This window comes from Rhinolophus hipposideros (genome assembly GCF_964194185.1).
Source record: "Rhinolophus hipposideros genome assembly, chromosome: 17".
Classification (NCBI taxonomy): domain Eukaryota; kingdom Metazoa; phylum Chordata; class Mammalia; order Chiroptera; family Rhinolophidae; genus Rhinolophus; species Rhinolophus hipposideros.
In genome coordinates this window covers 9,745,987-9,806,960 of record NC_138063.1, presented here as the reverse complement: position 1 = coordinate 9,806,960, position 60,974 = coordinate 9,745,987, and the positions used below count along the sequence as shown (strand labels likewise).

The 60,974-nt window shown below is 39.9% G+C and overlaps 2 protein-coding genes across 3 annotated transcripts; one reads left to right on the top strand and one right to left on the bottom strand.

The window, feature by feature from the left end:
- Window positions 1–4,459: 4,459 nt before the first annotated feature.
- Window positions 4,460–10,868, bottom strand: SERPINB3 (serpin family B member 3; the record flags this gene model as incomplete). Its single annotated transcript, XM_081078555.1, has 7 exons — window positions 4,460–4,870; window positions 6,540–6,695; window positions 6,981–7,123; window positions 8,237–8,354; window positions 8,664–8,792; window positions 10,066–10,122; window positions 10,704–10,868. 7 exons carry the CDS (start codon window positions 10,866–10,868, stop codon window positions 4,460–4,462), a joined length of 1,179 nt encoding a protein of 392 aa, XP_080934681.1.
- Window positions 10,869–33,603: 22,735 nt separating this feature from the next.
- SERPINB11 (serpin family B member 11) lies at window positions 33,604–51,051 on the top strand (the record flags this gene model as incomplete). 2 transcript variants are annotated; one of them, XM_081078544.1, is made up of 8 exons in its annotated part: window positions 33,604–33,719; window positions 39,891–40,074; window positions 41,141–41,200; window positions 42,231–42,359; window positions 44,449–44,566; window positions 47,402–47,544; window positions 48,840–48,995; window positions 50,647–51,051. In XM_081078544.1, 8 exons carry the CDS (start codon window positions 33,604–33,606, stop codon window positions 51,049–51,051), a joined length of 1,311 nt encoding a protein of 436 aa, XP_080934670.1. The 2 variants fall into 2 exon arrangements, with proteins under 2 accessions (XP_080934670.1, XP_080934671.1); XM_081078545.1 differs by lacking the exons at window positions 33,604–33,719; window positions 44,449–44,566; window positions 47,402–47,544 and having other exon boundaries at window positions 39,907–40,074.
- Between the last annotated feature and the right edge of the window lie 9,923 nt (window positions 51,052–60,974).

Below are 60,974 nucleotides of genomic sequence, written 5' to 3'. Positions count from 1 at the left end.
TAAATCAATGTCTTGTGGTTTTGTGCCCTAATAGAGAGAAATAGTCTCATTAGTAATGACTATGGACTAGTGATTTTGGGAGTCCCTCCAGTTGTGATATTTTGACAGATTATAATGCACAAGTAAAATTAGACAATAATTTACTCAATTCGTGTGTCACTTTTTTCTTTCTCAGCAGTGTGGCAAACTACACATAAGAAAGAGAATTTAGAAACACATTAGAAAAACATCAATTAAAACTCAAAAGCCAGAATAAAATGAAACAATATACCAGGCAGAGATGATGCCATATTTTCACCCTCTCTTCTAACAGTGTATATTATCCATCGTCAGTTGCATAACCATTTGGATGTTGTGAAACAAATGTGATTATAAAATAGGATGAACTCATTTTAAGACTAGAACTTGATGAGTTTTGACAAATGTATACACCTGTGAAAACACTACCACAGTCAAGACCCAGAATATTTTTATCATCCCCCCTAAGTTCCCTTATTCTGTTTCCCAGTCAACCACCCCACACAACCCCAGCCCAGGCAACTGTTGATCTGCCTTCAATCACTACAGGGTAGATTGGTCATTTCTAGAGTTTTGTTCAAGTGGATTCATATAGTATGTTTTCCTTTTCGTCTGGCTTCTTTTGCTGAGCGCTGAGATCATTAGTGTTGTAGGAATGTCAGTATTTCCTTATTTCCTATTGATAAGCAGTATTCCATTATATGGATAAACTCCGTTTTGTTTATCCAGTTACCCATTGATGGGCATTCGTGTTGCTTCCAGTCTTTGGCTACTATGCATAATGCTGCTGTCTGCAAGTCTTTGTGTGGACATATGTTTTCATTTCTCTTGGGTGGACAACCAGGAGCAAAATTGCTGGGTCATATGGTAAGTTCAGGATGTGTTTAAATTTATAAAAAAACTGACAAAATGTTCCCCAAAGTGATTGTACCACTTCCCATTCCTGTGAACAACTGTATGAGAATCCCAGTGGTTGGTGTGGCCAGTTTCATGGTGGTTTTAATTCATGCATTTCTCTTATAACTGAGGATAATAAGGATCTTGTCATATGTATATTGGTCATATGTATACCTTCTTTTGTGAAGTGTCTGTCCAAACTTTTTGCCCATTTTAATTAAATTGTTTTTTTTACCACTGACTTATACTTGTTTTTAATATATTCTGAATAAACGTTGTATGTCATATATATGGATTGCATTTTCTTAATGGTGTCATTGAAGAGCAGTTTTAAATTTTAATGGAATCCAACTCATTAACTTTTTTCTTTTATGATTTCTGTTTTTTCTGTCTTATTCAAGAAGTCTTTGCATATCTCAAGTTTGCTAAGACGTCCTTCTTTGTTTTCTTCTAGAAGTTTTACGGTATCAGTTTTTACATTTAGGTCTATGATTGATTTTCAATTAATTTTTGTGAAGTAAAGGTTGGGGCTCATTGCTTTTCATGTGGACATTCAATTGTCCCAGCTTCATGTGTTGAAAGGACTATCCTTACCCCAGTGAATTAATTACCCCGGAAACTTTGTGACCTGTGCATGTGTGGGTCTGTGTCTGGGTCCTCTGTTCCTCCACTGATCTATATGTCTATCGTACGTCAATATCTCGCCATCCCACATAATAATCTTTCCTGAGGTTTGACTTGTTTAATAATATAACCACTCAGGCTTTCATATGACAAGTATTGGTGATGGTATATCTTTTTCCATCCATTCATTTTAACCTAGATATGTCCTTAGACTTAAAAAGAGTTTTTAAAAATACACATCATATGGTAGGATGTCGTGGTCATCCCAGGGAGGTAGAATGGATCCCCCACTCCTCTGTCCCACAAAACTGGCTGGCCATGAAGACTGATGATACCATACATACACCAAGCAGGTAGGAAGTGATTTACTACTTATGGAATGAGGCCTTCTGGGAAGAACCTGGCAGGGTCCTTGGCTTCAGAGAGCCAGGAGGGCTTTTATTGTGGTGAGGAGTTGGGCTTGGGTAGGAGTTCCTGTGCCTGATCAAGGCTTGCTTGCTTGGTTTACATTTCCTGCAGGTGCCACGGGAGAGGGCTCAAGGGGTTTCTTACCAGCCAGCCTAGCCTTGGCTCTCTTGAACACCCAAGGGACCCCTGTGGAGATGACTGGGTGTAAACTCCCCCTGTGTCTGCACCTCCCAGGGTTCTTTACCTTTGTGCTGTCTGTACTTGACCTTCAGCACTTGTCCCTAGCCCTGTCTTCCTCCCACGTTCTGCCCCAGGCACGGTCAGTGCATGCCTGCTGTCTCTTCTCAGAGGCACTTGTTTTTCCTTAGATTTTAGGCTGGGTGGTTGCCTTGCAACTGTGGCTTTCCGAGGGGCCAAGAGTTTGTGTATTATTCAGAGTTTTCTGTTAGCGTGGAGCAGCACTCTTTCCAGCTTTCTCCACTACAGCAGAAGCTGGAAGGTTGTGTCATTCCTGGGGGACCCACCTCCTCTGGGCTCCCAAGCCAAATAGGGCCCAGGAAGCTTCCTGCTGCTGACTTGGGGTGCCCAAGACCCATGCCCATTCTTTCCAGAGGTGTGCTCTGACAGACTCTTTCCTGTGAGAAATGTATTTTTGCTGAGACTCTCGGAAATCTGCTGCTGCCGAGCCTCTTGTCACTCCCTTGCTTCTCTCTCCACTTCCCTGGGGGCCTCCTGCTTAACCTCAGCTGCTCTTACCTCTGGCAGCCTAAAGCACTGGCTCACTAAGCTTACACCGACTAATCCCCTGGGTTTTGAAAATATTTCCTTCTGATCCTGTATTTGTTATGCCTTGTGCATTTCCAAGCAGGTTTTCTCTCATTGCCGCACCCCAAATCTTTCACTGTAAAAGGTGTGGGCAGAATAACCAGTTCAGAAATGGACATATGTATATACAAGCTTCCTTTCCATGCCCCTCCCTGGGTGTCAGCAGAAGGTCCCATGACCTCTGAGCACTTGTCTAACTGCTGTATTTGTGCAGATGTGCATTTGGAGGGTGAGGTGGGATGGAAAGGATGACCTCCCCAGGACCACCATTGTGCAATGCAGGACACGCTCTGAAGAGCAAGAGACCTGGGATATCATGATAGGCTTTATCAGTCCTGGGAGCTCACCTTGACACCGGCTTTGAGGTCACTGATATGCACCTCTGGAATAAACCTGACTGCAAGGAGGTAAACGTGCAGACAACACTCCATTTGTCATGTGCAATTTATCTAAAGGTGAACTGCACTTTGGTCTGATCACTTTCTAACTTAGAGTGTACTCAAAAAATGCAAGTTTTTGTTTTCCTTAAAATTATTGTTGGAAAACAATATAGGTAAAGATGTCCTTCTTAGGAAGGTAGCAAGTGCATTATTAGTCTTAAATGAAATGTGAATCGTCTTAGGCAGTATTTTAGATGATGAGTATTTCTTTTTATTGAGCATCACAAATTTAGATCTTCATATGATATCTTACACCTGAGCTCTAGACTCACATATTCAAGTGCTTACTAGACAACTCCATTTGGACTTCTCATAAGGAATGAAAATTCAGAAGTGCAAGCCTAAATCCAGGATCTTCTCTTCTCTCCGAAATGAAATCTTCCTCCATCCAACCAGTCGGCTAGGCCAAAAATTTAGGCATCATTCTTGGCTTCTAGATCTCATTTCTGCCATATCTAATGGGTTGATGGAATTCTGTGAATTCCACTTCCTAAATAATTGTCACATGTATCTGTTTCTCTCAATCTCCTCTCCTGACATTCTAGTGGTTTACTAATTAATTTCACTGTACCCACACTGTGGTCTCCTCTCATTCACTTACGTCATAATACCCAGAGATATATACTAAGATGCAGATACGATGAGCTCATTCTCCTCTTTGGAAAACAAACACACAAAACCTGAAATGGCTTTCCGTTTATTTTAGGATAAAATAGAAATTTCTTAATGTGGGCTACAAAGCCTTTCCTATTCTTGTACCGACCTCTCTCTCCAGCTGTGTCATGCCTTACTCCTATTTTGAATTTTTCTTTTTCTATGATAATACATGTCTAAATTATCTTTCCTATGTGTGGTGGGCCACTTGCACTTTGTTTAAAAGAAAAGCAACAAATAATGTAAGTCACTGTTTTATTGATAATGCATTTCATAAAATCAAAACATTTAGACATGTAAGAGTCCAAGGTATCACCAAAATTCAAATAAATGTAGGTGTCTAGGTTAATACGTTTGAATAGTAGACATGCTTTTTGAAATAGCAGATATAGTATTTCAAATTTAGGAGAAGAGGGAGTACGTTCACATGTGTGTATAGAAAGAGAGAGACAGACATGCTATTTCAACCTTTGCATTCTCAGTGATGACTTTGAGACTGGAAAGGAAAACGAATGAAGAAGAACCTGTTATTTCTAGCAATCAATGTACTGAAATAACTCTATGACCGTCCTTCTAAAGTGGTGGCAGGCTAATCACATCTTAGGGGTAGAGATTCTGCCAAAAAAGAGGATGCTGTTGTTCTCATTGTGCTTGATGAAGAAAAGGAAAGGATGATCGCAATGGAAGTGTTCATACCTCGGTACTGATGTTCGACTAATTTCTAAGCCAGTAGCGGCTGCGGCCTCTGTGCCCTCCTCGGTCACCTCCACAAAAGACTTGTGTAGGATTTGAGACAGCACGAAACCCCGGCTCCCTGTCATGCCTGAGAAGTCAGCGTCCTGTGGAGTGAAGGCATTCCCCATCCCCAGGGCTCTCATTGTGTCCCCGAGGTCATAGCTCTCTTCCACTTTGAACCGAGGCAAGTGCAAATCCACATTTCTCTTGCTCATATTCTGTGAGCTTGTCCACTCTATTAATTTCTCAGCGGTGAGTTGATCTTCAAGCTAGAACAATGGAAAAAAGGAACAGCTGATATCATTCTCCATAAACATTGAACTCAATTTAACATTGGATTGAATCATCAACAGAACCATCAAATAAAATTATTTGTAAAAGATGAACGATATAGCCCCATTGCTTAACTGCCAGTTCACTGCTTGTTTCATTTTCAAGTACTCTTTTCTTGTGATTGTCGTTTTGCACACAAATTTTTAATAATTTATAGAACAATTATAGCATACAATTTATTTTTATTCTTTTTTGTTGCTTGACCTATTTGTGAATTTTTCCCATATAGCGATAGATTTCTCTAACCAAGTTTAAACTATTACATGAGGCTATCATTAAATTGACATTCAAACTATGTATCTTAATATTTTTTAAGCATTTATTGTGTGCCACTCCCTAAGCTAAACTCTTGGCAATGCAAAATCACACCATTGTTTCTTATTTTGCATTTTTCATTACTTTGAGCCACTTCTGTCCAAAAGCTTTTACTTCACTTAGACTTGTTCCCTTAGGATAAATCCCAGGACGGGGTTCCTGATGTTATTGATAAGGAGGATTGCTGAGTGGGTGGGTGAATATTGTAATGGCTGTTCACATATGCTGACATGTTTCTTTCCCTGAGGACTCCAATTTCCAGTGTTACCACAGGACATATTTGGAGTGTGGTAAGTTTACTGCAACTTCATCAACTATTATAGTAATTGCAGATGGCCAGTTTTGGAACGTTCTGAACATGCCAGATATTGTTATTAGTTTTTTTTACACATTATCGTTAATCGTTTTAACAATGCTAAGAGGGAAATTCCTCTTTTTTTCCCCCCCACAGGAATGAGACTCCAAATGACTTTGAGCTCCTAGGGACTTCTAAATGGGAAGTGAACATCAAGATAAACCAATTTATCTACTGTCCACAAAACCACTGTGGTTTAGTATGCAAAAGGCTATGCATTGTTGCTTTACTTTGCTTGCTTTTGTTTGTGAGTGAACTTGCATATATTTTCCATGTCTTACCTACATCGGAGTCTTAGTTTCCTTGTCTTTAAATGAATAAACTGGAATACATCAGAGGTTCTTATGGTTGCAAAATAGTTTATGTGTGTGCCAAGGTATATACTGGAGGTGCCAAAAAAAAATGTATACAAGTAGACACTTTGGTCTATGTTGCTCAAGCAGTAGTTTGTCGTAATCAGAAGTGTCTGGACGCTGATGGTAACCGCTTTGAGCACCTCTTGTAATTGCAGAGGTCAAACGTGACTTGTAGTCATCTTTTGTTATCAGTCTATATTACATATTACAATTTTAATACAGTTTTTCTTTCTTAAAATGCGTATACATTTTTTGACACTCTCTGTATGTATTTTTTCTGTACTGACATTCATGGTTTCCTCAGAATATTAACGGGAGTTACGATGTTAAAATTTTTTATATCTCCTTCCATACCCCACGGTGATACTTAAGATATTTATTCTTTGGAAGGTGACAGAATGCCACTCCTTATCACTTCTCTTTTAGGCTGTGTGCAGAGAAGAGATGATGTGCTCTGTTCTTGAGCCCTGCCAGGTATCACCAACAAACCATGAGCACGGCTTCTGTGAACAGCCCATACGAGCTGTGCTACTGGGAAACCGGGCAATAGAAGGAAGAATTGGAGGTACAAGATTTTACCTTCTGCAGACCATCGATTTCATTTGGCAGCAGCAACAACATACTTAAAACTTTGCCTTTGTATGGTATTTCCAGGACCTTGGCTTGCACGTCTTCCAGTGAAGTGAAATTAAAGTAGCTGGTTCGTTTCATCATCTGCACAGGGTTGCTTGTATTCTGCAATAAATAAGTGCAGCAAACACATGCCAACAGAGGGATAAGTTAAAAAATTATATTATTGAGATACCCTTCTTTCTTCTGAGAGATAACCTGGGACATCTGTGAATTGGAAAGAAGAGTTTCTTCAAGTATTCCCAACCAAATAAAGTCAAAAAAGTAAAACAAGGAAATAAAGTTGTGACAAATTCTATTTTATACCTGCAGTTGTATGTTAATCAAGTATGTGTGTAAATTTAACAGTCCACGTATAGCTATGTTGCACTATATAAATACAGACAATACCTTGTTTTGCCAAAATTCACCCTGTTCAGTGTTTTTTGGATCGAATTTTTCATTCCACTGCCCTTTGAAATAGATCGCGTTCACTAGAACCAGAATGGTGGAGCTGTCAAGAGAGCCTTCAGGAAAGAGATTCTTGATTTTTTCTGCAAAGGAAAGAAACATAAAGGTCTGTCATGAAAAGTACAAGTGGTTTGTTGGAAAGATGCTTTGAAAATTAAACTGATCAGTAGTTATTCACACAAGTCACCACTTTAGGGACTCCATGACCAATAGTTCACATGGTACAGCTTTCTTCATGGCACCAACCTGATGGAGTTGCCCCCACGGACACACCCCTCTTATGATTCACAAAGTGTTCATTCGAGTTCTCTGTGAGTGACTTCAGTCACCTCACATTGCAGACTGATGAATGGATGTCAGCTACTCTTTCAACAAATGCATTTCCTCCCTCCTTGTCACGTTCCCTCCTTACTTTACTTCCTCTTTCCTCCCTCTCTGGCTTTTCTTTCCTCCATCCTCTCTTCCTTCCTCCCCTCATGTCTTTGTAGTTTTTCAAATTTAGGCCCACTACTCAGAGGAAATAGGGCCTGAATGTTCTTTAGGACAAATGACATAAACTCTATAATCTGAAACACGTGTCCTTTGCTGTCAGCCACCATTTCCTGGGATGTTTTCTTCATTCTCCACTTTGAGTTGCTGTAGGTCTGGCCTACAATGGGGGTGGGTGGGACGATATGGCTCAGAGGATGGAGACTTTGTCAGTCTGTCTGCTGTGATCAGGGAAAAAGCTGTGGGGATGGTGAAGTGGGCCAGACAGCTGCAGGTGTAGGTAGCAAGTAGGGTAGTTTATAGGAGAGCTGCTGGTTTCCAAATTAATAAATAATAAGAGAATCCTTCTAATATTTTCCATTAGGAATCATAATCCAAAAGTTAAGCCTCTGATTTGAAGTAAAAGATGTGAAGCCAAGATGGGGTCTGAGCAGAGAATTGTGGTCCACAAAAATGCTGCCATCCCTGGAGATGTGCAAACACAGATCTCCAGCTGTGTTGCCACATAGCTGGTCCTGTGATCCCTTTTGGGTTTCCCTTGGTTCTCTCCACATTTGCTGGGGTCTTTCCACCACCTGCCGTGCCCTCTGCCACCTCCTTGCACACTCATCTCACTCTCCTCTCCCAGCACCCTATGCCATGTCAAGCACAGGGTTTATGCACAAGCTCACAAGTGGTTTTTCCTGGGCGACCCTATCATACGATACCATTCGTTTGGCTCTCCACCCAGGAATTAATCATCATTCGGCTTTCTTCTGCAGCATTTACAAAATCAACAGATTCCACACTGGCTAGGTAAAACTTCTTAACATTATTTTTGTATTCCTTTGACATGGGGAAGAAGCAGAAAGGAGGAATTAAGAGTAATGCATCAGTAGTCTGTATTCTCAAAAATAAATTATGTTCAGTCATGACCAAATATAGTACATAACATCGTCATCATTAAACCCACACTTTACTGGTGAGTTGTCCGGCTCTGGGACACGGCAGTGGGAAGAGGGGCCTGACACACCCAGAGCAAATGCTCCCCATGGGGGTCAGCCAGCTGCATCTGCCTCACTTTCCCCCCTTTGCTCATTGGCGACAGAGGGCCCAGGATGCTGACGAGACATGTGCTAGGTCCGTGAAACTTACCTGAAGAAACTGAAACTTCTTTTCTCCATAGAGTCTGTTGGCAATATTGAGCTCATAGTCATCAGTAGGTTTATTCAGTTCAGTCAGAAGCTTTTGAAATTGGTGATGCACATCTCCCGACTTTTCAACCTGCAAACATCAAAAAAATGAGCTCACTGAATTCTCCGTCAACGTAAATACTAAACCGTGTCCTTAAGTCTCTTTGATCCATACCTAACATTTGCCAGCCCCCGGGCGACTTTTGTTATTATTCTCTGAAATTTGGTGCATTTTACCTCAACTATCCTTCCATTTAATCTCCCAGGAATTTTTTTCTTGTTCCTCTCACATCCTCCAATCTTTTCTCATTTGAACTACAAATGCAACACCATTCTACTATTGGATTGTCTTTTAATTCGTTCAAATGGTTAGGTGTAGCTTCTCGGCTAAACGCAAGTTCCTGAAGGCCTATTTCATTTCTAACAACCATCAGTGGTATAAGAATGTGAAACGTGTATTTCAATGTGCTGTGACATGAAGCCCTGTTACACTGTTTGGCAGTATTACCTCCTAAGACCCATGGACTGTGATGTGTGGCTCTGCACTCATGATGGTCATACTCCAGGAGTTGTTACAGTTGTGCCTGGTCCACTGCTAAAGGCTTTACACTGGCCTCTCTAAGGCGTCAGTCCAATTCAAATGAAAGCAAGAAAGTTCAGAGAATTAAATAACTTCTTCAAGAAGATGTAATGTCACAGAGCCAATTTCTGAAACTAGGCCCGTCTGAATACAGAAATTTCCATTTGTTAGCTAGTTTCGGACTAGCTATCATAGATTCGGCTATCAACCATAGATTTCATACAATCATTTACCGAAGTATACTTGGATGTATGCTTATTTCTCTTAATCCCATTTATGAGATAATTAAAACTGTATGATTTTAGCAATGCTATTGGGATTACTATAATTATTATTATCCTATAATAATAACAATACATTATTTTTTTTATCAAGGCTTCTAGTAGTCCTGGCACTGTTGTATGTTTTGCATGTATTTTCATGAATAGAGGCATATCTTTTATTACCCCTAGTTTATTGGGATCAAGGTCGCTGTGGCTCAGAGCTTCTGTGTCTCACCCATGTTCACCATTTGTGAACAGCAGAGGAGATATTTGAAGCTAGCCTTTCGGCTCGAATACTCATGCTCTTTCGCACAATGCTGATCTCCTCTCAGGAAAACAAAAATATGAAATAAATAAGTATGTAGAATGAATTGAGAAAGAACTCTGCTTGGCCAATCTCTGTTGCCTAAGATTTCCCCTAAGAATTAGACTTTTCACAGTTTATGTGCAATTTCTAGTTTTAATTATGACCCTCTCAGACACCGGGTGCTCCTTCGAGACCCAAGAGCTGTGTGACTCACGGGAACTTTTGTAGCTTCTTCTTTTGTGTTCTCTGTGACTTTGTTAAAGTGAAGGACCTGGAAGAGACAGGAAGTAGAACAAGAAAACTTTACTAAAAAGATCTGTCTACATCACAGGAAATTAAGAGGAAAAAACACAAAAGAAAGAGTGAAAGAAAAAAAGAAAGAAAGAAAGAAAGAAAGAAAGAAAGAGAGAAAGAAAGAAAGAAAAGAAAGAAAAGATCCCCAAACAAACCAATCCCCCAACTCCCAAACCAAACCAAAATAAAGAAAAAAAGAATAAAGAAAACTTAGTGTAAGAGTATGCTTCTTGACATAACACAGCAAAGCTGGGTTATGACCAACTACTTTAAAAAATTCGACTCATATTCCTTTATTGCTGAGGATACATTTGATGATGTTTCCCAGGGATTTAAGTCACCTCTACCAGAACTCTTCTGTTTAAGCATCACCTCTGGTAGGTGGGCAATTGTAGGCGGTAATCCCAGACCCTCCTAGAAGGAAGTCTAGGCACAAAGAGGCACCCGACTGTCATGGGAAGGCTTGCTCAGCCTCCTGTGCTACCCATGGGGCCAGCCACATCTGTGATCATCAGCGCATAAGCCAACAGAGAAACCAGTCCAAACTGGTCTACATACCTTCTGCATTGCTGATGCAGTTTGTCCTCGGGACCCTAAGTAAGTCATGGCTAAGGCTGATGTGACACTGAGCGGGGAATAGAAGATATTTTCCTTCTCCGATTGTCTGAACTGTTGGAACAGATCATATGCAAAGCGGGTGTTTGCTTCACTGAGTGAACTCATGGCGACTTTTGTGCGATCAGGAACTCCTGGAAAAGCATCAGATTTCATTATATAATGACTTTTATTGAACAGAAGGATCCTCTGTGATGAAATTTTTTTGAAGAAATGACTTATATTTGGGTTGTGGAGTCTGGCAACTAAGGTTTTTCTTCTTTTTACTTTTCAAACCTCCTATAATGTGCACGCATTAATTTCATAATTAGAAAACTAGCTGACCAAGACATGGAAACAACCCAAATGTCCTTCGATAGATGAATGGATAAGGAAGTTGTGGTATATATACACAGTGGAATACTATTCGGCAGTAAGAAAAGATGAAATAGGACCGTTTGTGACAACATGGATGGATCTTGAGATTATGATGCTGAGCGAAATAAGTCAGACAGAAAAAGCAGAAAACCATATGATTTCACTGATATGTGGTATATAAACCAAAACAACAAAAGAACAAGACAAACAAATCAGAAACAAAAACTCATAGACACAGACAATAGTTTAGTGGTTACCAGAGGGTAAGGGTGGGGCAGGGGGTGGTAGATGAGGGTAAGGGGGATCAAATATATGGTGATGGAAAGAGAACTGACTCTGGGTGGTGAACACACAATGGGATTTATAGATGATGTAATACAGAATTGTACACCTGAAATCTATGTAATTTTAGTAACAATTGTCACCCCAATAAACTTTAATTAAAGCTAAAAAAAAGGATTTAGACAATAGGGGAATTATTGTAAGTAGAAATACTGCCTTAAAAAAAATGTCTAGAATAAAATTCTAGAATCATGAAGGAATCAAAACAAAAAAAGAAAAAGAAAACTAGCACAATTATTATTTTAAGACTTGTGGAAAAGTGAAAGAACATCTTTATCTTTCCATCGTAACTGGCTGCATTAAGTCTGTGTAGAAAAGGCTTTATAACAGAGGCCAAGACAGTGATTCATGTGGAGAAAACCCAGCCAGCTCTCCTGAGGTACCTCTCTGCATTTTTCTTCAAGGCTATGTGTCTGTGGCTCTCCACAAGTGCTCCCAAGAGTGTGTTTACTTACTGGGAAAGAAATAAATTTGATAAAGGACATACCAGATGAAGAAGGTGTTTTAATTTTGCCCTGGCAGAATAGGTAAATTCCATTCACACAGAATGAAACGCACAATAGAAAATACATCCTTGTTACTATTTTCCAAAATGATTCATGTTGTTAAGTGGTTGCAGCGGAAGCACTTACCTGTGTTCCTGGAGGAAGCAGGTGAACAGGGAGTCTGTGAGCCTGTGTGTGGTGAATGATGAGATCCTGATTATATATACATATATACCTCTCTGGCCCCGCCTTTCTATAGATGCTATTTCAAGAAATCAACATTTGATTTCTCAACCAGACCAACACTCACCAGCATGAGCATGAAATCATGTGTGTTCCATATAGGTAAAGACATGATTATTGTCCAATCAGTGTACTTTCTTTTCACATACAGACAAAATCTTGGGCCTACAACCATGACTATCACTGCATCATATGAAATGCATGTGGGTGCTTTGCAGAAACCAATGAGAGTAAAGTTAAAATTCCAACTTCCTCACAGCTACACCCAACCAGAACTAACCCTTAAAAAAACCATGCTCCTTTTGGTGGTGAATCATCTTTGAGGCCCACTTCCAACACCAAGTATCTCAAAAGCTTACATTTGCAATTATAAGTTGTGAAAGGATTTGTGCAGCCTAGCACTTCCCTTAGTAATTATTCTGTATGACTAAGAAAATATCTTGAGGGCCGGCCCTGTGGCTCAGGTGGTTAGAACTCTATGTTCCTAACTCCAAAGGCTGCTGGCTCGATTCCCACATGGGCCAGTGGGCTCTCAACCACAAGGTTGCCAGTTCGATTCCTCAAATTCTGCAAGGGATGGTGGGCATCCCTTGAACACGGCACCTTGAGCTGAGCTGCCCCCGAGCTCCCCGATGGTTCAGTTGGTTGGAGCGTATCCTCTCAACCACAAGGTTGCCGGTTCGACTCCCTGCAACTAGCAACGGCAACTGGACTTGGAGCTGAGCTACACCCTCCACAACTAAAACTGAAAGGACAACAACTTGAAGCTGAATGGCACCCTCCACAACTAAGATTGAAAGGACAATAACTTGACTTGGAAAAAAAAAAGTCCTGGAAGTACACACTGTTCCCCAATAAAGTCCTATTCCCCTTCCCCAATAAAATCTTAAAAAACAAAAGAAAAAAGAAAATAGCTCGAATTCTGAGAAGGTATTGAACAGTATGCAGAGAGCAGGAGTCACTTGCCTTCCTCTGACGGCTGGACCTTGACAGTGGTCCTCCCTGTTACCTCTTATGCCCAATGCAGCCAATCCCAGATTTCCCCTTTTTTCTAAGGTCAGTGGGAAGCTCACACACCTAGCAGTGTTAACATGCTCACAATGAGAAAAACAATCGCTAGAAACAGGGGCCATTTTGCTTGGCAGCATTCTATTTTTGCTATAACCACGAAACAAAAATAAAATGGTCAAGCTGCCAAAATCCTGACACTTCTCTGTCACCCTGACCTTTAGCATGTCAGCTTCAGATTCACGAGCTGGACAACAGAGTCAAATGCCTGTAAGAAAAACTGAGAAAAAGGTGTTCACTGAATGTCACGGGTAATTCCATTATCACCAGAGCTTTACTCTCTTCATGGGCCTGGTGTTCCCAGAGGCAGAATAATATTAAAAACTGCTGATGTTTATGTGCTGAGATATATATTTGCCCACTTACTCCTTTAATAATTCATTGAGGCAGGCCTCTTTGCTATCCTCATTTCACAGATGACAGACTGAGGCACACAGCGTGCGAACAGAAGCCCAGGTTTTTACCGCTAGTAAATTGCACAGAGGAGATACCCAGGGTAGATAAGCTGGCTCAGGAAACTGCACATGTATCCGCTATCCAAACTGTTAGGCAGACTTTGGTCTTAAGATGATGTTTTTCCTTGTGTTTAAATGAAGAGAGCCGTTGTTTTGCACTCTTCATAGAGAAAATGACTTCCCATAGAATCTGAAGGGGCGGGAACGGGCGAAATACTCACCCCCAAACTCTCTTCTGTGGCCCCCACAGTCACCAGGAGGGGAAGCTGGGCTTTCAGTCACCCTTTTAGGGCTCCACCCTGAGGCAACCAAGAACAGTGAATGGGGAATGGAGTTGGGGTGATCTATCTCCTCTGAGCTCAGAGAGAGAATCAAGTCATGCCTGTGCCTCTGTTCCTCCAAACAGCTCTATCCAGCTGGGGTTTAGTAGAAATCAATGACTGAAAGGGAAAGAAAGTTAACAAAACAACGTGTTTTTTCCCCCGGAGTACACTGTACCCTGAGGTCTAGCTATGGCCAGGCTGTTGTGCCAGGTCTCTAGCCCAGCGTCCACCCCACCACAGGGAACTGGCTTTTTAATTGAGGTATAATTCATATACTATAAGGTTCACCTATTTAAAATGAACACTGCATTTTAGTATATTCACAAGGTTGTGCAACCATTGCCATAATCTAATTCCAGAACGATTTTATCAATCCTTCAAGAAACCCCATACACAGTTAGTTCTCTCTTCCCTTTCCCCCAGTTTCTGGAAAACTTTTGATCTACTTCTTATCTCTATGGATTTGTGTATTCTGGAGATTTCATATGGATGGAATTGCACAGTATGTGGCCTTTTGTGTCAGGCTGCTTTCATTTAGCATAATTGTTTCAAGATTCATCCATGATGTTCCAATTAGTGCATCATCCTTTTACGAATACAAATAAATAGTATTCTTTTGCACAATACAACACAATTTTTTTTTACCCATTCATGAATATATGGACATTTTTGTTGTGTCCATTTTTGGGGATTGTGAATAATGCTGATATGAGGTTTTACGTACAAATTTCTTTTGTTTATTTTTAAATGAAATATAATTGACATATAACATTGTATTAGTTTTAGGTGTACAACATAATGATTTGATCGCGACAATAAGTCTAGTTAGTACCCATCACCACACATAGTTATAATTATTTTTTCTTGTAGTGAGAACTTTTAAGATCCACTCTCTTAGCAACTTTCAAATTTACCATACAGTATTGTTAACTATAGTCATCATGCCGTACATTACATCCCAGATCTTATTTATTTTATAACTTTGTATCTTCACCCATTTTAACCCCCCCACCTCTGGCAGCCCCCAATCTGTTCTCTGTATCTCTTAAGTTTGGTTTAAAATTTTTTAAAATTTTTCAATTATTATTACTAATTATTTATTAGATTCCATGTGTGTGATTATAGTGCCAGACTGTATTACATTCCCACCAGAATATGATGGGAATATGTATGAGAGTTCTGACTTTTCTGCACCCCTCTGACATTTCTTACTGTCATAGGTTCTTTTTAACATCAGCACAAGCAGGGTCTCAAGTCCTAGCACATCACGAATTCACAGGCAGATTCACCTACAACAAAGTCCCAGAAAGGATGGACGTAGAAGGTGGGGGAGAAGGAGATCTTTGTTTATAAAAGATTTTCCCTGCCTGATCTCCCCACCCCCAGGCCACTGTACTCTAAGGTCACCTCTGCCAATAGTGTGTACATTGTTGTGTAAAAGATTCCTGAGTTGAGACAGGGTGTAGGATGAGGGGTCATGTAGATGAATGAAGTTTTAATTATTAAGGAGTATGTCCAAAGGTAGAAGAAAACGACAAGAGATAAGATGCAGGATGAAAAATTGCAACCGTGAGGAATAGGAGTTTTTGTCAAGGTTGCATCACAGGCCATCATCACCAGGTAGGGTGGAAGTTTCTGAGGCAGGAGCAAGATGGTTTGATTTGGGATCAAAGAAAAAAAGACCTGACCTCCAGAGGACAGACATAGAAAGCTCAGCCTGGGCATGGAAGAAGAAATCTTGTGACACAGTAGGATAAATTGGCCTTCAAGAGAACTTCTGACTAAGGCTGAATTCTTCTGAGACTATACTACCAAGATTCCTCATGCAGAGGCTGGGTTTAAGGAAAAGGTATTAAATGATAAGGACCAGGAGTTTGCTTAAATTTAGAGAGTTTGGGTTGGGTCAAGTGAGAAACCACGTCATACTCTTTTTTTTTTCTCTTCCTGAAAATGCACCTGGTCTGTAATCGACAGGATCATGACATCCTGATCATCACAGAAGACTGAGCAATTCTCAGAAGTTTTTGCATGTGAATACTTACCAACTTCTGTCTTTGGGTATTTTCTAAGTATACACCAACATCATTGATTCCAGGAATTCAGGAACCCAATAAAACCAAAGAGGAAATTACACTTTCAGGAACCATCCTGCTATTTCTAAGGCCTTTATAAGTTGGTTAAGAAATATCTCCTAGGTTTTCCTAAACGTTATTTCCTGTGAAGGGCGTGAAGATTTGACAGTATTGTTAAATTGCAAATCTTAGGGGAGATTTTATTTCTTCCTTTTTACCAAGAATGTGGTTGTACCTGTCTATAGGGAAACTGGTTAATGAAGAAGATTCGTCAAGCATCAAATAATAGAATGTTTGCCAGTTACTGGATTCACTAGGATTTTTCTACAGATACAAATAGAGATATAGATATGTACACATTGAATAACATTAGAACAGGGATAATTAGCTTTGCTTTAATTTTCAGAGGAGAATCAACTCCGGTAAGATTTAAAAAGTTGATAGAGAATTGGTCTCATATGTAGGTATATCATGGAAAACTGAGACACATTGATATTACCTCTGCCTCTCCCCACGCCTCCAGCACCACCCAGGACTGTCATCCTATTGCACACTTTGAACAAAATCCAATCCTGCTCCTCACTAAGCTCTTATAACTTCCTCTCTGATTCATCTTGGTGTTCCTGTTCTGTTGCCAAAAACACCAGTGTAGGCTCTTCCTTTTCCTAGATCCTGTCCCTCTTCCTCTTTGCTTTATCTGAAATACAGATTTTCCCCATGGCAGCACGTCCCTTGATCTTTCCTCAGGGGCAGCTCCTCACTTCGTCGTCTTCATAGCGTGAACCCAGGACACATGATCTTCTCTTTCTTTTATTCCCACTTCCTTTTCTAGCCATTGTTCTTTTCTTATCTCGATGCCGTATTTTAAGTTTCCTGCCATGCAGGTGTACCACCATGTGCTCACCTACCATCTTCTGTGTTACTCTTTAATATTCACTACGTTTTCTGTTGCTTCCTTACCCTTTTATGGGTTTTCTCTTTATCCTAACTGCTTCCTGTATTCTGGGTGTCTTCAAAAGTTTCATTTTATTGGCAAAAATTGGAATTCATACTTATTTTATTTTACATCTCTATTCTAGTTGAATCTCCTGTTTTGTGAAAAAAGTTATTTTTTTTGCCCTTTTGTTTATTGTGCTTATGATGTTTCCTTATGTATTTGAATATCCTTTTTATATAAAGGCAATCAATATTAATTATGGTTGATGCCTGTCTCTGGAATACTAATGAAGATGCAAAGTTCTAGAGGATTAAGAAATTTGATTGCAAGAGATATAGGTATGCTGGCGATTTTGTTTTGCTTCTCCAGTTCCACCCTTCACTCTTCTCCACCTTCTATGGGCTCCAGGAGACACTTGTTCTGTTATGGAACTCTGTTAATGTTTCAGTAGGATAAATGTGTCTTTGGAACACAAAGAGAGATATTTTTCTCCATGCACCAACTCTAACAATAAGCATGAATAAGTGATTATTACCTGCTTACATTTCATGAATGCTTCTTGAACATTCATTTTTTAAAATTAAAGTTTATTGGGGTGACAATTATTAGTAAAGTTACATAGGTTTCAGGTGTACAATTTTGTAATACATCATTCATATAACACCTTGTGTGTTCATCACCTGGAGTCAGTTCTCCTTCCATCACCATATACTTGATCCCCTTTACCCTCATCTACCACCCTCCTCTGCCCTTACCTTCTGGTAACCACTAAACTATTGTCTGTGTCTGTGAGTTTTTGTTCCTTCATTTGTTTGTCTTGTTCCTTTGTTCTTTTCAGTTTTATATCCCACATGTCAGTGAATTCATCTGGTTAGAGAACCATATGAATTTTCTGTCTTTTTCTGTCTGACTTATGTCGCTTAGCATAATAATCTCAAGATCCATCCATGTTGTCACAAATGGTCCTATTTCATCTTTTCTTATGGCGGAATAGTATTCCATTGTGTATATATACCACATCTTCTTTATTCAATCATCTGTTGAAGGACACTTTGATTGTCTCCATGTCTTGGCCACTCATTTTGAATTTAGAGATGGTTATGTAATGTGTTTGATAAGACTTCTTCAGTGATCCATTCTCCATTAAATGGGTTCTTGGTTATTTTTTAGGACTTAATAATGGACTAAGTGAGTGGTCTCTATCCCGGTGTTAGAAGCAGGGACTTATTGATAAGGAAGACTTGCAAGTTTCCTTTACTTTTGGGGAGAAGTGATTTACTAAGCCTGATTCCCTGAGCCAAACTTCCTAGCCTATGCTATCACCATACATTTCCCATTTCATTACCTCTGAAACCAGCCTCTCTATTCCTGGAAATAATCTTGCTCTTAATTTGCATCTCCCAGTGTTGCCACGCAGCAGCCTACCCATCTGTCTCCTTGTACCTGCCCCTAAAGAAAGGAGAGTCTGTGAGACGGGTCCTTTCAGGGACATTGCTTCACCTTTGTGCTTGCTCCTTATATCTCCCTGTTTGGCTCCAGAAAGATGGCTGGTCAGCCAATGATGAGTAAGATTCCACACAGGGGTGGGAGAAAACTCAAGCCAGGCGCAGCTGAGTGGGGACCAACAGGAGAACCCACAGGGTTCATAGAGGTGGGCACAGCCCCTCACCTTCCCCCAGCTAAGGAGAGCCTCTGCCTCTGTGGCTGCATTCTTTCCTACAACCTGCAAGGGAAGTGATTCAATGGTGTGCTTTCCATCTATTCATATGCATAAAGGTTTTGTCCCTTGGGGAAGTACATACATCCTGAGACTTATGGTTCAGCTGCCTGCAGGCAAGTGTGATTGGTTTCCTATTATGACGTATAGGATTCACAGATCTTGAGATTGACAAGCTTTATCTCCTTTGCTTCCTCACCTAAGTAATAAAAGCTAATGTATAGGCCCAATTTGGGACGCAGTCCTTGAGGCTGCAGGTCCCTTGGCCCCGCTTAAACTCTATTCATGGCTTCCGTCTTTTCTTAACCCTGTGCCACCCTCCTTGCTCCCCACAACTCTCGTCTTGCGGGACGCGACATCCCAGGATTTGCAGGAGGAGTTATTGTCATTCCCTTGAATCTCCCAGTGGCCCAAGCCTAATAAAATCTACTCCCATACATACCAATAATTATCTGTTATTGCATGAGAAAGTCTGGACTTTGAAAATGCCCCAGTGATGTCTTCTCTACATTATGAGGATCACTTGAAAGAAAACATGTTAATTAATTGTACTTTATATAAAAGAATTATTCTTGAAATTCAGGGCATTAAATTAAATATTCGGTCAATATTCATCTTGATTTACAATATTATTTCTAGGATGCTTATCTTTACTTCTTTAAAAACACTTTAAAAAATTGCTGAAATACTAGATGTCTGCTATAGTGAATTAAAATAATCCAGAAATAGAGGCAGGAAAGTGTGAGACGGGACTCCTCCTGCATTCTCCAGCAGTGTATTAGATTTCCAAGACTGTTATAAGGTACCGAAAACTGGGGCTTACTATGACTGAAATTTTTCTCTCACACTTCTGGGACTTGGAAATCTAAAATCAAGCTATCAGCAAGCCCACACTCCCTCTGAACGCTCTAGTAGTGAATCCTTCCTTGCCTCTTCCAGATTTTGGTGGTTCCTAATATTCTTTGGCTTGTGTATTCAGTCTGTCTCCATCTTTACATGACATTTCTGTTTGTCTCTTCTCTTTTTATAAGGGCAGAAGTCACTAGATTAGCTTTGTAGAAGTTACCAGCCACCCCTACCTAAAGTGAGTTTAGAGGCATGATTCAGGATTGTGTAAGAAAGGTTACAGATTAGGGGCAGGGATGAATGCTGGAGACGAAAACTGTTTGGGCTGTGTAGTTACCAAAATCAGCACTATTCAGTGTGACTTTATCTTAACTAATGATGTCTATGATCTATTTCCACATAGAAAGGTCACACTCTGAGATTCTGAGTTTTTGAAGGGTACTGTTGAACCCGCTGTTAATTGGCAATCCCATTAGCCAAAACGAATCACTTTTAACAGTTTGAGGAGAAACCATCCAGCGATTTTTCCATAACTCTAAGACATATACTTGTATTCATGTGATCATGAGTAAGCTTGAACAGCCCAGATACCGGGAAATCCATGGACATCAGAGTATACACCTTCATGATTATCTATCTATTGAGGGTGATGGGGCCAAGATGGTAGGTATTAGGACTTCCAGTCATCCTGGGGCAGTAAATGCGCAGACCCTGCACCTGGCAGTAGGTAGGACATTCAGCAGGCTTGCAGGGCTGGCTACAATGGTACAGGGTGACTGAGGTCATGGCTCCTGTGCAGCTTATCCATCACAGACCACATGAAATGAACTGCACTTTGGCTTCTCCATTGTTTTTCTGGGTCACTTCTAGTGGCAGCAGTTTAGAGACCATAGAGGTAAAGTCCTGGTTTCAAGGGCAAAGATTAAGAGGGCAGTACAGGAAAGTGGCAAGTCATGTGAGTCGCCCTTCCCAAGGCCTTACAGGAGGACTAGTTTCAAAGGCTATTGTAAACAGTGCCACAGTGAACATATGGATGCACAGGCCCCAGAAGTGGGATAACTAGGTCCTTCTTTGTCTCTTGTTATATCCTTTGTTTTAAAGTCTATTTTGTCTGATATAAATATTGCTACCCCAGCTATTTTGTTTTTGTTTTTTTCCCACTTCCATTTTCATGAAATACGTTTTCCATCCCTTTACTTTCATTCTGTGTGTCTTTCAATCTGAAGTGCTTCTCTTGTAGGTAGCATATGTAATGGTTTTGTTTTCTTATCCATTCAGCCCTCCTATGTCTTTTGATTGGAGCATTTAATCCACTTACACCATTGATAGATAGGTAGCTATTGCCATTTTATTATTCATAATTTTGATTTTTTTTTTTCTGTCTTAAAGAAGTCCCTCAAACATTCCTTGTAATACTAGTTTGGTGATGATGAACTACCAGCTTTTTCTTGTCTGGGAAACTCTTTATCTGCTTTTCAATTTTAAATGATAGCCTTCTGTGTAGAGTACCCTTGGTTGTAGGTCCTTGCTTTTCATCACAATGAATATTTTGTGCCAATCCCTTCTGGCCTGCAAAGTTTCTGTTGAGAAATCAGCTGAGAGTCTTATGGGAGCTCCCTTAGAAGTTACTAGTTGCCTTTCTTTTGCTGCTTCTAGGATTCTCTCTTTGTCTTTAACCTTTGTCATTTGAATTACAATGAGTCTTGGTGTGGGCCTATTTGGGTTCATGTTGTTTGGGTTTCAAAAAAGTTGAGTTGCTATTGAGCCGAAGGTTTGGAGATCAGTGTTGTAGGGGACAGATTCAGACCACGGTGGTGCTGTGCCTTAGCAAGTGCAGCATGTGCCAGGCCACACTGCTAGTGACACCATGTGGTAATGACTGCAACAGCAACTCAATGGTACAAGATTTCCTGGGGACAACATTGATTTTTGGCTTTTCTTCTTTAAAACAAGTGCAAGGCTGACCATCCCTCTTCATACCCCAAATGAGTAAACACCCTGCGTTCTGAAAGTTATTAGGATTGAGCGGATGTAGGAAGAATGGCATCAGTATAGATGGGATATGGATGGATTGCATTTCATCTGATTATGAACAGGAATGTTGTTTTATTCACTGAAAAGTCATGTTTTCCCCAATGAAGAAAAGGTCCAGCCAAATGGCTTCACTGGTGAAGTCTACAAGATATTTAGAAAGCTAAGACCAATATTTCCCAAACTCTTCAAAAAAAATTGAAGAGCAGGGAGCACTTCCTAACTTATTCTATGAAGGCAGCTTTGCCCTGATATCAAAGCTAGATATACACTATAAAAAGAAAACTACAGACAAATATCCCTTTTAATATTGATACAAATATTTTCATAAAATTACTGGCAAACTGAATTCAGCAGCATACTAAGAGGATTGTATATCATGACCAAGTAGGATGTATTTCTGGAATCAGGATAGATCAACATATGAAAATGAAAATCAATGTACTAATTATTTAAGGAATTAAGAGTAATTTATCCAAAACTATGTATTCCCAAATTAAATTATTTTCAATCATGACCAAATGCAATATAGGATCCCAGATCCTGAAGAACTCTACTTTTTCTTGCCCGTCTGTGTTTTTGAACAGGTGTGATGTGGATAATGTGAAAGAAAAATGCAGACTGGCCCAAGAATGAGGTCTCTAAGGAAAATGCCATCTGGAGAAAGGCAGGGGCAGAAGAGGCTGTGGTTTGCAAACAGTAAAGCAGGTTGCCCTGAAAAGATGTTTGCTTCTGGGACTCCTTGCCAGTACTATCTACCCTGATTTTTCTCACCTTTGCTTGTATCTTCCATCCTGGGTATTCAGTATTCTTTGGTACTTCCCCAACTTTCCCTGGGGACTCCCCAAGCCTGCCCATCCTATCAACTTCCCATTAGCCATATATTTCTTGGGTCATTGCTCACCAACATTTACATTATGTGACTGAATGATGTTAGCTCATTGATGCCACTCAGTGACTTACTCTGTTACTCAACCTCCTCTTTGGTCATAAAATCATCCCTAAACCGACACTTTACTGGTGAGTTGTCACTCCAATGAGCAAAGCTGTGGTGATGGGGCCTGACACACCCTGAATAAATGCTTCCCATATGTGTCAGTCAGACTCATGTGCCTCACTTTCTCCCATTCTGTCACTGGGGACGGAGGGCCCAGGATGCAGAGGAAAGATGTGGCAGGCCAGTGAAACTTACCTGAAAAATATTGAAATTTCTTTTCTCCATGGAGCTGGTTGGTGATAGCAGTTTATAGACCTCTGTGGGTTTATTCAGTTCAATCACTAGCTTTTGGAATTGATGATGCTCATTTTCCAACTTTTTAACCTTCAAAAATCAAAAACTGAGTTCATTGAATTTTTGTGTCAATATAAATATTAAGCCCAGATTAAGTTTGTTAGATCCATGCCTAAAGCTCAGTAGCCTCACAAATAACCTTTGTACTTATACTCTGATATTGGTATTTTTACCTCCAACACCCCAAAAATCTGTCACATGTTCAACCTCTTCAGGGAAATTCTTCCTTCTGCTCAAACATACCTCAATCTTTTTTTTCTGAACTACCGATTCAGCACTATTCTTCCATTGTATTGTCCTCCTAAAGGTTCAATTGGCTAGGTTTAGCTTCTCAGTTAAAGTTAAATTTCTTAAAGCCAAGACTCACATATCATTTCAAATAGCCTTCGAGATGTGATTATTGCTAAAGTGTGTGGTGACACAAAGCCCTGTCACACCCTTTGGTGGCATAATCATCTAAGACGTGATCTCTGTGATCGTTGGCTCCTTCCTTGTGGCGGTGATCTCTTGAGTATAAGAACAGTGTGAATTTAAGTAGTGTTAAGTAGTGTTAGGTGAAGACCTCCCACATATCTGGACAGAAATTTTTAAAGCTCTCCTTTAGAATAATATACTGTTAAAGAGAAAACCAGAGGTCCAGAATGGTGTTACTTGTACTAAAGACCATGACCTAATTGCAGTTTCAGCCTTCACCAGAAAGGTAACCTTAATCAACCCATCTGGAATTTTCTGTTCCATACCAATGAGATAATCTATCACAGGGACCCTCTCTAACCCCCATAGGAAAAAAGAGGCAATCTGCATGATAAAAGCTCTTGCCTTTTCTTTCCCCCTCCAAAGAAGACGTCCTGGCCTAAAAATAATCCTTTTTTTTCCTTTTGTCCCACTCTTCTTCCTTTAAAAACCTTCCATTTTGTATAAACCCTCCAAGCTTCTAGTTGGGATGTTGCCCAATTCATGAATCACTTAATAAAGCCAATTAGACCTTTAAATTTACTTGGTTGAGTGTTGTTCTTTTACAATACTAAAACTTCTGTTTTCTGTTTCTTTTGTTTAGAATAGGATTTGTCAACATTGACATTACATTGACATTTTGGCCTTGTGATATTATAACTTATAATAAAAAATATATAACTTGTCTTCATCCCATTTCTGGCACAGAGCTCTTGGCCTTTCCTAAGTGATTAGGGCAATAAAGGTGATTTTTGGTATGTTAATGAGGTGACTTGCAGACTGAACTTAATGATGGGGCTTGTTGCCAGGGGAACCAACCATGTGATTAGAAGGTTGGTTACAGGGGAGAGAGGAGGGTTGGAATTTGAATCAACCGCCAGTGGCCATGTCTACGCAATGAAACCTCCATAAGAACCCAAAAGGATAAGGTTTGGAGAGCTTCCAGGTTGGTGAACGTGTGGAGAGTGGTGCACCCAGAGAGAGCATGGAAACTTCACACCCTTTCTCACTTACCTAGCTCAAGCATCTCTTTCATCTGGATGTTCATCTGTTTCTTTTATCATATCCTTTAATGAACTAGTAAATGTAAGTAAGTGTTTTTCTTTGCTGACATAAGAAACGTCCAAACTTGTAGAGAACTTTTATGAGTTTATTTGAGCCAAACTGATGTATATTGGGGAGCAAGATTTCAAATGCTCTGGAGAATGGCAGTTTTGCAGCTTGTTTTATATGTTAGAATCAAAGGAGAAAAAAAGGAAAGTATATGAAATCCATTGGTGATAGATTGAAGAGGCGAAAGAAAGCATAGTAGGGAAGTCTCTAGGATTGGATAAAAGGCAAAATGGGGAAACACCTAGTTCTTTTACATTGATGAGTATAGGATAGTTAATAATTAACATTTACAGCATATAGAGATGGTATTTGGGAAACAATATAACAATGAGGGGTTCTGTGGTCTAGTGCTCTGGTGTCTATGGTTGTGCCTTCGAGGGATAGAAAAAGAAAATTACTCTGACATTTCAAACGTATGTTATCCTAAATGCACAAGACAATGGACAGGGCTCATTTACGGTAAAGACTGATCTTTGGTAAGGAAGCTATTGGCCTGGGTGTGTCACTTCGACCTGCCCAATTAAGAATTTGTGATCAGACCATTCTTACGTGGTTACTTTTGGTTACTGAGCTTCTCAGACCTGCCATTTGGCACCCCCCTGAGCCTATCAGGTTTATTGCATGGCCCCTTTTCTGTTCACACGTGAGTTCTATAGGAAATTAGAGCAATCTGACTAGAGGCTCATACGAACCTTTGATTTGTAGCCAATCTGTCAGAAGCAAGGTGAAAACATGGTCCTGTGATTGGCACTTGAATGGAGTGAGGGCATTCTTGTGGGACTGAGCCCTTAAACTGTAGGATCTGACACTATCAGTGGGTTTCCTTTTTCTCCTTTTTCAAGTGTTGAAAGAAAAGAACTACCAAATATTATGATGAGAGAAATAAAAGACCAAAATAAATGGAGAGCTAGCCTGTGTTCATGGAGTAGAAAACTCAACATGGTAAAGCTGTATGGCATTGGCAGAGCAAGAGATCAATGGAAGAGAATAGAGACCCCGAAATAGAGTAGCTCCCATAAATATGCTTGCTGTGTCAGTCCCAGCCTATGCATAGTGATGCTCTGGGTTAGGAATGCTGGAGGGGTTTCCCCTAGCTGTATTACTTGTAGGGAGTCCCACTGGGGCCAAGGTTGTGGCTGGACTGTTCCTTGTAGTTCTCATGATTGCAAGGTGCACTTCAGCAGAAACTACCAGGGAACTCAGAGGAACAACAGGTCTTGCTTCCACGTCCCAGAAGTTTACACGGCACACCCAAAGGGCACACAGCAAGGTTGCAGTAAAGAGAGAGTGTGTGGACCTCATATTAAGGGTTCAGATGCCAACGGCAAGTCCAGGTTGTCACCTGTGTTTCTCCAAGGTTGTCACCAAGGTTTCAGGTGAGAAAGCTGCTGTCATTCAAATGACTGTTTTCCTACAGGTACGATTAATTAATCAAGTATGTTTTGGATGATTATTCTGTGCCAGTTTTGTCGTAGGTCCTGTAAAAGATAAAAAGTAAAATGAGACAGATTCTTCCCTCATGGTGCTCAACAATGTCTGCCGATCAACACACATTAGATAATGAAAATAAGTAACTTGAGAGGCCAAGACGTAGAACGCATTCAGGCTCAATGTGCAAGACAAAAACACTAATTCTCTATGCAGCTTCCTGGGAAATCTGGGGCCATTGTTTAAACACAATAACCATCACAGCCTTAGCACTCTTTGCACTGTGTGGCGCCCCTGAGCAAGCTCCAGTGAGTCTGTAAGCTTTTGTTCTGTAATAAGTTGAGCAAACATGAACTCCAAGGGCTGTAGCCTTGTCTCTGTTCACTGTGCTGTGTAATTGGAAGAGGCAAATGTAGTTTGCCTCGTCCCGGTGAAGCAACCATTTAGGCAAGTGTCCTGACATTCGTACCTGGGATGGTTATAGACTTTCAGGATTCAGTACTTTCCAGACTCTCTGCCCTGGTTAGTAGCTCGGTATCTTGTTTCCTTGAGGCTGTGAGCTGGCACCATGACCTCCGAGAAGCAGATAACTGAGTAGCCCTCGGCTCCTGAATCATAAACTCTGCACGGAAAAGGACTTTAGTTGTAACATCAACAGCAAGCATAAATTAAATGACAAAATATACTTAAATGGTGGGAAATATATAAACAAATTAAACATTTAGCAAAATAAAGAGCCGCGTAAGTTCTTTCCTAGGTCTGCTGAGGCTGTGGCCCCTGTCTGCGGGTCAGGTTCAGGCCTCAGAGATGGGCTGACATATGAGGACAGGTGAGGGACTCCAGAAAAGCTTTTGCTCCAACTGCCTGCTTTGCAACTGCAAAAAATGAGGCCTAGAGGATTTTCTCAAGATTGCTAAGAAAACAGAACTAGGATCTGAACTCAATCAGAGGGACCTGAGGGACATAGTCTGCCCCCCAGAACTCTCCTGGAACGTGTAGTGTTAACTGTTCCTTTTCTCTTCAGTTCTCCTAGCTCCTTCCTCACCCCTTCCCGCCATGCCATTTATTCTCCACTTAGACCCCTCCACACTGACTTCTAACTCCTCCAAACCTTCTTTTGTTGTCTGGTATACTATAGAAATGTTTAGTATCTTTATACTTATTAACTGAAGTATTCTATTTTGAATCTTTGTTTTATTTTACAAGAGGATATGTGAAATATTTGATATTTATCTCTCTAAAAACACAGTACGTTAATTAAACTGCTTAGTGATCTTGCATTTACTCTGTGATTTGAATACTTCTCCCCAACTCCGCCAAATGATTTCTTTCTCTCCCTCTCAGATCTTAACCCCGGAAAAGTTTCTTTTCTTTTCAACTTTCCAAATAACACTCTGTTGTAACACAAACCTCAGATAATAGCAGCACATAATGTTCACTATTTCCTGCTCACAGCATTACTCAGTATACAAGTTGAAAATCTAAAAATCACAACATAGCTGTACAGTAACTCCCTACTGTCAATCTGTGTGTTCTCCGGGTAAGCCCTTCTTTGGGGAGCTGAAGTTTTCCTCTCCACCCCACCAATACAAACACTGGAATGCAGTCTTTAAGAAACCTGGAAATGGAGAGGGTGGTGTCAGGCTAGGGTGGAGAATATGATTTTTTGAGAGATTGAAAAACCCAGAAGCAGATCAGCTATGGTAAATCAAACCAGCAAGAATGCTCTAAAATTCAGGGCTTGTAGGTATTAAAGGAGGGGTTTAATGGGGTTCCACAGACACCAAGTTTTGACTCCATAAATGTTCCATTTCATTTCAGACCTAGTCTCCCACTGCTGTTGCCAAGATATAGGCAGAATGTCAGCTGAACAAGAGACTAGAGAGTTTAAGGATAGAAGCTGTACGGCAAGAGAGAGAGGAGAAAATAGTTGGGATCTAGGCTAGGCAAAGAATTCTTAGCCTTGACAACAAAAGCACAAAAAGAAAAATTGATAAATTGGATCTCATCAACATTAAAAACTTTTGCTCTGTGAAAACTCCTGTGAAGAGGATGAAATGACAAGCTATCCAACAAAGTACTAGCATCTAGAATAATAAAGACTTTTCAAAATTAGCATTAAAATCCAAACAATCTAATTAGAAAATGGGCAAAGACACAAAGGGACGTTTTAAGGAAGAACATATACAGATAGCAAATAAGTGCATGAAAAGATGTCCATGTTAATTGCTAGTGAAATGCAAACTAAAACTACAATTAGATATCCTGGTGCATTTATCAGTATAGCTAAAATGAAAAATAAAGACAACGCCAAGTACTGGTGAGCATGTGGAGACCTAGACCACTATTCATCACTGGCAGAGTGCAACATGGTACAAGCCATTCATGAAAAACAGTTTGACAGTTTCTTAAAAATCAAACAAACAAACAAGCAAAAAAACCAAAACTAAATTAAACATGAAATGACCCTATCACCCAGAAATTGGCCATTTATCCCAGAGAAACGAAAATGTATGTTCACATAAAAACATGTACATAAGTACGTAGAGCAGCTTTATTTGTAATACCTACAAAGTGTAAACAGCCCAGATGTCCTCTAAGTAGTAAATGGTTAAACATACTGTAGTATATCCATACCGTGGGCATTACTTAGAAATAAAAAGGAATGAGTTGTTGATAACCTCAATAACTTGGAAGCAACACCGTAGAATTACTCTGAGTGAAAAAATGGCAACCCCAAAAGATTATGTACGGTACGATTCTGTTTATATGGCATTACTAAAGTGACAAAACTATCAAAATGGAGAACAGGTTAGTGGTTGGCAGGATTTAAGGATGAGCCTATGATAGACTGAGTGGGGTTTTTAAAAGAGGAACATGAGGAATCCTGGTGGTGGTGGAAACACTGTGTATCTTGACTTTGGTAATGTCAATATCCTGGCTGTGACATGGCACTATATGTAGTTTTGCAAGGTGTTATTGCAAGAAATTGGGTAAAGCATACACAGGATATCTCTGTATTATTTCTTACAACTGCATCTGAGTGAACTTACAATTACTTCCAAAAAAAAAGTTTTCTTTAAAATAAAACCCTATTATTGATATCTAATTTACATAGAATGAAATGCTCCAGTCAGTAAGTTTAACCAGTTTGACCAATGTATGCACTCAAAAAACTCATAACTTTATCAAGAAATAAAACATTTCTATTGCTCCAGAAAGTTTCTTCATGCCCTTTCCCTGTCAATCCTCTCCCAAGAGGAACAACTTGGAAGGAACACTCAACAACTCAACAACTTAGAAGGAACTTTTTTGATTTTTGGAACTGTTTTGATTTTTGTTATTAGACGTACTTGCCTATGTAGTTATAGGTCTTTTTTTCAATTTTTTTTTGGCCTGGCTTCATTGATTCAGCATAATGCTTTCCAGATCGATCGAATGTTGTTGTGTGTATTAGTAACTTGTTCCTTTCTAACACCGTGTGTTGTTCTGATGGATGGACACACCACAGTTTTTTTATACTTTCTCCTCTTGATGGACATCTAGCGCTTAGCTCTTATGTTTAAAACTACTGTCAGCATTTTTGTGCGAGGCTTATTGTGGACATATGTTTTCATTTCTCTTGGATAAATACATTGGAGAAGAATTGTTAGACCGCAAGTTAAATGCATGTTTAACTTTTTAGGAATCTGGCACTTTTCCCAAAGTGGTTGTAGCATTTTGCATTACCACCAGTAGTGTAGAAGAGCCTGGATTGCTCCATACCTTGGTCAACATGTAGTGTAGTCAATCTTTTTTATTTACTCATTCTAGTGGGTGTGAAGTGGTGTCTTTGTGTTTTAATTTGCTTTTCTCTTGATGACTAATGATGTGGAGCAATGTATTATGTGCTTGTTGACTATTCATACATAATGTTCCGTGAAGTGCCTGTACAAATATTTTGCCCATTTATTTATCTTTAAATTTTTAGGTTGTAATTCTTTTTGTATTCTACATGCAAACAATTTTTCAGGTATATGCATTGTGAATATTTTCCCCCAATCTGTCTCTTGCCTAGTTTCTTAATAGTGGCTTTTGATGAGACTTACAGGATTTTAAAAAGACCAGTTCTCTTTTAGTTTGTTTCAAGTAGTGAATTCCTCTTGATTTACCTGAGGAAATATTCCAAGTGTACAGACTAAAGTGTCGAGGCCTATCAAAGGCTTGAAGTACCTATCTTTCTAGTATTTAGAGTTGCTTATTATAGTTGAAAAGCTCTTTCTGTGCCTCCTGAAAAATAAAACCGCAACATGGTTGATTGTTTTTCTTGGGTCTGTGCTTCACACTCTCCATTTTGTTGTAACTGGGTCTTTGTCGAGACCTAATCCAATTAAGTGGAAAATGCCCTATGTGTTGTTTTCAAAACTCTTGATTTTCACATGACATGACTTCTTTTGAAAGAATTGTCTTTTGTAATAAAAAGTAAGAGTTATAGGGATTCATTGAAAAAGTCCTGTCTCTTTGAAAACTTCCTGTCAGAAAACTGAAACTTTCAAAAACTAGAAGTTGGTAGTGGGGATTGCAGTTACTAAAGTTTCTCAAGAAAACACCAAAGAGGTAGGGGTGCCAGATAAAATACACAATACCCAGTTGCATTTGAATTTCAGATAAACAATGAATAATATTTTTAGTGAAAATATGGCCTAGACATAGTATAAATATGTCCCTTACACTATTTGGGATATGCTTATACTATAACATTATTAATTGTGTATTGGAAATTCAAATTTAAGTGGACATCCTATATTTTTACTTGCTAAATTTGGCCGCCCTACAGAGGGGGATGACATTCATGATGCAAATGGAAACTCCACAAAGTCAACATTCTCTGTCCCTTTCTGTCTCCCACACATAGAGAAAATGCTCCCCAAGTCCTCCGCACCCTCACTCCTATCCTAGGCTCCCAAGAACAAGTAACTCCATTTAAACAGGCTCCTCTTTGTCCAATTCTATTCTTTCCGTGTTTTTTTTTTTTTTTTAAATCCTACCAGAGGTCCTCCATTTCACAGGGAATCTTTTGCGTCTCCATTTTGTACCCACCCCACTTAAACCACACTGAAACCACAGAGGTGATCCTGAAACCAGGATCACCTCTTCAGTTATACCCACTGAAACCACAGAGGTGATCCTGGCTCAACTAGTCTCATGACATCTTCCTCTGGGAAAACTTTGCTTCCTCTAGCATTGAGTTCTGTTACAACTTTATTTAAAGGGTGTCTTCTTCTCCAGTATGTTCTATGATGCATTGCAGGCCACCTTCTTCCCTTAGAACATCATTTAAACAACTTCTGCTAAGGTCACTTAGGCCCTTCTAATTGTCTCCAGGTTCTTTCTTGAAATTCTTCTTCTTTAACTTCTGATGAAGGCCATGAAGTACAGTGGTGATAGTAGTGCCCTGTCAAAGGTGAGGGAGTAGCCGGGGGCAGAAATCTAACCTGCACTCCACTCTCAAGCCCAAGCTCACTATCCTAGGCTATGAGGCCCAATGAAGAACACTTCTTACCTCACCTAAATCCTGGAAAATTTTAAGGGAAAGTCAAAGAATGCAGGCAGATGGAGAACAAACTATGACACCTCAATGGTTGAGAGACAGGACTAGGTATGAGCCAACAGTAGGTTTTCTAATTCCGGTCCTCAGAATTAGAGACATACAACTTAGTCACAGGAATTACTGGACTCTCAATGTGAGGTGCTGGCCGGAAAAACCTAGGGCAGAAGGAATAGACCAGAACCTGTACTTCCTTTGGACAGCTAGCACCCGCATAAGGAAACTAGAGAGCAGCTCCTCTCCCAGGCCCACTGACAGGCTATGTCATGGATTAGAGATGTTGGCCGTCTCCTGAGAGCCACTTCCAGTTCTGTCACCCCACCTCCTCATCTAGCTACTAGTGAGACTACCAGTTGCGCACAAGCTTGAAATACCTTTGTGCATTTCTACTTGACATCACCTCCCCTCATGTCTTGCTGCTAGCTCCAGAGCTTTTCTCATGTCTTGGTGTGGAATGTGCACACTTGACATGCATACTAGAGCAACCTGAGTTAATACCCATGGGGCCATCCTTGACCAGTGGGGATGAAAGTCAATAAATAAATGCGTCCCTCATTTTTCCTCTGAGGGGACAGTTCTGAGATACATTTTGTAAGGTTCCCCTAAAGGTCCATGGAATCAGGTGCCGAGGCCAACTTAGAACAATCACAGTATAGCTTTCCTCCTTTCCCTGTTCCATTCCTCTTTCTCTTCTACTTATACTCCTTGAGACAATTTCTCAAATAAACTACATGACTGCAAGACTTTGTTTAAGGCTCTGTTTTCAGGGAATCAGGCTAAAATACTGGGGGGAGGAGGAGTGAATGAGAGAGTCTAGAGAGGCAAAGGGTGTTATGCTAACGGATATCCTTTCATGCGGTAAGAAAAAACAAATGAGTCAAGAGCCTGTCTGATAGGGAAAATAATGGTACAATCTAGATCAAGGATGATCAGCTCAATTCTTAGATAGCAAGAAAACTAAGATAATCAGTCTTTTTCATCTCAAGGGAGATGAAAACAAGACAAAGAAGTCGTATTAGTCTTAAATATGGATATGAGTCCTTCTGAGTGATGGAAACCCATAGCTGGAATTGGCTCGTGTCAGAAAACACTTGCTCTGAGCAGAGAAGGACTGGACAGATTTGGGACTCTTTTCAGTTCTGTGTGGTTGGTTGTATACAACAATTTTTATGAGAAACTTAGGGGCACAGTGGAGATTAGGGCCATAATTTTAAACCTCACTTTTCTAGTTCCTGTGTCTTGTAGAATGGTTTAATTTTGTCTGAGGGAGGACATATTGCAATCTGAGGATGAAAAGAAAAAAAAAAATCACTGGCCATAAAGGACTTTCTCGTAAACTAAGTGCAGTGCAGTCAGCCATCATAGCATAAGTTTGGGCAGTGGTATCAACCTGGGAGCCTGGGCTGCGTATAACGTGGATAAGAATGATCTTTGGGAAGCTAGGCTTGTCACATTGTGCTGATTCTGGTGACTGCACACCCCAAACAGTTTTTGTCTCCAGCGTTCATCCCTGCCTCTAATCTGTAACCTTTCTTACACAATCCTGAATCATGCCTCTGAACTCACTTTAGGTAGGGGTGGCTTGTAGCTTCTACCAAGCTTTTAAACTGAAACCACAGAACAACTCCTGTTGGAGCTCATTCCTTTGTACTTTTTATGGTACAGGAATTACCTGCCATGCCAGCAGATTGCTAAAGTGCCACATAAAAACGTGCTCCGTGCAGGGGAGGTCGGGAGATTCTGGAGTGAAGGTGCCTCAGGCCAGGAAGCTTCCATCACAGTCAGAGTCTTTCCTGTTGTGTAGCTTTGTGCTGTGCATGATGACACAGGCAATCCCTGGAATTCTGAATATGGCACTGTTGACTTGAATGTGTTCTTTTTGGAACGACAGCTTATTTTCTTGACTGGAGGTGAAGCTTGTCGATGTTTCCCCATGAGCAGAACTAGAGGAGGTTAAGCACTGGGAGCTTCTCCAGAAAGCCCTGGCCATCTTGAGAGTCCCTGGGACTCAGAGCAGCTCTGGGTGACATTTAGAGGAACTTCATTTCTGGGCTGTACTCACGCCAGAGGTAGAGATGAATCACTAAGGACACAAATGGAAAGGGAGGGGCAGAAAGTAAAGGCTTTATATTTCCTCTTCAGGGACGCTGCAACAATTTCACCTACCAAACTGCCCACTTCAGCACCAGAAAGCAGCAAAGGTAAAGAGAAGTTCCTCTGAACTTTGTGGTTTCAGCTGCAGTCAAAGGGTAACAGATAGAAGCTGTCAAATATGGCATTTGGGCAGGGGTGTAATGAGCCAAATGGAGAGGCAGCTTAATTTTCAATCAAGTGTGGCTTTTGCTGACACCTTATGAGTACATTAACATGTCTGAGCGTCATTGAGAGTGTGCATTTTAAAATCCTTGAGGCAGGCTGACTTGATTTCAAATCTCTGATTTGTTTAGCAAAATGGAACTCTGTTGATACTTTCTACTTACTTCCTAACACCTTTTGTTCGAAACAGATCTCGTCACACATGGCTGTGGCCTCTTGTGTGATGAAGGATTTCTTAGTTCCTTAGAAGTCTGAATGCCACTGGACTGGTCTTATTAAGAACTTTATGTGTTGGGAAGAATTCCTTTATTTTTCTGGGCCTCAATTTCTTCTTATAGTTTTAAAATTAGTCTCTTCAGTAATACGTGTACTCTGTAAATGGGTGAAAAGCCTCACGATTTCTGTTTGTTTTAAGGGGTCATCATTCTGAAGTTCCTACTACATCTAGGAAATGAATCTCTCCTGACATTTACAAAGTTGAAAGGTAGAGAGGGAGGGTAAAAGAATAGCACTGATAAGGGCAGGGGAGGGAGGCACTAGTAAATTTAATCACGAGAAAAGCCTCTTATGAAATGGGTAAGAACATACCCAGTCGGCGTGTTAGGTTGTAAGAACTTGTTGTCTTAGCCAAGGGGACATCTTTGTCTTAGCCGTAGCCTATGTCGTAGTCTTAGAAATGTATTTCCCTGCAAAGGACACACCCAGGCCCTCTGTCCGCTTGTTATCCTTCAGTGTCAATATCTCCTCCCAAGACAGGATCTTTCCCCACAGTTTCTGAAGAGAAATCTCCTTTCTCAGCCTAGAAGGGCTACAGCCTTGGGCATCCTTCTGGTTTTCCTTTTCTCCCCTGACAGCTTCCAAATGACTCATCTCTTTTGCTAGAGAAGAATTTTTCTCTCCCTAAAAGCAGACAGAAAGGTACACTAAAGGAATTTTCTGCAATTCATTCCCTCCTTGGGGACTCAATTTGAAGTCCTTCTATTTCTAGGACCACATCCAGCTTTCGCTCAGCAGCCTTCTCTGGGTTCCATGCATCTTTGGTGGGGCTCTATATTCTCTATGTGCTTTGGAACCTCTGTCTTCCATGGGTTCCTCTTTCCCGAAACTGACTGGGTAACATTTAATTAGACTAGACATTGTAAAATATTTAGAATGTCAATTTCTCTAATACATATCGATTGCTGAGTGATTGTTTAAAACACCAATAATTTCACAGGTAAATTTTCCCTCCCCTCAAGAAGGGTTAAATCTAGTGAGGAAGACAAAATTATTCAAGAAGCTGAAACTTCATCCATATATACATGTGCACACAGTCACCCAAATGGAGAGGAAATTGTCAATTAAGTTTACTGCATAAAGTCAGTTGAATATAAGATTAATGCAGACTCTCTGTTTTGAAGGAACACTGCTAACAGCTAGAAAGGTGGAATTTTGGAAAACAAATGGAGAAAGTAGACATCTTAAGTGCTAGGTTAATGATAGTTAAAACTCTGTCTTGCAAATAATCATGCCAAATACCAAAGTTCATGGATTAATTCTACTTATGTATTCCCAATAATTTTTGAGAAAAACCTGTGCCTAAAGTTTTTCTTTCTGGTAATGCGAACAAATTGTTTGAAGCACTATATGATCTTACTTTGCAGTGAGGCAAATAATACCATATTTATTAATCGTTAACTGTCAGACGAAGCCTATTAATGCTTTTCCCCCCAAGTTGTTTAATCTTTATTTATTTAAAATAGTTTTTTTTTTAAATTTTCAATTACAGTTGACATCCAATATTATTTTATATTAATTTCAGGTATACAGCATAATGGTTAAACATGTATATAATTGATGAAGTTTTCCTCCTAATAAGTCTAGTGCCCACCGGGCACTACACATATTTATTACAATATTATTGATTATATGTGCTATACTGTATTTTACATCCCCACGACTATTTTGTAACCACCAATTTGTACTTCTTAATTTTGTCACCTTTTTCACCCAGTCCCCCTAATCTCCCTCCCATCTGGCAACCATGAGTTTGTTCTCTGTATCTATGAGTCTGTTTCTGTTTTGTTCATTTATTTTGTTCTTTAGATTCGACATATAAGTGAAATTATATGGTATTTGTCTTTCTCTGTCTGACTTATTTCACTTAGCATAATACCCTCTAGGTCCAGCCGTGTTGCCACACATGGTTAAGATTTCATTCCTTTTCTATGGCCGGATAATATTCCATGGTATATATTTGCACCACCTCTTCTTTATCCAGTCGTCTATTAATGGGCACTTAGGTGGCTTCCATATCTTGGCTACTGTAAATAACTTTGCAATGAACATAGGGGTGCATATATCTTTTCAAATTAGTATTTTGGATTTCTTCAGATAAATACCCAAAAGTAGAATTGTTGGGTCATAAGCAGTTCTATTTTTAAGTTTTTGAAGAACCAAGCCTATTAATGCTTTCTATCTTGGACAAACTTCTTAATTTTTCTGGTAGATGCTATTGTTATAAAATAGGGATAATAATCATAGTACAACAAAAATAAAATGATTTCATCTCAAATAAAAGCTTGTCTGGTGAGGCATATAAACGATAAACGTCTAAGTATTACTTTGTCTTGTGCACCTGAATCTAATAAAAAAAACAAAAAACCTTACTGAATAGTATATGGTGCCCAGTGGAAAGAGCATAGGCTTTGGAAGAGATGGGCCTGTGTTCACATCATGGCCTGTCCACTTATAGCATGTGAATTCCCCAGCTCTCACTGCCTCATCTGCAAAACTGGGGTAACATTATCCATCCTGCAAGACTTACATTCTGACGAATGTGTATACAGTGTTTGGCACATACATGAACCCTGGGATTCAGCCGTTTCCTTTACAAAGAAATTCTCACACAGGTGTTTAAGGGGGTTGTAGGAGCATACTCACCACAGCACTCTTTGCGATGCTGTAGAGTTAGGAGGACATTTGGGTGTCTGTCCCTGAGGAGTGCGTAGGCAAAATGTGGTGAAAGCACAAAAACACGGTACTTAGCAGCAACAGATTATGTTTCCAAAGTAACATGGATGAATCTTAAAAATGTAGGTGGCATGGAGACCCAACTCCTTCAAGAGCTGTCTACCGCTGTCTCTGATTTCTCCCCCATGGGGCCATACAAGGCTGCCTATCTCCAGCCCCACCACCCACAACTTTTGGCATCCTATTTCATGCTCTTGTAATACAACATTTCTCTTTCAGGTTTTTGAATCTCTGTTCATGCTCTTCCTTCTGTCAGTAATGATCTTTCTACATGTACATACCTGGATGACTCTTATGTCATTCTTCAAGAAGCAGCAGGAACATCACCTCCTCCAGGAAGTCTTCCTGTAGCTGTCAGGTTGGCTGTGTGTCTCTCCTCTGTGCTTCCACAGGATTCTGTGTACACCTGTGTGTCATACATAGTACTGATTGGATTGAAATTTCTTCCTTCATTTCTTCCTTCCACAGCTATTTAGTTAGTGGCTGGCTGGCTAGGGCTGTTCTAGAGGCTGGAATAAAGCACAAAAAAACCAAGTCTTCCTTTAATGGTGGTTTACTCTAGAGGGAGGAGGATCAGACAATAAATATATGTATAGTATATAACATACACTATAATATATACAAATGCTATTAATTTATATTTATATAAACACATGTATATATAATATATAAATACATACATATATAATAAGACAAATAAAAAATATATAATATATAGTGCAAATAAGTAAATGTAAATTTATTTATATTTAGATAAAAAAAATCTATCTATAATATAGATAAACCAGGACAATGGAATGGAGGATATTTGGAAGGATGTGGGCTGATATTTCAAACAGAATGGTTAAAAAGCCTCGGTGAGATGCTATCTAAGCAGAGAGATGAGTGAACTATTTGAAAATCTTTGGGAAGAGCATCCCAGAAATGGAATAGAAAATGCAAAGGTCTTGGGGCCGGCCCGATGGCTCAGGCGGTTAGAACTCCATGCTCCTAACTCCGAAGGCTGCCGGTTCGATTCCCACATGGGCCAGTGGGCTCTCAACCACAAGGTTGCTGGTTCAACTCCTCAAGTCCCGCAAGGGGTGGTGGGCAGTGCCACCTGCAACTAAGATAGAACACGGCACCTTGAGCTGAGCTGCCTCCTGGATGACTCAGTTGGTTGGAGCGCGTCCTCTCAACCACAAGGTTGCTGGTTCGACTCCCACAAGGGATGGTGGGCTGCTCCCTCTGCAACTAGAAAGGGCAACTGGACCTGGAGCTGATCTGTGCCCTCCACAACTAAGACTGGAAGGACAACAACTTGACTTGGAAAAAAAAAAAAAAGAAAGTGCAAAGGTCCTGAGGTGGGATCTGCTTGTCATGTTGAAGGAATGCAGGAGGTGATGTGGCTGGACCAGAGTGAGCTGGTGGGAGACTGGTGGGAGATGAGTCTGAGGGGGCTGCAGGGACCAGATCATGAAGGGCCTTGGTCACAGAATGGGGTTTGGCTTTTGTTCTGACAGAAAGGGAAGCCACTAGAGTTTTTGAGCAGAGGCCATAAACGGTTAGTATATGATGAACTGATATTTAAAAACCTCACTTTATCTTGTCTAGAAAATATAATGGAGGAGGGTGAGCACTAAACGCAGGCAAATGACTTAGGAGACTAGTTCAGCCTTCCAGGAGAGGGATGATGATAGCTTTGATCAGGGTGGTAATTGGAAAGGGTGAGAAATGGGCAGATGGTGAGTATTTCTGAAGAGAGAGAAAACAGGATTTTTGAGAAAGTTTAACAATGATCCCAAGGTTTTTGGCCAGAGGAAATGGAAGAATGGAACTGCCGTTCACGGAGATGAAGAAGGCTGCTGGGGGAGGAGGCGGGAGAGAGGTTTAGGAAGACAAGTGTCTGTTTTTGGACATGTTAAATTTGAGATACATGTTAGACACTCAAGTCTCTACTTGCTGAGTAGGCAGTTAGATCATGAATTTGGAATTCAGGAGCAACATAAATTTGGGAGCTAACAGCATATCAGTGACACTTAAAGCGAGAAGTTGGATGAGATCACCTGTATGAGTGTAAATAGAGAAGAGGCCTAAGATTTAAATCCTGATGTTTTATGATGTACATAGGTTGAGAATGTGAGAAAGATCCTATGAAAGAGACTGAGAAGGAGTGGCCCAGTGAGGCAGGTGGTGAACTTGAGAGAATGGTGACCTGTAAGTTAAAGGAAGAAAGTGTTTAATGGCAGTAGAGGCTCCTGGAGAATGAATGCTCCCTGAGGGCAAGGAATGTGCACGATCATTTCTTGTATCTACAGTTCTCTATAGTTTGTGGTGCTCAAGAAATGTTTGTGGAACAGAATAAAATAAGCTCTTCCTTCCTGACAAGCCATTGTCCTTAGATAACATATTCCAGCATCATCTTTTCTTCTCTCAGATTTTCTTCTTCCAGTCTTCCATTTTTTCACTGACATCATGGCTGTGGCCCCGGGCTGAGGGCTTTGAGCATCTTCTTACGGCATGACCTGTCTGCTAGTATGGTCTTACTTTCGTGGAGGGTACAAGAAATGAACAGAGATGGTTGCCCAAGGGTGCTTGATTGATTACCTTCTCGTTCGTGCAAGAATGACAAGGATGGATGTGTTCTCCTTCTTTGAGGCTGTGAAGGTGGGCAGCCTAGTGAGAAGTATCTCATTTGCCTGAACTTGTTAGCTTGAGAAATTTTCTGTATAAATTCCAGGATGAGGAGTGTCTTAAAGCAAGGAAATTCAGAACACAAAGATCTAATTACTTCTGCTGTTGTGCTCCAGAACAATTACAAATCACTTTTAAATGTACACACGATAGCTTTGAACTATTGGCTGAAAGGAATAGTAAATCTTCTATTCATTAGAATCTAAAAGTACTGTGAATTCCCCTCTCTAGCATTTACTAATTTCTCAAAAATTTTGGTGAGTATGGAATTTTTCATGAAGCAGTGCACTCAGGCTCTTTAATTCATGAAATGTAATAATTCCGTATATTATCTGTGCCTCGAAGTGATATTCTGAGATATTTCCCCTCTTTCGTTCTCAGGAGTGTTCGGCATCAAATGGATTCCCTCAGCACAGCAACTGTTGAATTTTGCCTTGATGTGTTCAAAGAGCTAAATAGTAACAACGTAGGAGATAACGTCTTCTTTTCTCCGCTGAGTATGCTTTATGCTCTAAGTATGATTCTCCTTGGTGCCAGAGGAAACAGTGCAGAGCAGATGGAAAAGGTATGGAATGCACCAAGGATGTCCCCATAGCCTAGAAGTCTTACATGTGCCCTCTCTGAGTCAGCCAAATTACTTACATCTTTATACCAAGATAACTCTGCCATCTTGTGAAAGAAGAACGCATCTTGGGCAAACTATTTCTTAAAAATGGATAATGGCTTAAATAATGCAATACATTATAATGAAAATAACACAATACATGCAATATACAGCATCTTCCTTACTACCAGTGGGAAGTACTTCCAAACTACATTTCCAAACTACATTTCCACAGTTTACCTTTAGAGTTCATCTTTTCAGTGATTTAAACCCGATAGAGAGCACATGTATGGTATTTGCCCTCTGGAAGTTTAACTTACAATAAAATTTAATAACACTTTAAAAGTTATCAAGTTCTTAAAAATATTCATTAGTCCATTTGAATTTCATTAACAACTCTGGGTGGCAGGTAGCTATTTTTATTCCTATTTTACAGATGGGGAAACTGAGACTAAGAGAGAAAAGATAAGTTTTCTGGTTACATAGGCTGATATACAGTGATTTTTCATATATCTATTTCCCTTATATTTTATTGATGGGGAAATCCTAGAAGACTGTCACTTATCAAGCCCTGGGATACTTGCACATATTATTTCTGTCTTTCATATTTTGATGTACTTTTATGATTTTCTTGTGTTTAAAATAGGTATTGTGCTGGGAAGCCATCCAATGTTTTACATGGTCCTGGATGGGCTCTGTCTTAGTGAATAGAAGGAGAAGAACCGAAGAGCCTCACACATGACAGCTCAGTCCTGGGACCCTGACAGACAATGGTCCAGGGCACGTCGCTTAATCTCTCTTGGGCTCAATTTCCCTAACAGAAAATGGGGATAGTAGTATCTACTCATAAAGTTGTTGGCAGGGTTAAATAATATGTGTAAAGCTCAGGACTTGGAATATAATATCACTTATGTTAGCTACTACTATTGGTCTTTATCTGAAATGGAAAAACAGGTACTTGTAACTGTAAAGCTTTAGAGACTGCAGGTTGCTTTTGATGCTAGTTGATCCTTCTTGCTTTTTCTAGGTGCTTCACTTTAATCATATTGCAGGATCATTAAAACCAGAATTTAAAGACCCAACTAAGGTAAGATAATATTCCTTCTGCGTTGCCAAATGCTCCTTAATGCAAGAGCACCAAGAAATAATGGTTGAGGAGTTGTGTGGCAGAGCCCCTCTTTGGGGACTAGCAATGTCCCCCTTGGTCTCCTCCTTTGATCTTCCTGATAATTGCTGCAGCCTAGAGAGTTTAATATAGTGATACTCACAGCAATAATGAAGCGGGGTGTTAGGTTTTTCAGACCCGTGAGGGGACTGAGAAAGGACCCAGAGGCTTTGCCACATGATTGTACCACCTGTTTCTAGTTCTTTCCAGTAGGAGGAATCCTTTCGGTGTGAAAATTATGCAGAATTCCCACACAACTGTGATGGCTTGAGCAATATATAAATGCACGTGGATTCACAGACTACTTGCTTCACGGAACCCAACTGATTGTTAGGGTTGTCCAGCCCATAGTTGGGGAAACTTTCCTTTAGGAAAAACATAGAAGCATAACCGCTGTCATGTCCATGAATTCGGGTGCATCACAGCTGCGTGCTTAACCAGATTGCTCTGTGAGGGACAGATGGGTGTGTAAGGTCAGTTCAGTGAAGAGCTTAAGTGTTGGGTTCAGTGGTTTGATTAAAAGTATTTGATTAAACAGAAAACAGAGATATTAAAAGGAGTGTGATAGAGAAATGATTCCATAGGTACAAATGTAGCAAAAACTTGGATTATCACCCTGAATACCTGAGTGGGATCTCTTTATTTATGAAAACTTCTGCTTTTGAATTAAACCATTGAGGCTGACAAGTGCATGTGTGTTTTGCAATAGCTTACAATTCTGCACACAATCTGTAACCAGAATCAGAGTGCTGAGATTATTGTGCTAGAGGAAATTAGAGAAGGAAATGCTTTAAACTCTTTAACTCCTGTTTTTTTAGTACTGTATTCACTGCCATTTTTTTCAGAGGCAAACGCCTTGATCTCTAGTTATTGTTTTCATGTTATTTATAACTCTCCAATGGCAAGAAATCAAGCAATTTAATACTCCATTTTTTGTTTACTGGTGCTTCAGTGCAGCCAAACTGGAAGGATTCACTCACAGTTGGGAGTCCTACTCTCTCAAATCAACCAGCCACATGCTAACTATACTCTCAGCATTGCCAACAGACTCTATGGGACAAAGGAAATGACATTCCATCAGGTAAGTCCATCTGAAATGGCGGTCAACAGCTTTCTTGGCATCCTCTGAATTTCATACCACAAAATGAATGAAGAGCAAGAAGAGTTGTATGACATTTGTCTTTAAGAGATTAAATTTGACCCGAGTTAGAATTTCAATGAAATGGTTTGACCAAACTCCCAATTTAAAGTTGTGAAATATCACATAAAAACTTTTCCTCTGCAAAATCACCAAAGTTGTTTAAGAACCAAGGCCAGGAATGAAGCACAAAACAAAGTAGGTAAGAATTATCCTGTATGGATCAGAAAAACAAAATATATTTCTCATCTCTTCAAAATTCCTTAATGGCAAATTATCAAGAGTTAATGGAAAGGACCCTAGACTGGGGGCAAAGAGATCTGAGTTCTGTTCCCATTTATATATATGACTTTGGACAAGTCACTTCTGTCTTCAAAATAAGAGGATTATCGCTTCTCGGCCTTTTGGCTAAGATCAAGTGTAAAATAAGAGGATTAGGCTAAGTATTTTTCAGACACAAAATTCTAACACTATTTATAGCATTTCCCAACAGCATTGCAATATATCTAGTTTTATTGAGTGTTCACTATGTGCCAAAATTCTAATACATTATAGGCATTTTCATATTACCCTTATGTAGTCCTAAAATATTGGAACAAAACTGCCATTCATTCTACAATTGTGAAGCAGATTCTGATAGATTCACATAGATAATTAAGTGGCAAAGCTTGGATTTGATCCCTGTCCAAAGCCATCTTCCTGTTTTTCATTGCTACATTTTCCTGATGTGACGGAGGTGAAATGCTGGTTTCAGTGACATAGCTTTTGTTTCACTGGTGTTATGCCAGCCGGGTTAAGCAGGATGCTGCCCTGAATTTAGTCTGCTGGTGCAGGCTGTGTCTTACATGTGACGAGTTTTTGATTGTCAGGATATTTGCAACTTGGAGTAGCCCACCTTGGTACTATAGATGTTTCAAAGGTGTTTCCTTTTACTGCCCTAGAAGCATATAGGGAATGTTTTAGGAAGACTGCAGGAAGTGGTGGGGATTAACACTCGTGGTCCTTGGAGTTGGAATACTCTCATCCTTTTGACTCCCTAAAATAGTGATCTGGACATGATAGTAGATAAATGTTGATTTGGGATAATGATGGTTGCATCTGTTCCTGAAGTGACAAGCTCCTCATTAGTCTCCTGAAGATTGTCATGATCTGTGTCATAAGGTATTATTACCCCAGGATTCTGTCTGGAAAAACTTCCTGTTGGACCCAGCTCAGGACAAGAATTATACAACGCCCAGATTTTACTTTTAGTTACGCTTTCCTTATGTTCCACACTGGATTTAGGCATAAAAGAACCCAGTTAAACAAACGGCAAGACAGACCCCAGACAGCCACTTTCATGCGTGTCATATTTCTAAGTCCTGTATCACCCTCAATCTTGATGGTGGGGCACTGGGTCCTGCTCGACTCTGGAGGTATCTCCCCAAGGTCTCAAGAATGTTGCTTTTGACGTATGTAACTTTTAATTGGATAACATATGTGAATAAACTAGTGAATTCCTTAAGATATTTTTGTTCATGTTTTACATGAAGTCAACTCTCTATATTAGAGAATATTATTATTAATTTTATTTATGGTGTCATATGAGGATCTTGAAATATACCTAACCTTCTGTTAGACCTCAAACAAGCAAATCACTTACTCACCCTCGTCTTCAGTTTTCCTGTCTGGAATGTTAGAGCAGTAACTCTTGTTTTTCTGCTTTGAGGAGGAAAGAGTAGGGATAGAGTGAATAGGTAGGTGCTATACTGCAGTTTCTCATTTTGCTTTGAAGGTTTTAAAACTAAGAATGCCCATGATATAACAGAAGTAACAACCAAACATTTTGGAGCATTTTTTGGGGAAATCTCTTTGATCTGGTTAAATGTCTTTGTTTTATTATAAGAATACGGATATATGGATTCTCCTTCCTTTCAGACATATATACATGAGTGGCTTTTCTTGAGTGTTATTATTTTAGAATACATTGAGCTGTAGATTTTTGCTTGCCTTACATTGTTTTTGTGTTGTGCCATTGTCCTTTCTTTTACAGAAATATTTACGCTGTTCTGAGAAACTGTATCAAACCAGGCTGCAAACGGTTGATTTTGAACGGTCTACGGAAGAAACGAGGCAAACTATCAATGCTTGGGTTAAAAATAAAACTCATGGTGAGGCTTTGTCACTTTATTTCTGCTGTGTTGATAACCTCCCTGAGTCAGTGCAAATGAGGAAGCTGGGTGAGGTGCAGAAACTGACATAGGCAGACCAACAATGGAGGAAATGGGGGGATATTTTGGAATATCTCTTACAAGCTTTTGTCCTAACTGAACTAGCTAAGTGACTGAGAATGAGAAGAACACCATTGCTACCTTATAGAAGTATTGTCCTACATTCTGCAGTTAAATTTAGTTACTTTTTACGTCTACCTTTCACAATTTAAAAATAAACCCTATATATTATTAATATTTCTTTTTAAAAATGGAACATTAAGTATTGATACCTAAGATGTGCTCATTTCTTTCAAAAAATCGAGTTAAGGAAAAAGTTAAAGAAGTAAAAAGAATAATATAATGAATCCTTGTTTACTGGTCACTCAGCTGCAATATTTATTACGTAAGGCTAATATTATTTGTCTATACCCGTGCCCTTTTCCCACCACCTCTTCCAGATGATTTTGGAGCTAATCTCAGATATCACACCATTTTTTTTCTGTATATCTTTTAGTTTGTTTCTCTCAAAAACACAGGTTTTTTTAAAAATATGACCACTACCCCATTTTTATACCTAGAAAATTTCAAATAATCATTTAATATTAACAAATATTCAGTGAGTTTTCATATTCCCTCTATTGCCTCTTATTTTGTTTGGATCAGGACCCAAATAACATTGGTACATTGCAATTGGTTAATATGCTCCTTAAATCTTGAGTTTTAAAATAAACTTTTTTGATTGAAATATACCTACTTATTGAGAAGTTTATATATTGTATATTAGTGAAGATCCCAAATTATCCATTCACTGGAGTGCTGATGGCTACTGGTTTCATCCTTGTTTCTAGGCCTTCTCAGGGGACATAACTAGGAAATGCGTATATTTAGGTGAAATATATTTAGAAATTTTAATTTCTTACTAATATTACCAATTCAAATTCAGATTCACAGGATTTTTACTTAATAGCCCCTTGCCCCTTTTACTTGTATTTCTCTTTTGCCTTATCCTAAAAATTCCAGTTTTCAGTTTCACCAATATTATTGCACAATGACTTCATTCAACCATATATACTTTGCTTCATTCAAAATAGCAATACTAATGGAACAACCAACAATAGTAGCTTGAGATCTTTTTTGAAGTTCTTTTTGTTCCGATGGCATACCCCACTGGACAGGTAAAGTCAAATTACCGTGTTGAAATAATCCCTCTGTGTGTGGTTGTGCCACCAACATTGTATCATTAATTTCTGAAGTCTTGGAATATAGATAATTATATTCCCTGATATGTGAGAGACTTAAGTTTATTAAATAACAAATTAAAATTAGGGTGAAATAACAACAAAGCATGAAATTAGAGCTAATTGTATTTATGAAGAGCATGTTAGTAATATAAGTTAGTAATAGAAGATAAATACTTCTCTGAATATAAATACCATGTTTTCTAACATATTTGTGTCTAATATTACTTAACTATTGAGCTCTCAATAGTATCTTGTTGACTGACAGACTGGTGCTTGTCGTTTAAGTTTAAAAATAGGTGACCAGATTAAAATATGTATATATATCTATTCAATTCTAAGTTAGAAAATGCTTGGAAAGGTCTACCCATTTGTCGGATCTGTTAATTTATTTAGAATAGCAGAGGAAAATGTGTTTTATCTCTTTGCGAACTCTGACCCACTGCTGATGGCTGCCTGGGAACTCTGTGTTGAGAAAGAGTCTGAGGCTTAAACTAAGTTTACCTGGAAAGGCCCACAAGTGAGTCAGTAGGATGTTAACTCCAGGATGGTAGGGAGTTTCGTCTGTCCAGTTTAGTGTTTGAGCCTCAGTTTAGTGCTGTAGCACCTAGAATAGTGCCTGGCTCACAGAAGTCTCTTAAAATAGTTTTAACATAAATGAATAGATTGATTAGTGTTGTCTGCCATGCGTGTGTGTGCATTAGGGACCCACCTGCTGTATATTTATTTAAAATATTAGTTTTATCTAATCCTTCATTTATACATTTATTTACCCATTTATTCAAAGTATGTGGTTGGGACACTTAACGTTAGCTATTGTTATCACATACTAGGTATTGTGTTAGGTCCAGAAATTCAATGAAAATTAAAACTCTCATCAAGTTGAGAGCCTGATGTTCCAGATATCCTCATGTTGCACATTGTATGACAGATTACATTCCAAAAAACGTTTTCATAAATTGCAATGAACCCAAATGCACCAAGAAGGATCCGTGTTCAATTTTGATCAGTATATTTATGAAGCAAGCAACTGCTGGGATATTTTTTAAATCTTGATTTTCAGATACATATTTACTTCAAGTATTGGTATTTCCTTATGATACAGTAATGTTAGTAGTACATTGAAAGAATGAACGACTCTTTTGAATACTTAACATATTTGTGTGGTGAGCTGCTGGGAAGTATTAAAGCCTGATAAATATTAAAGGGAAGCCATGAGAAATTATTAAAGAACTTTCTAAACAAACAGTAATGTATAAGAAAACATTGGCTATAGTTAGATAATGAGACAAATTGAGCCATAGTGAATATGCTAGCTATACCTTGGATGCCATCTTTTGATTAGAAATAACAAAGCATAAAAAGGTTTTGAAACAAACTTCATATGATAAGGACAGGTTTTATGACTAAGAGATAAAAGAGTTCTTCTGGAATCTAGAATGTACAATTAGCCTTAAAAAAGAAATGGTTCCAAGTTTCTTGTGACTATTCAACTGTTTATCATCAAGAAGTTCAAATCCAAAAACATTACCGATTTTATTATTTTTTTTACAAGGAAAAATTGCAAACCTCTTTGGAGAGGGCACCATTGACCCTTCCTCTGTAATGGTCCTGGTGAATGCCATCTATTTCAAAGGACAATGGCAAAATAAATTTCAGGAACGAGAGACGATTAAAACCCCATTTCAGCTAAGTGAGGTACGTATTTCATTTTCAGATCGATGATAAATTTTTGAGAATTTTATTCAGTACTTGTTTAAGGACAATTAAGAAACAGTACTTGTTTAAGGACAATTTGGAAAGCATTAGTGAAAATACAGGTCTAGGTTTCCGCAAGTTCCTTTAATTGTATTTTCTATGAATTTTATTTTTATTTTTCCTTATGAAGTGAGAGTAACCTTTCTCACTAGGCACCTAAGTGGAGACTTCAGACACTGGAATGCCCTGGAAGAGAAGAAAGCCTGTTCTTTTCTTACTGTTCTCTTATATGTGCATTTTCCCCATAAATACTCTGGTTCTTTCCTCTAGCAGCACAACGAAACAATTATTCTTCTCCTACAGAGTCTCTAATTGAAATAAAAAAGGAAATGATTCTATTATATTATTTTCCCCCATAACTCATTTTACCTGGAAACCCTGGCTTTGTTTTGGCAAACAGATGTATAAGGTCTGACAATTAAGTTCACAAACTCATCCTAGAAAAAGTACTACATACCTTATTGCTGAATAACACTATGGTCACCTCTGAAGCACTCCCCTTTGGAAGCTATGCACCGATGCCAGTGCCTAGTCCACCCTTCAAAGCAATTTTGGAACTCTTTTTCTGGAATGGCCATCAGAGCTGTCATCGTGTCTTTCTTGATGTCCTGAATGTCATCAAAATGTCTCCCTTTCAATATTTTCTTTATCTTCAGGCAAAGAAAGAAGTCATTGGGAGCCAGACCAGGTGAGTAGGGAGGGTGTTCCAATACAGTTATTTGTTTACAGGCTAAAAACTCCCTCGCAGACAGTGCTGTGTGAGCTGGTGCATTGTCGTGATGCAAGAGCCATGAATGGTTGGTGAAAAGTTCAGGTCGTCTAACTTTTTCATGCAGCCTTTTCAGCACTTCCAAATAGCAAACTTGGTTAACTGTTTGTCCAGCTGGCACAAATTAATAATGAATAATCCCCCTGATATCAGAAAAAGTTAGCGACATTGTTGCAACAAGTTCGGAACTTAATTGTCAGACCTTGTAGTATTGTTTTTTATTACTATGTATATACTATTTGAATTATGCAAGTTCTAACAAGGACTTATTTTGAAATTTAAAAAAAATCATAACCTTTGCAAAGGAAAGTAATAATGGGTGTATTTTGTAGTTTATATTTTACCCATGCCTTTAGAGTGTAAATGCAGATGTTTACCTTCTGCAAGAAAATCAGTATACATGTATGTGCATACACTCATGTAAGTGCCATCTATTTACAGTCTTTTTTTTTTTAAAAAAACACAGGGTAAAAGTGTAATTGTGGAAATGATGCATCAAACTGGAACATTCAAACTGGCCTTCATAAAGGAGCCTCAGATGCAAGTTCTTGAGCTGCCCTATGTTAACAAGAAACTAAGCATGATTATTCTGCTTCCAGGAGGCACGGCCACTCTAGAACAGGTAAAGCTACAAGACTGCTAACATGCAGTGAAAGTATGCGTGTGTGCACACACACACGCACACACACACACTCCCCCCACCTGTGTGTATCCCATGATGTCAGGACGGTGGTCACTAATTCAATCCTGCTCCAGGTTATGGGGTTTTACCCTAGGCAGCTGTGAGAGTAAAGGGGGAACACCTGGTCCCTGTCTTCTGGGTTATATATTTTTAGAGAGGACAATCTATTCCTACATAGAATCGGCCAAAGTGCCATATTGTACAAATATACACACGCATTGGTCATTTGACACTTGGGAAAAACATCTTTGTATAGTAATGAAACTGTAAAGCCGGTTGGGCTCCCAGTCTACAGAAATCTGATGAGGCCGTCTTCTTTTCAGGAGGAGTATTGCTGATCCCAAAGTGACATGCTTTCGTGGGCTAGCCACCATTTTTAGTGTCCCGGTTTTTTGGCGAAATCCGTGCCACAGCCACAGAGAAGAGGTCATGGTGGTGGCGGGGCTTTGGGTCTAACCCTCTCTTCTTGGCTGCAGTCCCAGCTGCCTAGCACAGAGCAGACCAGCCACTGGGATGGAGGGACCACTCCTTCTCCTCTCCCTTGCTGGGACCATCCAGAGCTCTGCCAGGGTGACAGTTTCTTAGACCAGCTGAGCTTCCAGGGTCTCGTGGATGTTGATATGCACACATGGATATTGTCCTAACCAGAGGAGAGAGCGCGTGCAAATGCGTTAGAAGTATGGGGCCGTGAGATGGGGTTGTGTCATAAAGTCATGGCAACTTCGATGAGGGCTGACAAGGACAAAAGGAAAAGATAGTTAGGAAGAGAAACTGCCTTTATAGTTCATGTCTGCTTTTATATTGTCAGGGTGGTGAGAAGGTGACAGAAAAGTTTTCAGCTCTTGTAGTAGAAGAATGATGGGGCTTGACAAATCGGTTTGGAGCTGTGGGGAGGCTTGTCGAGAGTTTCACATGCTCAAGGGTGGAAGTCTGAAGAGTTTACAAAAACTTACAGAACTGGGTGGAGAGTGAGAAGTGGAGAGGAGGGTTGTGAGGCCATTTGGGAAATTTGAGTATAGATGGGGGCGTTGAATTCAGGGCTGTCAGACTTTAGCTTCAGCAGTACGGACATGAGGGGATTAAAACAGAGTGGAACAAGGGGATCCTGGCATCATGGGAGCCAAAGGAGAAATAAGTCCACCAAGGAGGGCGCCAGTAAATGTTTCAGATATGAGAACCAAGAAGAAAAGGATGAGTTCATCCAGGCAACGGGAACATAATGACTGCAGAGGCAATAGAGGGAATTTAGGTGAAGCTTACACGCTGAGGAAATTAAGGCAAAAGAGTGTAGGATACACAGTGGAGAAGTTTAATTATGAAATATCCATAAGAAGTAGACAATAGAAAAGGGAAGATGTGGTTGAATGCAAGATTTATCTATCTATCTATCTATCTATCTATCTATCTATCTATCTATCTATCTATCTATCGATCTATCTATTTATTTAAGGTATAACTTGAGAATAATTTAAAGGTAGAAAAGAAATCAGTGAAATTGAGTCATTTGCCCTGAGAATTATAAAACGAACAACATTTAATGCAGAGGTCGTGTGTTTGGTTCGTGTGGGCCTATCTGTGTTTTGTCTCTTAGCTAGAGAAGCAGTTGAACGTGAAGACGTTTTATGAGTGGACCAGTTCTTCCAACATGATGGAAAGGGATGTTGAAGTCCATATGCCCCGATTCAAACTGGAAATCAAGTATGAGCTGAATTCCCTGCTAAAATCCCTCGGGATGACAGATGTCTTCAACCTGATCAAAGCTGACCTTTCTGGCATATCACCAATCAAGGGTTTGTATTTATCAAAGGTTATCCACAAGTCATATGTGGATGTCAATGAAGAGGGCACTGAGGCAGCAGCAGCGACTGGGGACAACCTTGCCGTAAAAAGACTCCCGATTCGAGCTCAGTTCATGGCGAATCACCCCTTTCTGTTCTTCATAAGGCACATTGACACCAACACCATCCTCTTCTGTGGCAAGCTGTCCTCTCCCTGAGCAAATAGGGTTGAAGAAGGCTCAGAGTCAAAGGGGAGTTTCAGGGACAAACCCATGACTAAGAGCAGTTCATACCGCACACATCTCTGTGTCTCAGTTTGCTTGTCTGCAAAATGGGTCTAGGATCTCTCCCAACTTATTCCATGAGTCGGTGAACACTAAGTTTATGGTAATCATGGAAGAAGGTATACATACAAAACAAAACAAACAAAAAAAAAGGTTTTTCTGGCTGTCTTATCTTTGGGACCTCATTGGAGTGTTGTCTGGGTGATGTGATCAAGTCATTGAGAAACATTTTAAAGAATTACATTTCCTTGACTTGTATATATGAGTGAGCTGTTGAATACGCGATTGCTCTACCTTTACAAAACAAATTTAAGGGCTTTAGCTTTGTTAGGATTTTAAAATATAATTTTCCTTGCATGTGTAAATATAACATCGTGAATTTTAGTTCAAAATTCTATATTGACTGTAATAAATTCATGAAATTTCTTAAGTTCTTTGAAGACTTTTAATGTTCGGCAGCAATTAAATGACCTATGAAAGGAGACTTTGGATAAGAAGAACTTTAATCCAGTGAACATTTCAGTGGAATTTTTGGCCAAAGTTTTGTCAGGTCCCAAATTGAGCAAATTGAACAATAAATCCTCTTTTCCTTCCTTCTTTTTTCCCTCCTTTCTTCCCTTCCTCCCTCCTTCCCTCCCTTCCTCATTCCCTCCTATCCTTCCTTCTTTCTTTTCATCCTTCCTTCCTTCTTTCCCATAATGCACTGAGCAAAAGTTTGGAATAGTAAGACAGAAATCAGAAGATTTTTATTTAAAAATTTTAAAATAAAATAAAATTTAAAAAAGCCTCCTTATTTTCTACCCAAGAAAACTATCAAGTAGTAATCAGGTAATAGTGGCCATAATACATTTACTGCTTCCTTAGTGCCCTCTCAGGGAATGCTTTCTTCTCGAACTCACTCAGAGGTCTGAATAGAGCAGAGGAGCCCCTCAGTTTCCCTCCCTCACCCCGTCTTAGAGGAGGTGGTCCACAGCTGGCTGGCCATTGCTTCCCTCTGGAGGTGATTGGCCTATCTCTTTTTTTATTGACAATGGTGGCCGCTGATAATGGCTTTTCCTTTCCTGTCAGGGCATTGAGGATGGGTTTACTTTATTCTGTAATAATAAAGATATTATAAAGTAGCAAGCAAGCAACAACTTCAGCGAAGTTTAAAACTGAAGAATATCTCTTTAAAACAGCACATAAAATTGCCTTGTAGCATTGGGATGGCTGTCGTGTTGCACATGCCCTCCTAGTGATCCTTTACCAAACCCATTTGTCACGTGGCATAAACCTAGAAGGCTCTTTGGCTGCTTCTAAGCCTCCTCAGGCACAGTAGGTTTATTTGTGGTACAACGGAGAGACGTGAAGCTACAATGGTGGGGGTGGAAAAAGTGAGAGTTGTTTCTTGGCATCTACTTTTCACTTTAAATGTGCTGAAAAGACAACACATGAAGACGATCTATTGAATGCTGGATCTTTCTCCATGGCACCTGGCATGTGCTGTCGCAGTTCAGAGACACCACATAGACCGGGCACCCTGAGCGTGACGAAGGCAGAGCTGTGTGGCACTTGGCTTGGCCTCCATCCCTTGAAAAGCCTCTGAGTGAATGTCCAGTCACAAGCTGCGGTCTCAGGACCTCAAAGTCCCCTTGAAGGGGTAGCCACTGAGCTGAAAAGTCACAATTTAGAGTCAAAGCTGGGATTAATTTTTGTAGAGGGGACTTCAAAAGCACCAATGCCAGTACGGGCAGTGATAGAGGACTTGGAAAGACCCTGCTAAGCCAGCCTCGGAGTGTGGTGGCAGGAGTGGAGCTGGAGTCACACTGACTCTTTGTAGGTGGAGGCAGGAGCTTTTAGGGCACCAAGTACTAGGGTGGGGAGAACAGCTATTTTCATGCATTCAAAGAACTAATGTGACACGTCAGTTATAGCTCAGTGAAAGAATTGGGCAAAGGACATGGATAAACGCTTTTCCAAAGAAGACATACAAACGGCCAACAGGTACATGAAAAGGTGCTCAACATCACTAACCATCAGGGAAACATCAATCAAAATGACAATGAGATATCGTCTCACAACTAGTAGGATATATATATATATATATATATATATATATATATATATATATATATGTATATATATATAATGTACAATAATATATAAAAATATATATAATATATATATGTAAGTGTTGGTGAGGGTGTGAAAAAAGGGGAACCCTTGTATTCTATTTGTGAGAATTTCAATTGGTGCAGCCACTATGGAAGACAGTATGGAGGTTCCTCAAAAAATTAATAATAGAACTACTATATGACCCAGCAAACCTACTTTTGGGTACATATCCAAAGGAAACAAAATCAGTATCTTGAAGAGAGAGCTGCACTCGCATGTTCTTTGAAGCATTGCTCACCATAGCCAAGACACGGACACCACCTAACCATCCACCACTTACAGCCGAAATTATTCTGTATGCTACTGTAATGGGGGTTACATGTCGTTATGCATGTGTCCACACCCATTGGATATACAACACAAAGAGTGAACCCTAACGTAAATTATGGAATTTACTTAATAATACTGTTTTAATTAATTACTAACTTAATAAATCATCATCATCATAATATTGGCTCATCATTTGTCACACATGTATCACACCAGTGCTGGATATTAATAATAGGGAAAACTTGGCAGGGGGTGGGGGATAAGGGATGTATATGGGAAGTCTGTACTCTCTTCTCAATTTTTCTGTAAACATAAAAGTGCTCCCCAAAGCTTAAAGACTATTAATTAAAAAAAAAAAAGAAAGAAAAGAAAAGAAATAGGGGAGAAAGCAGGGAGACAGAACTCCTTTACCTGGATTTTAAAAAACAAAAAGTCTCTACTTTTTTCTCAGATATTCTCTATTTTGTTTTCATTTCTATTGTTTTTATTCCTTCTGGTACTTGAAAGTTCTTCTAGCTTATCCGTGATCTTTTTTCCCCTTCTTATTGTGAGAACACCAAGCCTGCAGATCGGTGTTTGGTGCGTACGATGTCACCGTGACTCAGACAAAATTGCTGCTCTCCTAACAACCTTCATGTCCACATGTTAATATTCAGGGAAGCCTGACCTCCCCCCCCCACCCCGGGGGCAGTCAATGGCATCAAACCAGATTCTGAGTCATGGTGCATCAATGGTGGGCGGGGGGTAGAAATCAACTTCTATGGGGTCTCTCCTCCATGTTAAATTGCTGTAATTTTAAAAGACAAACTAAAAAAATAAATAAGTCAGTTTGGGCACTGGTACAGTGAGAGGTTTGTCTGTGTACTTACCAATAAGTCTAGTTTTACTTTTCCCTTTGTTTATTTTAGATCTGCCTTTCTTTGTTTTCCCTTTTTTTTTCTTTTTCCTCAAAAATTGTTAGGAGCAGAATTAAATGGTGGAAATGGAGACTTAATGGAGACCACTCTTGGTGGGGAAATGGAAAATCCCCTCCCCCAAACTTCTGCATTTGAGGAATCTACCTCATTCCGCACATGCTGTGTCTTGATGGGTGCGGATTAATGGAATGACAAAAAATTTGGTATTACTGGCTCAGTCCTAGTGTGAAGACAGAATCCCAGAGAGCAGTTTCCAGGTTCTCGATCGCACGTGGAAAGGTGCTGGTTTGTGTAGTAGATGGCCATCAGCTGTGACCTGTTAGTCGTTAACCACTGATATAATTGCCATGCTGAGCTAGCAAGTGCAGGTTGCAGTTAGCAAGGGGTTGGTTGGTTGGTTGGCAGAGAAGCGGATGGCGGATTGTGGATCATGTGGCTCCTGTTTCCTGTGTGTCCAACCCAGCCACCAGAGAGAATATAGACTCCCTTACCAATGGCTCCATTGGTGCTCCTTTCTGGCCTCACCATATCCTGTGTTCTTGTGTGGGGAGCGGGACCAGAGACCCCGCATGACACCTGGCTTACTTCTATTATCCTTATGTAATAATCAATAGCTTCACATTTCACTCTCAAAAAATGTCCTGGTTTGGATGATAAGTTATATGGTTTCCCTATCTTAGTACTACTGGCTATTATGCCATGGTTTGAAGTCATTCTATTGGCCATTAGTTATCAAAGGCATCAGAAAATGGACTGTTGGGAGGAGGCCCCAGTTCTCCTGGCAATAATAATTCCATGATACTCTACCAGCCTCCGATCTTTGCCATAGAGTTCCCATATGTCATGCAGGGTGGCGTGAGGGGGTATCAGCTCCTGATCCCCACATAAGAATGCAAGATATGGTGAGGCCAAAAAGGAACAGCCACAGAACCACAGATAGGGGAGTCATGCCACTATAGTCTCGCTGGCGGCTGGGTTGGAGACACAGGAAGCAGGAGCCACATGATCCACAACCTGCCGTCCACTTCTCTGCAATCTGCAACCCACACTCCACCGTGCTAACTGCAATCTGAACTTGCCAGCCACCATCTTCTTGTTAGCCCCTATTTGCTGCTAGTGTAGCCATGGCAGTTATATTAGTGGCCAATGGCTCACTGGTTACAGCTGACAGCCAACTACCCACAGCTGATGGCTATCCAATCACAGTTGATGGCCATTTACTACCTGAGCCAGCACCTTTCCACATGAGGCCGAGAGCCCAGAAATTGCACTCCTGGCTCTATTTCTTTGATTCTCAGATGGCATTGGTTTCTTCTTTGTGTCAGTAGAGAAAGCAAAGCTCAATGTAATCGGCCCCAAAAAAGCATATGAATCTCTAGCTAAATACCAGATGTGCTACCCCAGAGTGAATAACTTTAAAATATTCTTGTCATTTCATTATTCATTGGTACACTGGTTCATTTCTGGAAGAAATATTTCTTGAGCACCTATTAAGTTCCAAACAACATGTTAAGCCATAGATATATACAGTGAATAACAGAGAGCCTCTGTTCTTGTAAGCTTATGTAAGCTTATGCAAGCAGAGAAGGCAGACTTTAGCATAGTAATGACAATGGGTGATGGCTGCCGTGAGAAGTCTATTTATTATTGGCAAGGACAAGCCACGAGGATGGAGTGATGGGTGGGGTCCTTTCAGTGGTGAGCCCTGTAAGCCATTTCAGGGAGTGAAGGTTCTTTTCCGAGGAAGTGACCCGATCAGATTTGCATTCTCGGAAGATCACTTGGGCTTCCAAATGGCCATCTTTACATGAAATAAATCACAGGGGAGCATTTTCCATGTTAACAATCACTTTAGCAGGATTAGAGCAGTGTAGAGGTGGGGATGAAATGCCCGTTCATGGTTTATTTGGGTTACACATAGATAGCATCTTGGACAACTTAGGTGTGACAGAGAAGACACAATTGGGATGATTAATTGGGTGATGGAATTGTCCAGTGATGTGGACATGAGTCAGATTCACCCACAACAGCTCTGATACACCTATGCCAAGAATTCCAAGTCTGGTCCCCAAGCGTTTTTGCTCATCAATGTTGAAAAGACCCTTTGTTAAGACATAATAAGACTGTTGGCTGACATTTACCAAACTGGGATTTGGCAGGGTTTCCAGGTTCTATATGCAATCTATACAGATTTATTTTTAAAATGTTGCTTCATGTTTGCTAAATCTTTGTCTGACTTTGTATGGTCAGCGTCTCCCAGATGACATGGAACTAATAATGTCTTGCGTTTAATCTCCCTAGTTATTGTGGTCCTTCAGAATTCCACTCCTCACTTCCCTAGTTCCCTGGCTATGTCTGGGATTCCCCACTCTCCTCCAGCTCATTGGCAGCTCAGTGTGGAATCTGCTCCCCTATCTCTGGGGCTGCAGAGCAATGATGAAGCCTGTGATTGTGCCACCAAGGCCATCAAGGTGCCATCCTCTGTTGGTACTACTTCATTGGGCCAAGACTCCCTGAGCTCTTGGAGCTGCTGCTCCTGCCCAAAGGGCCTAAGGTGTGGGGAGGCATTTCAGTGCTCGACGTGGAAGCTGGCACGGGAAAACTCTCACCAGCTACCCGCTGTGTGCCACCCCATCGTTCCCAAGCAGGGCTGCCTTGGTCTCTGGTCTTATTCAGGGATGGTGCAGAAGCTATTTGTACTGTCCCATGAAGACTTTTCTCCTGAGACTCGGGCTCAAGTGTGGGAGGAACGTGACCTGAGCACACCCGTGGGCTGCTTCCATAGTTGCCCTTCATCTCTAAACCTGAGCCATTATCCTTGGGTCATGGACACCCTGACTCTCCTCTTGAGCATGACCTCTTCCCAGCGTGCTCCTTGGTTCCTCATGCAGATAGGCTCCAGTGGGCTCCCTCACCTCTTCTTCATACATGCCCACCCCACTGGTATTCCTATGTAACCACAGGCATCCTTCTGGGACCCCAGCCCCACTCCTAATTCTCACTTACAGATATCAGCCCCCAGGCTTCTCTCTAAAGTGCTACCTCAATACATGCTCACAATCCCTCTTCCCTCTTTTACTTTTCTCATTAGCACTTATTACTTTCATTATATATTTTGTTTATTGAGAATCTCTCCCCACTATTATATGAAATTCTGGAGGGCAGGTTTTTAAAAAGAAATTGTTTGTTTGTTTTTGTTCTAATGCCAATAATTCCTGGAGCATAATAGATGCTCTTAAATATCAGTTGAATGAATTAAGGAATTCGTTCCTTAAATACTTCAATGTTTCCAGTGCCTACTATGTTCCAGAGTTGAAAAGTGAAGATCATTGGTCTGAATAAGATATGCTAGACAGGATAATGCAATGAGCTTGGTCCATGGCAGAGCTCAGCCAACAATTCTAATAGGATTCACTTATAATTAAATTAAGATGGCCCTAGGCTGCAGTGTGGAAAAGGGTTTTATTTCTACATACATGATCTTTTCTGATAAAGGAGATGAAAGAGCCTGTATTCTCCCACATACATCAGATGTTTAAGATGGTTTAAGATACACCTTGTGTTCAGCTGGATTCCCCAGAACATCTAACCTACAGTTGACAAGCGTCAGTGACCACTGAGGTCAGCTGACCCATGGCAACAATGCTGCAGGGATTTTCAACCTGTCTGAGCGCAAGGTGTTGATGACAGGGAGCTGAGCTGTGTAGTGGGGGCTGCTGTGTTAGGACACCATTCGAATACAGTAAATTGTTTGGGATGATCACGAGTCTTTTGGCATCTATCTCCAAAACAAAGCTGCATTGTGTTAAATAATGCAACCAGTGTTGCCAATTGTTCAGCTAAATTTTATTCAGCGTTTACACTAAAGTTACAAGCTCTTTGTCAATCGGCAGGTGCAACAGTAACATGAAATGCGTAGAAGATACAATCTACGCTATGGCAGACCGTGGTGACAACAGCAGCAAGAGCTCATTTATTGAGGTACTACTACATGCCGGGCACCACTGGAAGTCTTTTACCATTGTGATCCCCACAACTGTATCTGCTGTCTCTAGATCACTCTGACTGAGACTTTGAGAATGTCAGTAACTTGTCCAAGGTCGCACTGTTAGCTCTTGGGCCAAGATTTGATCACAAGCAGCTCGGCTTTAGCGTCCGTGCTTTATCTTCTGCGTTATTGCTATCACGTTACTCAGTGCATTTGTGGACTTTGGAGGAGAAGTTAGCTTGGCAATTTAGAGACCCAGTTCTAACTCTGCTTCTGCCACAGCTCCTCTTAAAGTTAAGTCCTGTAATCCCCATTTTGAGCTGACTGACTAGGTTTGAGGCTGTAGATGTATTGCTGCAGTTCCCCTTCCTATCACTAGATGGCAGGCTTGGAGGGGAGTGGATGGAGTGGTAGGTGTATGGCACGTAATTTGTAAATCTCATCTCGAATCCTACTGGTAAAATAGTTCATGGGCTATTTCAATCAGGCATTATAAATATTTACTAAATTTCTACTCATTAAGTTCATTTCAGTTTGAACAGCTCCACTTTCCCTATTTATTTGTTCAATGTATACAATATCTGCAAAAGGAGTATATAAATCAGATAGGAGGGAAATTGCCTCACTCTCGACTACGTCTAGACCAGTATTTAGCCCATAGTAGAGGTTCAAAAATATTTGAGATTTGCTTTTCTTTTTTTCAAGTTCTCCATTGTTTTCATGCATTTTATTTATTTTTTTAAAGATTTTTATTAAAAATATAGCTAACATACAATGATGTATTAGTTTCAGGAGTACACCATAGTTATTCAACATTTATACACCTAAAGAAGTGATCATCATGATAAATTTAGTAGCCATCTGACACCACACTATGCTATCACAATATTATTGACTATATTCCCTATGGTGTATATTACATTCCTATGACTTATTTGTTTTATACCTGGAAATTTGGATCTCTTATTCCCCTTCACCTTTTTCCCCTCTTTTAAAAATTTTCAATTAAGGTCGACATTCAATGTTATTTTATATTAATTTCATGTGTAGAGCATAATGGTTAGACATTTATATAATTTAAGAAGTAATCCCCCTGACTAGTCTATTACCCATCTAGCACTATACATAGTTATTACCGTACCAATGACTATATTCCTATGCTTTACATCCCCATGATGACTTTGTAACTGTCAATTTGTATTTCTTAATTCCTTCACCTTTTTCACCTGCCTCCCAACGCCCTCCCATCTATCACCCCAACAAATCTAGTATTCATCTGACACCATACATAGTTATTACACTATTATTGACTATATTCCTTATACTATACCCTACATCCCCATAACTACTTTTAAATAACCAATTAGTACTTCTTAATCCCTTCCCCTTTTCTCACTCACACCCCCAACCTCCTCCCATCTGACAACCACCAAAATGTTTTCTGTAGCTATGAGTTTGTTTCTGGATTTTATTGTTTGTTTGTTTATTTTGTTCTTTAGATTCTGTATATAAGCGAAATCACATTGCAACTGTCTTTCTCTGTCTGACATACTCCACACAGCACAGCACCCCGAAGGTCCATCCATATCGCCCCAGATGGTAAAAACCCATTCTCTTCCACGGCTGAGCAATATTTCATTATATATATGTCCCACCTTCTCTTTATTCATTCTTGTTTTAAAGTCTATTTTGTCTGGTATAAGTATTGCTACCTTAGCTAATTTTGTTTATTTTCATTTCCATTTTCATGAAATAACTTTTTTCAATCCTTTACTTTCCATCTGTGTGCATCTTTCAATCTGAAGTGAGTCTCTTGTAGGCAGCATATGTAAGGGTTTTGTTTTCTTATCCATTCAGTCTTCCTATGTCTTTTGATTGGAGCATTTAATCCATTTACATTGAAAGCAATTGTTAATAGATATGTAGCTATTGCCATTTTATTATTCATAATTTTGATTTTTCCCCCTATCTTAAAGAAGTCCCTCTAAGATTCCTTAGAGGTGGTGGTGATGAACTCCTTTAGCTTTCTCTTGTCTGAGAAGCTCTTTATTGGTCCTATGATTGTAAATGACTGTGTTGGTGGGTAGAATACCCTCAGTTGTAGGTCCTTGCTTTTCATCACATTGAATATTTTGTGCCAAATCCTTCTGGCCTGCAAAGTTTCTGTTGAGAAATCAGCTGACAATCTTATGGGGCCTCCCTTATAAGTTACTAGTTGCCTTTCTCTTGCTGCTTTTAGGATTCTCTCTTTGTCTTTAACCTTTGCTATGTTAATTATAATGTGTCTTGGTGAGGGTCTGTTTGGGTTCATCTCGTTTGGGACTCTTTGTGCTTCCTGGACTTGTGTGTCTATTTCCTTTGCCAGGTAGGAAAGTTTTCAATCATTTCTTCAAATAGGTTCTCACTCCCTTGCTTTTTTTCTTCTTCTGGTACCCCTATGATGTGAATGTTGTTATCCTTGATGTTGTCCCAGAGGCTCTTAAACTATCCTCATTTTTTTTTTTCTTTCTTTGCTGTTCGGATTGGCT